The sequence below is a fragment of the Apium graveolens genome, chromosome 5 (assembly GCF_009905375.1).
Source record: "Apium graveolens cultivar Ventura chromosome 5, ASM990537v1, whole genome shotgun sequence".
In the NCBI taxonomy this organism is placed as follows: domain Eukaryota; kingdom Viridiplantae; phylum Streptophyta; class Magnoliopsida; order Apiales; family Apiaceae; genus Apium; species Apium graveolens.
Genome location: NC_133651.1, coordinates 8,944,958 through 9,017,046, shown reverse-complemented (window position 1 = coordinate 9,017,046; position 72,089 = coordinate 8,944,958). Strand labels below are relative to the sequence as shown.

General features: G+C 33.0%; 1 protein-coding gene across 1 annotated transcript; it reads right to left on the bottom strand.

The window, feature by feature from the left end:
• Positions 1 to 36,082: 36,082 nt before the first annotated feature.
• Positions 36,083 to 54,049, bottom strand: LOC141659762 (uncharacterized). Its single transcript, XM_074466690.1, has 4 exons — positions 52,084 to 54,049; positions 51,356 to 51,624; positions 50,820 to 51,162; positions 36,083 to 36,591 (listed from the first exon to the last, which is right to left on the bottom strand). Exons 1-4 carry the CDS (start codon positions 54,047 to 54,049, stop codon positions 36,083 to 36,085), a joined length of 3,087 nt encoding a protein of 1,028 aa, XP_074322791.1.
• Between the last annotated feature and the right edge of the window lie 18,040 nt (positions 54,050 to 72,089).

The following is a 72,089-nucleotide window of genomic DNA, read 5'->3' as shown; positions in this document are numbered from 1 at the left end:
GACGCAATCTGTAGAAATTTAACAGAGACAGCCCTTAACAACTTCTTAACCACATAGGCTTCTTCCATTTTCTCCCCTAGTGCCCTGATATTAGTCACCAACCCGTTAAGTTTTAGATAAAACTCATCAATCTGGTCGGTCTCCTTCATAACCAAACCTTCAAATTCCCCTTTCAGGGTTTGTGCCCGTGCCATCTTTACTTTTTCCGCCCCAAGGTACATCGTTTTGACAGCGTTCCAAGTTTCTTTGGACGTTTGTTTGTCTGCAAGGGACAACAATAGGTCTTCCGGAATTCCTTGATAAATAATGGCGAGAGCTCGTTTGTCAGTTTTGTCCTCCACCACTCCAGCAGCATCCTTTGGTTCTATGGTTTCCCACACTCCATTGGCCTGTATAAATACCTTCATTTTCAAGGCCCATGCTGTGTAGTTAGTCTTGGTTAACATCGGATAGCTGAGCCCAAAGGAGCTCTCTTTACCTTTGCTGGGTTCCATCTGGCAGCAATCACATTATGGTTTAGTTAGGCTCTGATACCAGGTGTAGATATAATACACACAGGCACACACTTGTATGTATATTAAACTGCTCTGCTTCTTCTATTCAGTCTTGCATACAAAGGATAATAAATAGTACCTACATTAGGTATGGCTACAAAATAGGAAACGCTAAGATAGTAACTGAAAACAAACTCCTAATTCTATTCCATTACTTATCAACTCCTACAACTACGTTACCAGACTCAGACTAAATCAACTCCTACTATAATTAAACAATAAACCATATTTAGATTAATTAAAATCCAACACAAACTTCCCGAGAAAACACAAGATATTGCACAGTTGTGGAAATGATTAATTATCATGATTCCACACCCGAAAATTGAAAAATTAAGTTGATTTTATATTCTACATGTGATAAAAGTTATTAAAGACTAAAAGCAACATATTACTAACAAACAGGAAACTTAAGCTAAATCAACAATATCGAGGACAAATTTGTACCCAAAGATCATCAAAGGTTACATAAGTCAAAATAACAATACGGTAGTCAGACATGACAAACTACAGTAGATGTAGAAATGTCTAAGAACTTTATGTATAGAAGGTAGAGCGTTGTGTGTCAGCATTTATATGCATTAAAACCCTTGTTTCATTTTAGTTTATTTTCCTTTGTAACATTCTGGGTGCTAGTCATTGGTTGGGACTGCTACGTCCTCATACTAACAAATAAAGTGAACGCTTTATATTAAAGGGTATTCTTCCTTCATTCCTCTATGCTGATATTGGGTTAAAATATACCCCCACAATTCTCCCCTCAAACCAAGAGCTACAATTCTGGGGGCTTTACCTCCTACGATGAATTTGACGGATCATCTTGTACTGCCGCTATTCATCTATTGAAACTGTCAGATGACCTCTCGCATGAAGACTTTCGACAGAATGCATCAACCTCAATTCTTCAATTGCGAGTAGACTTAAGGTTCTCCACCATATATAGGACTTGCAGCCCGTCAACCCTCAAGTTCTAGCTTCTAAATCTTTACCTTCTGATAACACATGTTGGGCCGCTAGCACTCATATATAACTTCAACAGTAGTATGATAATGTTCATTTTGGGTCAAGCCCGCAAATAATTATTTTTGGACTCTCGTACTAATAGGAAAGGTGTTAATAATGTGCTTATATGATATATCTAAAGAAAATTTTCCTTTCACTCATGTGAGATTTGGGTTGAGATCTCAATAGTCAGACCGAGGGGAGGCTACTCTAATCTGACCTCCTCTAAAAACGTAGTAAATAATTCAAACTCCCAACAGTCTTCAAACATCGGTAAATAAAATAATTAAACAAAAATTAGTTACTTCTTGGATTCTTAACCCTAAAATTCATATCTACCCCCATTCCCTATACCAAAATAAACTATATGCTCAAAATCTTACAAAGTTAATCTTGAAAAAATTACTAAATTAAATGAATTAAACCCCAGTTCAGAAAAATTTGTGACAACTTTTTTAGCCCCAAATCCCTCACAATCCTATTGATTATTCCCATATTTTAGCCCCCAAATTCATATCTACCACAATTCCCCAAAAACACAAAAAAGTATGTGCTCAAAGTCTAACAAACAAATTCACCTAATCAATTAGGCACAAAAATTCACATAAAAATTCAGCATTCAGAAATGGCTCAACCTTTTAATCCCTTAAACCAATTGATCGAGTAATTAAAATCTAGTTAACATCACATAAACGCACAAATTAAGTACACATAATTTGAGATCAAACAAGATAAACAAAAACAATTCAAGATATATAACATCTACCACCTACTATAAATAAACAGCAAAAATACAATTGTTTTATTTCCCTTTGTGAGAAGAACGTGATTGTAACTCATTCAAAAACAAAAAAATTCAAAAGATTAGATCACTGCAATTAATAATTTCCAATATTTTTGATACAAAAGGTGACCACTCGCAAAGAATTTTCAAGAAAAAAAAAGTGTAGGAGAAATTTGAGCTCGCCTGAATTATTTGACAGCAGGAAATTCTAGAACTTCTGTTATGTTATAATGTAAGTGTATGTGTGGGCGAACGAGATGATTCAAGCTTGCCGTTATCTTTACCCGCCCTAAAGAATTTTGAATATATAATAAGTATAGATTTATAATAAAAATAATAAAAGAATGAGGAATGAGTTGTGATCGTAGTTTAGTAGGATAAGTTTTCGTCATAATTTAGCGGGATAAGTAGACTATATTTAGTAATTTAACAATTTAGTAGTTTAGCATGTATATAACACTATTTATTTTATTTCTAATAATCAAAATAAGACGATAATCGTTGAAACAAAATATAACTCATTCCGATTATTATATTATAGTATATTATATTATAGTATAGATTTTTAAATTGCGTCAATAGAATTTATTATTTTATTTTATCCCGATTTAGCAAATCCAACTAAATATGTACTCGATTTTTCTAGAGCCCGTATCAATAGTATAGTTTTATTTAAACCTGGATGGATAGTGTATATAATTTTAATATTTTTTTTTTCCGAGGCTATTATACCTACTAACGAATTGTCTTTTGATTTTATTTTTGTTTTTGACTTGTTCAATAATATAACTTTTTTATACAGATGAACAATATATATTATTTTATTTTGAGTCGGGACCATTATACTAATTTAATTTTATTTGTACTTGTGTAAATATATTGTGAATATTAATATATTAATCAGATTGTTATATATTAAAATTATAAATTTAGATGATAACCTTAATAGAGAAGATCAAACAACTACCAACAAATTTCAATATTTAATTTTTAATATAGTAGTATAGATAGTAAATATTTCTGAGCTATTTTTATATTTTATTAAAATGTATTTATCCACTAAGTATACATACATAAAATAATACTTATTTATTTTTTGGTTTGACTTTTTTAAATATATATATATAGAGTAAAGTTCTATGGAGTCCACCTTTAATTGGAGTCCTCGGAGTCCATATATGTTCTGCAAGTAAAATATAGCTTAAAATATTGCAAAACATATTATTTTTCGACAAACATCACTATTCTATCAAAAATCTTGTAGATTGCATACATTTTACAAGCAGAACATTGCAAAAATATATATTCTACAAAACATGTTTAGTTTGCAGAACATAAATGTTCATGTTGCAGAACATATTGCAGAACATACATATTGTACCGTAAATATATGAGATTTGCATGATTTTGTTGAAGTTATGCTATTTGTGTAACATGTTTTGCAAAATAACACGTTTTACAATATATTTTATTTGCAGAACGTAGATGGACTCCGAGGACTCCGATAAAAAGGTGGACTCCATAGAACTCACCCCAAATAATAAACCCCGACTATCGATTGAATACCAAAATATTCATCTTTCGATTTGTTTAAATATATATTATGTGTTAGTCTTCAATATAATAATAATTCTTAGAAAATTATTTTTTTTAATAAATAAGTTTAAAATGGAGTGAGAAGCTGTTTGTGGGGATACTCATGTCGCCCATGTGTGTGGTTTGCGTACTTGTGCATGTCTCTTTTTTTAAAAATATATTTTTTAAATATTTTGGAAAGTGATGGAATTTGTTTGCAAGGTACTAACTAACCCACCAAACCAAATCATGTTTTGATTATAATAGTATAGTATAGATAAGTATTTGGATAATTTTAATTATAATTCATAATTATTTTGACTTAAATGAACTAAAATAAATAATTTTTAAATATAATTATCTTAATTCTTATATTTTAATTTAGATTAATATTTTAAAAAAATAAAACTAAAATTAATAAAAAACAATAAATTAAAAATAATTTGAGAAAAAATATGTTGTTACTAACATTCAAATTAACAACTTATAAGTTATAGATTCAACTTTTAAGTTGGGTCGACAAACACTCGTTGATCAATAAGCGTTGTTGCGGGTTTATAATTCATTAAGCTGATTTATCAGATTAGCCAAACAGACCCCGATCTAAAATTCTGATAAAATTACATTGAAACGCTTCTCTTTCTGACTCATTGCATATTTTGCTCAAATTTTATGTACTGAAGAGACGGGTAAAGAAAAATTATATGATGGTTGTTGTACTGACTCATCACATAAACACGACACTAGCTGAGCTTGGCACGGGCATGCGTTTACCAATTAGTCGGTCATCATAATTGAGCAAAATTCTTTATAAATTAAATATAAATTGGGTCAATTTAAATATTCAATTCAACTGAATTAAAGAAGTTCCATGAGACTAAGAAGAAGCTCCCTAATAACTAATGACGGAAAAATTATGTTATATCAACATAGTCAAGAACAAATAGGTAGCGGATAGTTCGAAAACTTCAAGGTCTCGATAAATGTCTCAAGAAGATTTTCATCTAAGCAGTCCGTCTAATTTTTAAGGATATCATCAGTTAAAATAACATAATTGTAGTCATCAACCATGAAAAATACTGGCATAACCGGAAAAAGTTACAAGTACGAGGCAATAAAGTTTACTTGCCCGTATGGCCCGGCCAATAATAATTTTAGTACATAATAGAAAATCGTATATATTTTGGACTTAATGAATAGACTTTCATTTCGGCATCTATATTTTTGAACTACTTTAAATGTCTAAACTTGATTGTCCTTAATTGTGTGCGTGCCTGTTTGGAAAATATTTAAAAAAGTAACGCCAGAGGCAAAAAAAAGTTACAAAAAATATACAAATTAACAAGTCATCGGATGCAACAGTTTGAAATATTTAATTGATGTTATTAGTATCAATACATGGGTCCATTTTCACTTAGCAAATAGATTTGCCTATTATTTTTCATCATAAAATAATTGATAAGTAAACAGATATTTATAATTTAGGTAAGTTTTTGATAATTATATTTATAAGTCAAAAATTTTGTTACTTAAATAAATTAAAATACATTATTTTTAAATATATTTATCTTAATACGTGATTTTTAAATTATATTAACATTTATAACATGTAATTTAAAATTAAAGTTAATAAAAATTGAAAAATCAAAGTAAGTTAAAAAAATTGAAATAATTATCATAATTCAGTTACTCCCTACGACCAAATGATAATTAAAATCACAAACTCGTAATTCACTTACTCCCTTCGAACAAATGATAATTAAAATCACATATAAAGAACTAGATACACACGTATCTCTATGTTGTGTCATAGAGTAATTAATAATTTTATACTAATACTTAAACCTTGCCAAATGTATAATATACCAACTAATATCTTATTATTTTATTTTTCTTTTGACATAACCATTCATTTTATTTTCCTCCCTTAAATTCAATAAAAAAATCTAACTAACAGTAGAATTAGTATTTTTATTTTTGTAGTTAAGTAGGCATAGCCATTCTATTGAAACTTGTGAAACATTACATAACCACTGTCCATTTCGAGCAAATCACTTTTAAATAAGACAAACACCTCATGCAAAGACACAAAATTAAAACATAATTATAGAGAAATGACTCAAACTTAATCTCAGTTACCAAATAATTAAATTAAAAGGCTAATTAAAAATTGTATAATGGGTACAACATAATCATAAACACACATACCATTCAAGATGTACATCATCAATAATTCATAGAATAGCAAGCAAAATCTTTTTAATTTTCTTGTGGAAGAAACATAATTTTTAACAAGAATACAAAATTCAAAAGTTTTAATCATGGCCGATGAATATTTTTCCGATTTCATATATGTACCTTCGGTCTTACAAACAAATTCATCTAGGCATTAAAAGTTGAGATCGAAAATCAGCATTCACAAATAACTCAAATATAAAACTCTTCAACTACATAACAAACATATGTATAGTCCAAGATCATATAACAATATATTTAAAATTTCTCCTCTTACAGCTCAAAAAACGCTAAAGTCTTCGTAACCCATGTGTCTTTTTATAAATTTTTTGTTTGTATATGTGAGGGAGTCCAGGCTCTTTGGAGTTTTCTGTTAAAGAAAATTTTGATTAGCTATTTTCCCTAGCTTTAAAAAAAATTTAAAACCAGTAAAATTTATTACCAATGCGTCCTCTAAATGTTTGGTAAATCCACATGGCAATTGATGGTAAATTCATAACGTTTTATTTTATTTTCCTCCCTTAAATTCAATAAAAAAATATGACTAACTTTAGAATTGGTATTTGTTTTTTGGTGAATAAGCAGGCAGCCATCTATTGAAACTTTTGAAACATACATTACATAACCACTGTCTATCTTGAGTAAATCACTTTTAAATAAGACAAATACCTCATGCAAATAAACAAAATTAAAACATCATGATATTTTTGTTTTGACATTTAACCATTAAGCTAGGTCCATCCCTGCCTAATTCTTAGTTCTGAGCCAAGAACCTCGATATCTGCTCCTCCAGGAGTAGCATTTCCTCCTCATCAAGGTCCACAGCACCTTCATCAAGGTCCACAGCACCTCCGCTGGAGCCTGCTCCACTATTTCTCATCTTCTCCAATTCAGCTTTCTTTTTATCTTCAATTTTCATCTTGGTAGCTTCCTCAAGCCATTTCCCCATACTCATATTTGCCGCCACAGCATTCTCAAGATTTAGACAAATCTTCTTAGCCTCCTTGGGAACATACATTTCATCCTCAAGCACCTCAATAGCCTCCTGAGACAATAGACCGTTGTTATTATAGGATGCATCTCCGAATAATTTGTTTTTACCTTTATCTTTACTGTGTCCACTGCCCACGTAGAGACCGACTGTCTCAGAATTTACACGGCCTTTTGACTCATCTACATCCTTGATCACAATGCCCCAGCTTCTATCATTACTGCCAGAGCCACTTGTTCTCTTATTTGTATCCATAGTTTTGCTTATTGAAAGCCTGTTATTCAAGATTCTTAAGGTGTACTAGTCTTTCAATGTAAGTCTGAATATAATTTACCCAATACCTTCGCTATATATAACAAAAGAGTAATGCTACATAACCCAAAACTTGTACCAAACTAGTTACAAAATGACGTGGCGTTTTAAATATAATTGGTGGGTACATATGAATGCACGGGTCCCATATTATTATTAGGAAACATATTATTATTAGGAAAGTTACCATTTATAAAATATTTGAGAACAATTTTTGTAACAATATTTGAGGCCTCTAGCATTTTCCATAACAAAATTATGGATACCAAGATATTAAATATTTGAATTTTAGTGAAAAATGATATATGCACGAAAATTTAGAGTGGTATTTAATTTGTATTTTTAGATTCAAAATGATGTTTTTAAACTTTAAAAGTTATATATACTAGTTTAAAACCACAATATTTTTAATATTATTTCTTTTGATAGAAAAGTTATTTGAATTGAAAATTTGAAAACCTGAAATTTGTTAATATCTTTCTATTTTATTTTAGCTTGACAAAAGTATACATTATTTTATTTTAATTGGTCTAATTTTGCTTTATCTTCGATTAATAATAAAATAATTTTTTAGCCCGAATGAATATGTTATATTGTTTTATTTTAGTACGACGCTATTATACAATTTAACGAATAATTTCTAGTTTCATTTTAATGAAAAGGTATGAATAAAATAGATACAATAGAATCTTGATTAATGAATATATTCTATAAACGAATAATATCACCAAATGAATACTTTCTTCGATCCAAAAATAATAAAGACAATATATATTTTAACTTAAGAAATGAATAATCTCGATTAAAATATTTATGTCCCACGATTATTCATTTATCGAGCTTTAACTGTAATATCTGGGATATAGCGTGTAATTATTTTTATCAATACATAATTATTATGTGATTATATTGTGATTTTTTGGTGAATTATCTGATGATTAGTATTAATATTTGGATGTTTATATGTGGTAAAGTATAGGTATGTTAATTTTATTATGTCCAAAATAAAATATAGATAATTATGGTATTTTCTGGTAATTTTTGGAGTGTTATATGATTTTATAATGATTTATGAATTTATTAATTATTTTCTGAATAATTATAAAACCATTTTATAAAGCCGGGAATCATCCAACTTGAACCGTTTTTACGTTTTTACAACCCGAAACTCTTCCGAAAAATCATTCCTAACCTAATCTAGTAATTCCGGGCATTTTCGGTGTTTTAACTTTTTCGATCCGGATTACGGTTTGACCCGTGCGCGGGCCGGCGCAAATTTTTTGGTTATGATAATCATTTCGATAAAGCAACAAAACCCGTATTCTCGAAAGACGGGATAATATTACGTTACTTTCGTATAAAGTGTTTTATAAGAAGCCCGGTTTGGATAATTATCCAATACGGGTATCAAATCGGATCGTTTTTGCAGTTACTTATCGGCTAAGTAACTAATTTATCGATCCAATACGATCCAACACGAACCAATATTCCATAAATATAAATAGCCTTTTTCTTATTACATTTTATTCATATAATCATAATCAATTAGAAAAATATAGAATTTATAGAGAAAACCCTAATTAATCGATATGTTCTTGAAAATCAAATGTACAAACGAAGGCTATTCACTTGTTTCGCCACCCTACCCCCACCCCCTGAGACTATAAAACCTCTTTACTTTACAGTGACTTTATTACCCGCTTTTCTGACGTCTTGTATAAACCTTTATTGTTTTTGGTGATTGCTGATCCATTTTGTGACGTCTCATTTAAACCTTAACAGTTGGCTTGTCAGAAACACCATCTTTCAATGACTTCTGAACTAGAGCCGGTGCCGCAGTTTGGGCAATAGTAAGAGCAGCAGATTCATTATGGTGTCTGCTGGTCTTCTTGGAATTTTCATGTACAGGTTTGTAGCTGTTTCGACCCTCACACTTTCTTAATTACTGTAAAGTGTTTTATTGGAAATCAAAGAGGGTGTACAGGGTGCAACATACCTTGAGAGCCACATTTCTACGGGCTTTCAGCACATTGCAGCATCCGTTAGGGCAGCTTCCTTCTCTGCTGACCAGTAAATCCTTCCCCGAGCCATATACTACTAATATCTGTACAAAAAACTAATTCAGCTCACACGAAACTGGAACAGGAAGGTAATTACCAATTAGTCATACATATAATTACACAAGATCTCTAATGTGGTTTTACAAATAAGTAAACTTAAATGTGCTATTGAGTGAAAAAGCTCGAAAAAGCTAATGAGCATTAAATAACAATCAGCCGAGAGGAAAATTATTTTAAATCAACATAGCCAAGAACGAGTAAGTACAGGATGAGCACCATATATAAACACTCAAACAGCAATCAGACAAGACAAACAGTGGCACAGCATTCTGTGGTGCACATTCCTCTTGCCTCTATGCAGCTTCGCCACGTATGACAAATTGCAGTAGTGAATGAAATCAAATACATTCTTGCTCGGGATATATAAATTAGAGGCTTCTTTCTCCGCATACATACACATAACAAGCTTGCACACAGATTCACCTTGGCAATAAATTCAAGTGGAAGGTAGGCATTCAGAAATGACTCCAACTTACTCCCTATATCACTCTAGATCATAAAACAAGACGCATATACAATTCAGTCTAAAAATAATTACATATACAGATCAAAATATGTCGCAATTATTGTTAATTTTCTTGTGAAAGAAACTTGATTTTTACATACAATACAAATTTCATAAGGTTAGATCATGGTCGATAAATATTTTATAAAATTGATGTGAACTTACTATCTTTCGAACAAATTCATCTTGACATAAAATTCAAATCCAAAATCATCAAAAAGAAATGACTCAAATTTAATCCTTGTTACCAAATGATTAAATTAGAAGGCTAATTAAAAACTGTATAATTTGTACAACATAATCATAAACACACATACCATTCAAGCTGTACATCAGCAACAATTCATAGAATAACAAGCAAAATCTTTTTAATTTTCTTGTGGAAGAAACATAATTTTTAACAAGAAAACAAAATTCAGAAGCTTTAATCATGGCCGATGAATATTTTTCCAATTTCATATAAGTACCTATTGTCTTACAAGCAAATTCATCTAAGCATTAAAAGTTCAGATCGAAAATCAGCATTCACAAATAACTCAAAAATAAAACTCTTCTACCACATAACAAACATATGTATACCGAGTTGGTTAGCAACCGTTAACACACTTTTTATATAGAACTTCTTGTAAAGTTCATCTCACATACATTTCACGGTTGCAAATGACAAGATTAATGATAGATTCGGAACAAATTTAAATCATGTCACTATAAATAGTTTTTTTAATACAAAAATGGCCTACGAACTGCAAGTTTCATTAATTTTATACTAAAACGGCCTAGTAACCATATGTGTAGACTCGAAAGCATGTTCAAACTCTGAGTCTTGTTACTGGTGAAATAAATTAATATTAGTCCTTCCTGATCATTTCCTGCACGGATAACTGGTTTCCGTAAAATCAAGACCAACATGAACACAATATAATTTAGACAATTCAACAATCATTTGCAGGCTTTCACAGTTTAAAGGAATGAATCATATATAACCGGACCACCGTTTAGATATTTCTGTAAAGCATAAACTATCATTTCCTCCGGCGTTTCTCTGTATGCAAACTCTATATATGTAAGGAGAATCAAAAATAGTGCTCAATAGTAGAGATGTTAGTCAACATTAGAAGTGACATCTCCACCCATGTTCAATGTTGATAATTTGCAAAAGACAGCAGCACTTTTTCTAGAACTTTTGCTCTGACTGTGACGGCGCTTTCCTCTGTGAAATGGTGCATAACCTGCATTTGTTTAGCAAACAATAAGTTGAAATGTAGAATAAATAAACCCAAGCTTGTTATAAATTGAAAATTTTTCCAACCACTTTTTCAGTGGCTATTTACAATCTTAGTATTATAAAACAGAATGAACAATTTTGACAGAGAAACAAGCTATTAATTTTATCTTTAATCGGTACTTCGCCGGTAATCAAATAATAACCGTTAGTGACTTAAATTTTTAGAAGGGGTATTTTTAGAAGGTAAAACTGGACCATTTTTAAGTACTAAAATGAATGAGATTTTACCAGGTCTAGCCTTCTTTTCCCATGATTCCTTTGTTACTTGTTCATAAAATTCTTTTGCTTCTTCGGCGGCATTTTCAGCCTCTTCAGCTTAATTTTCTGCTTCTTCAGCCTCTGCAATAGCAGCTTCGGCCTTCTTAACTGCTGCTACTGCAGCAGCAGCATCCTCAGGACTCATTTGCGCTAGCATCATCAGCTCAGCATCAACTTCGGGCCATGGGCTATTTGAATACTCCATTCCGTGCTGCACCAGAAAATATAGTAGCAAAATATTTTATTGCATGGTTTACCCCAGACTGAAAACTTATAAGAAGTACTTTCAAATCAAAGGCGGATTCATGTAGGGGCCAGTGGGAACATGTGCCTCCCGCTCACAGAACCCAAAATTAGCAGTGGGGACATGTGCCCCCCAGAACCCAAAATTAGCAGTTTTTAATAAAAAAATTAGATATAATTATGTATATTTTCTAAAGTTTTCCACTGAAAAAGTTTAAGTGCCCTATAATGCTAATAAAACTTTCATAATTTGAGTTATATTTAATTTTATTTATAGTTATATGATCATAAATTAGAGATTAAATTGTTGAAATACTAATTTTTAGCACTTCAATATCAAAAAAATTGAAAAATCTAGTTAAAATGACCAAAAAATTTTGAATTTGGACCGGTTACGCGTAATATAGCCAGTTAAACACATGGTGCCCCTTCAGAAATTGGACTCTGGATCCGCCACTGTTTCAAATATAAAGAATATGACACAGCTTCCTGCCAAGATGTTGTGAGCAGAACCAGAATACTTATAACATAAAGAATGTATGCAAGTCAAATCGAAAACCGCATTTCAACGCAAGGAAAACAACATAGATTGTATTGAGAAATGATTAATCAGTACATACTAGATAAGTTTCCTAAAACGCAAGAAACTAAATCCTTATATTTTGTTATTTTCGGAGGCCTGTGATTTACAACTTAAAGTAGAAATTTCACAGTCAAATCAACAAGAAACAAATGAGCACTTGACCTAAGACGTTAATATGCTTGTCCATATCAGCAAATAAGCAATGCAAGCTTATAATTACAGGAATAACATCTCAAAGTAGAAACTTCACTATGAATTAAATAAGAAACAAAAAGAAAATATTTGACCTATGAACTCAATATACTTGTTGATTTTAGCAATACTCTAAGGTATATCTAATTTATTTATTAACCCTCTATGTGAATCAAACAGTCTTACAAAATAAAGGCATAGCAACCAGGTTGCAGCAAAGACAATAAATTAAAAAATTCTGCTTTATTTTCTCCTCTGAAGAGGAAAATGTTAATTACCTTGATGAGTTTTCCATCAACTGCAACAGTTCTCATGTTTCCCAAAGAAAAAGTTTCCAAATTGAGAGGTGGCAATGGCTTTTGCAAATAAAATCTTATAGCGTCGTTACAATATTAACACTTCATTCTACATATATCGTTAGAATGATTTGACATAATTCTTTGCAATATTTATCAACACTTCATTAGATATTAACATGAAAAAGATTGATCTCGGAAATATATGAATATATCCGCTGAACTTAAGAGACCCTAGCTCATAAAGTTTCATTATTATCAATATTATTCTGAAACATCAGCAAGTTGTGAAGTATAACCTAAATACAGTTTGAAAACAACCTGTATTTTGGTAGAAATAGATTGCTGCTTGACATTCCTTAGATCTTCTAGTTTGCAGTCATCAAACCTGCATTTCTAATATTGATATTCAGTATACATAGAGAGTAAAAAATTACGCTAAAATTAGATGTGTTGGCTTGCAATTAAGGTGCTATTAATAGTTATTTGTTCCATCTTCTCCAGAAAGAGATATACATATATATATGTGGAATATTGGCTGGATTTTGTTACAATTGACACCGTTCTAGTGTAGAATATAAGTGGTGAAAATTTTAGCATCAATGAGTATCATACATAGTTATCAGCTAGCACCACTAATTCAGCAGTGGTGCAACCAGATATTGGCACTTGAACAATCGGTAATTAAATAAATATGTTTCCTAACTTAACACACATACTAGAATTTACTAATTATTATCAAGTTCTAATTTAGTTGCACCCGAAAAAGATACAAGTCCACAGCCGTGTACAGACCTAGTTCATGTTAAGTTAAAGTGTGAGAATTGAGGATATATATGATACGACAACCTTGTTAGTTTTTCAGTTTCCCACTTGTAATGCTTCATTAGATGAGGACAGTGGCTCAACTTCATCAGTTTTACCTTCATCACAGCTCTCACAGATAAGAGCCGCAGACTTATCACCCTGTCTGCTGGTCATCTTGATATTCTTTTGAACAGTCTTGCAGCTGTCTCGAGACTTGCCATTCATTGCTAATAGCATATTTCTCCATTTGTCCTGACAACTATATACTAAAGTATTGTGGAGAAAAAGAAACATAATAATGGAACCAAGGAAGGCTCGCATATATTCTTGCTGACAGTATTTATACTAGTATGTGCATAATTAGCTGATTCTTATTACTGTTCAATCTGAGAGTAAGGTATTTATCAGCAATGAAAGAAGGTGTGTGCAAAGTTCATCATACCTTGAGGTCCACATTAGAACGTGCACGCAAGATACTTCCGAACTGGTGGTCTTTGAGAATATCGGCCTATTTTCCCAGCACCGTGCTTAGTATTCCGTCTTTTAAAGCATCCTCCACTTTGGCAGTCCACTTGAGATTACAAAGACCTGTTTCCTAGTATTATCTGTATGAAAGAGAAACAGTTAAAATCATGCTCGTCAGCACATTTGCATATGGAAAGAAGATAGTTAAAATTTTACTGAAACAATTTTAGCACAAACTACACTATTTTCCACTTTTAATGTTTAAAGCAATCCCTCTAACCCAAACTGTAGATATAATACACACAGGCACACACTTGTATGTATATTAAACTGCTCTGCTTCTTCTATTCAGTCTTGCATACAAAGGATAATAAATAGTACCTACATTAGGTATGGCTACAAAATAGGAAACGCTAAGATAGTAACTGAAAACAAACTCCTAATTCTATTCCATTACTTATCAACTCCTACAACTACGTTACCAGACTCAGACTAAATCAACTCCTACTATAATTAAACAATAAACCATATTTAGATTAATTAAAATCCAACACATTCCCCCCAAATTTAAATATGTTTTTTTTTCCTTCAACTACTTCATACTTGTGTTTTCTGAAGCCAGATCCACGACTCCCACCAGCTTTCTCAGACCTTCGAATTTAATTTTTCCTAGAGCTTTAGTTAATATGTCTGCACGTTGCTTGTCTGTGCTCACGAACTCGACTTCCAGTTCCCCACGCTCTATACATTCACGAATGAAATGAAAACGTACGTCTATATGTTTGCTCCTCCTGTGCAATACCGGATTTTTAATCAGTTCAATCGCAGATTTATTGTCTACATGAAGTATTACAGGCCTAGTACTTTGTCCCGTTATCTCTTGCAGTAAACCACGAAGCCATATGCTTTGGCAAGCTGCATATGTAGCTGCCATGTACTCTGCCTCGCATGAGGACAGAGCAATCACCCGTTGTTTTTGTGAAGCCCAGGATATCAGACCTCCATTGAGATAAAAACACATCCCCCCTGTACTCCTTCTATCCGTCACGTCTCCGGCCAAGTCGCTATCTGAGTAACCGCAGAGGTCTTGAGTGCTTTCATCCCCTGCACTTGCATAACTCAACCCATAATTAACCGTGCCCTTTACGTACCTTAGAACATATTTTATCGCCTGCTGATGCTTCACGGTTTGTCGTTCCATAAAACGACTGATTACACCAACAGCATACGAGATATCTGGTCTCGTGTGTGTTAGGTACCTGAGACTTCCGACAAAAAGATCGTCCACGTAAACCCCAATTATTAAAGTTTCACCATTGCTGCACCTCGTATAAACAGCCTGCTCGTGTAAACATTTCTTAAATCCCAACTCCTTTAAACACTCATCTAGTCGTGTGTTCCAAGCTCTAGGGGCTTGACGTAGACCATACAGCGCTTTGAAAAGTCTATATACCTTGTGTTCTTCTCCTTTCTTCTCGAACCCTTCGGGCTGTGCAACATAAACTTCTTCAAGAAGGATCCCATTTACAAAAGCTGACTTCACATCAAGATGGTGCACCTGCCATCCTTTCTTAGCTGAGAGAGCCAATAGCAGTCGTATTGTTTCCATGCGAGCCACCGGAGCAAAAACTTCCTCGTAATCGATTCCTTTAGTCTGAACATACCCCTTGGCGACTAGACGCGCTTTGTGTTTGACCACGTTACCCTCAGAATCCTTTTTAAGCTTGTATACCCACTTTAAACCAATGGGCTTGTGACCAGGAGGGAGCTCGGTGAGGACCCATGTTTTGTTTTTCTCGATGGTTTCGATTTCAGCAGTCACTGCTTTCTTCCATTCATCTTCCATCACTGCTTCTTTATATGATTCTGGTCCCTCGATCTTCAGCAGCATGAGTTCAAATTCTGGATGTTCAATCCTCTCGGTTTCTTCATACAACTCCATCAGATTTCTGTACCGCATTGGTTGTTCACTGTTCTCAGAGGATGTCGTGTTCCTGATACTGCTGCTATTTGGAGTTGTTGTGGTCGTACTATATATAGATTCTGCGGATTGTGATGTATGTGGAGGCGTGGTTTGCTCATGCTCATGTACCATTCCTGTGTGCTCATTGTCATTGACCACCACCACACTCACGGGAAATGTCACTTCGCTTTCTCTGTTTTCCTCCCACTGCCAGAGTTCATTTTCTTGTACAACCACATCTCTGCTAACATGGACTGCTCCGATGTTTGGATCAAACAGTCTGTTCCCCTTCGTTCCCCGCTCTTTCCCGAGGTATATCACTGCTTTGCTATGATCATCTAGTTTAGTCACCTTCACAGTTGGTATTTTCATGAAGGCAACTCGGCCAAACACCTTGACATGAGACAAATCGGGCCTTTTCCCACACCAAGCTTCATATGGAGTCCTGCCGTTCAAACTTCGAGTTGGTAATCTATTGAGGATGTAGACAGAGTGTCGAACTGCCTCTCCCCACAGAAAAGATGGGAGCTTTGATTCCTTTAGAAAACTTCTTGTCATTGCAACGACGGTACGATTACGACGTTCAACCACCCCATTTTGTTGTGGGGTGTAAGGTGTTGTGTAATGCCTCAAAATCCCAGCGTTTTCACAATATGACGTGAATTCCCTTGAACAGAACTCACCACCCCTGTCAGCTCTCAAAATCTTGATCCTCTTCCCGGTTCCAGTTTCAACCAAGACCTTGAATTTTTTGAACATCTCGAAAGCCGCGCTCTTTTCCTTTAGCATATATACCCACATTTTACGACTAAAATCATCAACAAATAAAATAAAATATCAATTACCTCCGGGAGTTGCGGGCTGAATCGGTCCACATATGTCGGCATGTACCATCTCCAAGGCTTGTTTCGCAATAGAATTTGCTTGATGAGGGAAGGGTTTCCTTGCTTTCTTAGACAACAGACACCCCTCACACCGTTTCAATGGTTGCATAAACTTTGAAATCCCATATACCATTTCCTCTCGTGACATGAGTTCCATTGCTTGAAAGTTGACGTGTCCCAGCCTTGCATGCCAAAGCCATGTATCTTCTTCAACCTTGGCAAGTAAACAGTTTGAGTTACTATCCTCGAGACTAATTTTATACAATCGATTTTCGGACCGCTTCACTTTCATTAACAGACGTCCACCTTCCTCGTAGACCCACAGATAATCACCATCGATCACTACTTTATTTCCTGCTTCAGAAAGTTGTCCCAAGCTTATGATATTGTTGCATAAAGTAGGAATAAAATATACCTCCTTAAGAACCCTCTCTTCACCATTTTTGCACTTGAATGACACACACCCCTTTTCCTTTATTTTCACAATAGATCCGTCTCCAAACTTCACATGCCCGGTCACACTTTCATCGAGTTCTTTAAATTTTCCCCGTTGGCCAGTCATGTGATTGTTGGCGCCATTATCCAGGTACCAGACTTGCGATTCCCTCTGATGTCCAGTGTCTGCTTGTAGTTTGGGCACCATAGCTTTCTCGTTTAACAACAATAATTTACTACCAGTCATAGCTTCAATTTTTCCCACTTCGGCGATTAACAGGGCTGGTTCATCTCCCTGTATTACTGATAAATTTACCTCCTTTGACGTATCTCTCTCTCTCCGCGGTTTTCGGCATTCAGCGGCGTAGTGGCCATAGGCCTGACAGTTAAAACACGGCACACAGCTTCTGTCTCGTCCTCCACGAGATTCTTCCCTTCTTCGAGAGTCACTACCAGTCCTCCGCTTTATCCACTCCTCGCGACTGAGCAACAGTTGTCCATCATTGTTGCTCTCCTGCTTTCGCCATTCATCTTCAGTTAACAGTAGTTGCCCTTGGGTTTGTTCTACAGTTCCACGAACTCTCTCTTCATGAGCTTTTAATGACCCAATTACTTCTTCTACAGACATTTGTTCGAGATTTCCAAACGGCTCAATCGCGGACGCAATCTGTAGAAATTTAACAGAGACAGCCCTTAACAACTTCTTAACCACATAGGCTTCTTCCATTTTCTCCCCTAGTGCCCTGATATTAGTCACCAACCCGTTAAGTTTTAGATAAAACTCATCAATCTGGTCGGTCTCCTTCATAACCAAACCTTCAAATTCCCCTTTCAGGGTTTGTGCCCGTGCCATCTTTACTTTTTCCGCCCCAATGTACATCGTTTTGACAGCGTTCCAAGTTTCTTTGGACGTTTGTTTGTCTGCAAGGGACAACAATAGGTCTTCCGGAATTCCTTGATAAATAATGGCGAGAGCTCGTTTGTCAGTTTTGTCCTCCACCACTCCAGCAGCATCCTTTGGTTCTATGGTTTCCCACACTCCATTGGCCTGTATAAATACCTTCATTTTCAAGGCCCATGCTGTGTAGTTAGTCTTGGTTAACATCGGATAGCTGAGCCCAAAGGAGCTCTCTTTACCTTTGCTGGGTTCCATCTGGCAGCAATCACATTATGGTTTAGTTAGGCTCTGATACCAGGTGTAGATATAATACACACAGGCACACACTTGTATGTATATTAAACTGCTCTGCTTCTTCTATTCAGTCTTGCATACAAAGAATAATAAATAGTACCTACATTAGGTATGGCTACAAAATAGGAAACGCTAAGATAGTAACTGAAAACAAACTCCTAATTCTATTCCATTACTTATCAACTCCTACAACTACGTTACCAGACTCAGACTAAATCAACTCCTACTATAATTAAACAATAAACCATATTTAGATTAATTAAAATCCAACACAAACTTCCCGAGAAAACACAAGATATTGCACAGTTGTGGAAATGATTAATTATCATGATTCCACACCCGAAAATTGAAAAATTAAGTTGATTTTATATTCTACATGTGATAAAAGTTATTAAAGACTAAAAGCAACATATAACTAACAAACAGGAAACTTAAGCTAAATCAACAATATCGAGGACAAATTTGTACCCAAAGATCATCAAAGGTTACATAAGTCAAAATAACAATACGGTAGTCAGACATGACAAACTACAGTAGATGTAGAAATGTCTAAGAACTTTATGTATAGAAGGTAGAGCGTTGTGTGTCAGCATTTATATGCATTAAAACCCTTGTTTCATTTTAGTTTATTTTCCTTTGTAACATTCTGGGTGCTAGTCATTGGTTGGGACTGCTACGTCCTCATACTAACAAATAAAGTGAACGCTTTATATTAAAGGGTATTCTTCCTTCATTCCTCTATGCTGATATTGGGTTAAAATATACCCCCACAATTCTCCCCTCAAACCAAGAGCTACAATTCTGGGGGCTTTACCTCCTACGATGAATTTGACGGATCATCTTGTACTGCCGCTATTCATCTATTGAAACTGTCAGATGACCTCTCGCATGAAGACTTTCGACAGAATGCATCAACCTCAATTCTTCAATTGCGAGTAGACTTAAGGTTCTCCACCATATATAGGACTTGCAGCCCGTCAACCCTCAAGTTCTAGCTTCTAAATCTTTACCTTCTGATAACACATGTTGGGCCGCTAGCACTCATATATAACTTCAACAGTAGTATGATAATGTTCATTTTGGGTCAAGCCCGCAAATAATTATTTTTGGACTCTCGTACTAATAGGAAAGGTGTTAATAATGTGCTTATATGATATATCTAAAGAAAATTTTCCTTTCACTCATGTGAGATTTGGGTTGAGATCTCAATAGTCAGACCGAGGGGAGGCTACTCTAATCTGACCTCCTCTAAAAACGTAGTAAATAATTCAAACTCCCAACAGTCTTCAAACATCGGTAAATAAAATAATTAAACAAAAATTAGTTACTTCTTGGATTCTTAACCCTAAAATTCATATCTACCCCCATTCCCTATACCAAAATAAACTATATGCTCAAAATCTTACAAAGTTAATCTTGAAAAAATTACTAAATTAAATGAATTAAACCCCAGTTCAGAAAAATTTGTGACAACTTTTTTAGCCCCAAATCCCTCACAATCCTATTGATTATTCCCATATTTTAGCCCCCAAATTCATATCTACCACAATTCCCCAAAAACACAAAAAAGTATGTGCTCAAAGTCTAACAAACAAATTCACCTAATCAATTAGGCACAAAAATTCACATAAAAATTCAGCATTCAGAAATGGCTCAACCTTTTAATCCCTTAAACCAATTGATCGAGTAATTAAAATCTAGTTAACATCACATAAACGCACAAATTAAGTACACATAATTTGAGATCAAACAAGATAAACAAAAACAATTCAAGATATATAACATCTACCACCTACTATAAATAAACAGCAAAAATACAATTGTTTTATTTCCCTTTGTGAGAAGAACGTGATTGTAACTCATTCAAAAACAAAAAAATTCAAAAGATTAGATCACTGCAATTAATAATTTCCAATATTTTTGATACAAAAGGTGACCACTCGCAAAGAATTTTCAAGAAAAAAAAAGTGTAGGAGAAATTTGAGCTCGCCTGAATTATTTGACAGCAGGAAATTCTAGAACTTCTGTTATGTTATAATGTAAGTGTATGTGTGGGCGAACGAGATGATTCAAGCTTGCCGTTATCTTTACCCGCCCTAAAGAATTTTGAATATATAATAAGTATAGATTTATAATAAAAATAATAAAAGAATGAGGAATGAGTTGTGATCGTAGTTTAGTAGGATAAGTTTTCGTCATAATTTAGCGGGATAAGTAGACTATATTTAGTAATTTAACAATTTAGTAGTTTAGCATGTATATAACACTATTTATTTTATTTCTAATAATCAAAATAAGACGATAATCGTTGAAACAAAATATAACTCATTCCGATTATTATATTATAGTATATTATATTATAGTATAGATTTTTAAATTGCGTCAATAGAATTTATTATTTTATTTTATCCCGATTTAGCAAATCCAACTAAATATGTACTCGATTTTTCTAGAGCCCGTATCAATAGTATAGTTTTATTTAAACCTGGATGGATAGTGTATATAATTTTAATATTTTTTTTTTCCGAGGCTATTATACCTACTAACGAATTGTCTTTTGATTTTATTTTTGTTTTTGACTTGTTCAATAATATAACTTTTTTATACAGATGAACAATATATATTATTTTATTTTGAGTCGGGACCATTATACTAATTTAATTTTATTTGTACTTGTGTAAATATATTGTGAATATTAATATATTAATCAGATTGTTATATATTAAAATTATAAATTTAGATGATAACCTTAATAGAGAAGATCAAACAACTACCAACAAATTTCAATATTTAATTTTTAATATAGTAGTATAGATAGTAAATATTTCTGAGCTATTTTTATATTTTATTAAAATGTATTTATCCACTAAGTATACATACATAAAATAATACTTATTTATTTTTTGGTTTGACTTTTTTAAATATATATATATAGAGTAAAGTTCTATGGAGTCCACCTTTAATTGGAGTCCTCGGAGTCCATATATGTTCTGCAAGTAAAATATAGCTTAAAATATTGCAAAACATATTATTTTTCGATAAACATCACTATTCTATCAAAAATCTTGTAGATTGCATACATTTTACAAGCAGAACATTGCAAAAATATATATTCTACAAAACATGTTTAGTTTGCAGAACATAAATGTTCATGTTGCAGAACATATTGCAGAACATACATATTGTACCGTAAATATATGAGATTTGCATGATTTTGTTGAAGTTATGCTATTTGTGTAACATGTTTTGCAAAATAACACGTTTTACAATATATTTTATTTGCAGAACGTAGATGGACTCCGAGGACTCCGATAAAAAGGTGGACTCCATAGAACTCACCCCAAATAATAAACCCCGACTATCGATTGAATACCAAAATATTCATCTTTCGATTTGTTTAAATATATATTATGTGTTAGTCTTCAATATAATAATAATTCTTAGAAAATTATTTTTTTTAATAAATAAGTTTAAAATGGAGTGAGAAGCTGTTTGTGGGGATACTCATGTCGCCCATGTGTGTGGTTTGCGTACTTGTGCATGTCTCTTTTTTTAAAAATATATTTTTTAAATATTTTGGAAAGTGATGGAATTTGTTTGCAAGGTACTAACTAACCCACCAAACCAAATCATGTTTTGATTATAATAGTATAGTATAGATAAGTATTTGGATAATTTTAATTATAATTCATAATTATTTTGACTTAAATGAACTAAAATAAATAATTTTTAAATATAATTATCTTAATTCTTATATTTTAATTTAGATTAATATTTTAAAAAAATAAAACTAAAATTAATAAAAAACAATAAATTAAAAATAATTTGAGAAAAAATATGTTGTTACTAACATTCAAATTAACAACTTATAAGTTATAGATTCAACTTTTAAGTTGGGTCGACAAACACTCGTTGATCAATAAGCGTTGTTGCGGGTTTATAATTCATTAAGCTGATTTATCAGATTAGCCAAACAGACCCCGATCTAAAATTCTGATAAAATTACATTGAAACGCTTCTCTTTCTGACTCATTGCATATTTTGCTCAAATTTTATGTACTGAAGAGACGGGTAAAGAAAAATTATATGATGGTTGTTGTACTGACTCATCACATAAACACGACACTAGCTGAGCTTGGCACGGGCATGCGTTTACCAATTAGTCGGTCATCATAATTGAGCAAAATTCTTTATAAATTAAATATAAATTGGGTCAATTTAAATATTCAATTCAACTGAATTAAAGAAGTTCCATGAGACTAAGAAGAAGCTCCCTAATAACTAATGACGGAAAAATTATGTTATATCAACATAGTCAAGAACAAATAGGTAGCGGATAGTTCGAAAACTTCAAGGTCTCGATAAATGTCTCAAGAAGATTTTCATCTAAGCAGTCCGTCTAATTTTTAAGGATATCATCAGTTAAAATAACATAATTGTAGTCATCAACCATGAAAAATACTGGCATAACCGGAAAAAGTTACAAGTACGAGGCAATAAAGTTTACTTGCCCGTATGGCCCGGCCAATAATAATTTTAGTACATAATAGAAAATCGTATATATTTTGGACTTAATGAATAGACTTTCATTTCGGCATCTATATTTTTGAACTACTTTAAATGTCTAAACTTGATTGTCCTTAATTGTGTGCGTGCCTGTTTGGAAAATATTTAAAAAAGTAACGCCAGAGGCAAAAAAAAGTTACAAAAAATATACAAATTAACAAGTCATCGGATGCAACAGTTTGAAATATTTAATTGATGTTATTAGTATCAATACATGGGTCCATTTTCACTTAGCAAATAGATTTGCCTATTATTTTTCATCATAAAATAATTGATAAGTAAACAGATATTTATAATTTAGGTAAGTTTTTGATAATTATATTTATAAGTCAAAAATTTTGTTACTTAAATAAATTAAAATACATTATTTTTAAATATATTTATCTTAATACGTGATTTTTAAATTATATTAACATTTATAACATGTAATTTAAAATTAAAGTTAATAAAAATTGAAAAATCAAAGTAAGTTAAAAAAATTGAAATAATTATCATAATTCAGTTACTCCCTACGACCAAATGATAATTAAAATCACAAACTCGTAATTCACTTACTCCCTTCGAACAAATGATAATTAAAATCACATATAAAGAACTAGATACACACGTATCTCTATGTTGTGTCATAGAGTAATTAATAATTTTATACTAATACTTAAACCTTGCCAAATGTATAATATACCAACTAATATCTTATTATTTTATTTTTCTTTTGACATAACCATTCATTTTATTTTCCTCCCTTAAATTCAATAAAAAAATCTAACTAACAGTAGAATTAGTATTTTTATTTTTGTAGTTAAGTAGGCATAGCCATTCTATTGAAACTTGTGAAACACTACATAACCACTGTCCATTTCGAGCAAATCACTTTTAAATAAGACAAACACCTCATGCAAAGACACAAAATTAAAACATAATTATAGAGAAATGACTCAAACTTAATCTCAGTTACCAAATAATTAAATTAAAAGGCTAATTAAAAATTGTATAATGGGTACAACATAATCATAAACACACATACCATTCAAGATGTACATCATCAATAATTCATAGAATAGCAAGCAAAATCTTTTTAATTTTCTTGTGGAAGAAACATAATTTTTAACAAGAATACAAAATTCAAAAGTTTTAATCATGGCCGATGAATATTTTTCCGATTTCATATATGTACCTTCGGTCTTACAAACAAATTCATCTAGGCATTAAAAGTTGAGATCGAAAATCAGCATTCACAAATAACTCAAATATAAAACTCTTCAACTACATAACAAACATATGTATAGTCCAAGATCATATAACAATATATTTAAAATTTCTCCTCTTACAGCTCAAAAAACGCTAAAGTCTTCGTAACCCATGTGTCTTTTTATAAATTTTTTGTTTGTATATGTGAGGGAGTCCAGGCTCTTTGGAGTTTTCTGTTAAAGAAAATTTTGATTAGCTATTTTCCCTAGCTTTAAAAAAAATTTAAAACCAGTAAAATTTATTACCAATGCGTCCTCTAAATGTTTGGTAAATCCACATGGCAATTGATGGTAAATTCATAACGTTTTATTTTATTTTCCTCCCTTAAATTCAATAAAAAAATATGACTAACTTTAGAATTGGTATTTGTTTTTTGGTGAATAAGCAGGCAGCCATCTATTGAAACTTTTGAAACATACATTACATAACCACTGTCTATCTTGAGTAAATCACTTTTAAATAAGACAAATACCTCATGCAAATAAACAAAATTAAAACATCATGATATTTTTGTTTTGACATTTAACCATTAAGCTAGGTCCATCCCTGCCTAATTCTTAGTTCTGAGCCAAGAACCTCGATATCTGCTCCTCCAGGAGTAGCATTTCCTCCTCATCAAGGTCCACAGCACCTTCATCAAGGTCCACAGCACCTCCGCTGGAGCCTGCTCCACTATTTCTCATCTTCTCCAATTCAGCTTTCTTTTTATCTTCAATTTTCATCTTGGTAGCTTCCTCAAGCCATTTCCCCATACTCATATTTGCCGCCACAGCATTCTCAAGATTTAGACAAATCTTCTTAGCCTCCTTGGGAACATACATTTCATCCTCAAGCACCTCAATAGCCTCCTGAGACAATAGACCGTTGTTATTATAGGATGCATCTCCGAATAATTTGTTTTTACCTTTATCTTTACTGTGTCCACTGCCCACGTAGAGACCGACTGTCTCAGAATTTACACGGCCTTTTGACTCATCTACATCCTTGATCACAATGCCCCAGCTTCTATCATTACTGCCAGAGCCACTTGTTCTCTTATTTGTATCCATAGTTTTGCTTATTGAAAGCCTGTTATTCAAGATTCTTAAGGTGTACTAGTCTTTCAATGTAAGTCTGAATATAATTTACCCAATACCTTCGCTATATATAACAAAAGAGTAATGCTACATAACCCAAAACTTGTACCAAACTAGTTACAAAATGACGTGGCGTTTTAAATATAATTGGTGGGTACATATGAATGCACGGGTCCCATATTATTATTAGGAAACATATTATTATTAGGAAAGTTACCATTTATAAAATATTTGAGAACAATTTTTGTAACAATATTTGAGGCCTCTAGCATTTTCCATAACAAAATTATGGATACCAAGATATTAAATATTTGAATTTTAGTGAAAAATGATATATGCACGAAAATTTAGAGTGGTATTTAATTTGTATTTTTAGATTCAAAATGATGTTTTTAAACTTTAAAAGTTATATATACTAGTTTAAAACCACAATATTTTTAATATTATTTCTTTTGATAGAAAAGTTATTTGAATTGAAAATTTGAAAACCTGAAATTTGTTAATATCTTTCTATTTTATTTTAGCTTGACAAAAGTATACATTATTTTATTTTAATTGGTCTAATTTTGCTTTATCTTCGATTAATAATAAAATAATTTTTTAGCCCGAATGAATATGTTATATTGTTTTATTTTAGTACGACGCTATTATACAATTTAACGAATAATTTCTAGTTTCATTTTAATGAAAAGGTATGAATAAAATAGATACAATAGAATCTTGATTAATGAATATATTCTATAAACGAATAATATCACCAAATGAATACTTTCTTCGATCCAAAAATAATAAAGACAATATATATTTTAACTTAAGAAATGAATAATCTCGATTAAAATATTTATGTCCCACGATTATTCATTTATCGAGCTTTAACTGTAATATCTGGGATATAGCGTGTAATTATTTTTATCAATACATAATTATTATGTGATTATATTGTGATTTTTTGGTGAATTATCTGATGATTAGTATTAATATTTGGATGTTTATATGTGGTAAAGTATAGGTATGTTAATTTTATTATGTCCAAAATAAAATATAGATAATTATGGTATTTTCTGGTAATTTTTGGAGTGTTATATGATTTTATAATGATTTATGAATTTATTAATTATTTTCTGAATAATTATAAAACCATTTTATAAAGCCGGGAATCATCCAACTTGAACCGTTTTTACGTTTTTACAACCCGAAACTCTTCCGAAAAATCATTCCTAACCTAATCTAGTAATTCCGGGCATTTTCGGTGTTTTAACTTTTTCGATCCGGATTACGGTTTGACCCGTGCGCGGGCCGGCGCAAATTTTTTGGTTATGATAATCATTTCGATAAAGCAACAAAACCCGTATTCTCGAAAGACGGGATAATATTACGTTACTTTCGTATAAAGTGTTTTATAAGAAGCCCGGTTTGGATAATTATCCAATACGGGTATCAAATCGGATCGTTTTTGCAGTTACTTATCGGCTAAGTAACTAATTTATCGATCCAATACGATCCAACACGAACCAATATTCCATAAATATAAATAGCCTTTTTCTTATTACATTTTATTCATATAATCATAATCAATTAGAAAAATATAGAATTTATAGAGAAAACCCTAATTAATCGACATGTTCTTGAAAATCAAATGTACAAACGAAGGCGTTATCGAACTCCGATTGGAGTGTGCCATATATCAAATCGAAGCTCTCGAAAAGATCTTTCTGAATCAACCATCACTTTTGGTGCAGAAATCAAGGTCAATTTCTTATTTATTTATTTTATTTTGAATTAATTAAGGATTAAAATACGAATTTTTATTCTTGATGTTATTTGTGTGATTTGATGATTGTATCGTGTAGATCTTTTCTTCCTGATCATTTTGGTATATTATATGGCTAATTTGTAGTTCAATAACATGTTCAAATTGATGTTTGATTTTCGAATTGAAAGATTAGGGTTTATAGTTTTGAATGTTCTTAATTGAAATTGGGGTGTTTTTGATTCAAGGGTTATTAGTTGATTTTAAGGATCGGGTTATGTTCCTTATTTGATTCACAATCGATTTGTGTATCCGTTTGCAACGAACAATTCCAGGAACGATCTAATTAAGCTTCGCCGGGTTTTTCTTGTTTTCGCCTAAAAATCGACCTGGGTTGTTGTTTGTGCTATTTGTCGACGTCCCTGTTTTGCTGGGATGATTTAGAATGGTTTCCCATCCAAACTATGATCAAACGGAGTTGAAATCGGCTCGATTGGAGCTGACCAGAAAACTTGTTGTCGCCGGAATTTAGAATTCAGGTGGCGGGTCGGGACTGTTCTTCGCGACCCGGTTCCTAACCCGTCTGTGACCCGGTTTCAATCTTGTTTTCCCCTAATTCTGAAATCAAAAATTGTTTCTGTAATTTTCTTTTTAAAATAATTCAAAATTTTTGTTTTTAATTTCTAAAATTCATTGTTTATTTCTAAAAATTATTTTAAATTCTAAATTAAATCTTAATTAATTAATTAATTAATTATAGTTGATAATTAATTATTTAATTAGTCAATTAACTTAAATATTAATTGATTAATTAATTTAATTAGTTATTAATTGATTTTAATTAATTAAATAATTAGATTTAATTATTTATTTGGATTTAAAAATTCTGAAAAATATGTTCGAGCTTTAAAATATTATTTAAAATTATTTTCAAAGCTCGATAATTATTATAATATTATTTTAAGGTCAGATTCGGGTGTTCAAACCCTATTATTTTATTATAAAATAATTTGGAGACCCGTTTTAACTCCGACAAATGTTCAAAAATTCGTAATAAATACTTGGAAAATCATTTTGACCCCGAATCTTCTTTGAAAATTTATTTTGATCGAATATCTTACGTGATATGTGCTACTTGCTATCTGATTGATTTGTTATATGCCTATGTGGTTATTGTTTGACGGTTTATGCTGTAACTTTCAATCCGTAAATCGGATTTGGGTAAAACGAAGGGTAGATAAAAGCTTGTGACGTCTATGTGACGATTCGAATAATATGAGATTGAGTATTGATAGATACTTGTGATGCCTAGCAGAGTAAGCGAGGAATAGAAAAAGAAAGTCAGTGATCCGTAAATAGAACTGAAATGTAGAAAGAGAAGGCAAGTGATTGATAAATAGAAGCAAGGCATAGAAGGAGAAGGAAAGTGATTGATGAGTAAAACTGTTATATGAGTACAAGTAAAGTTGGAAATTATCAATGATAAGGCAAGTACTTATGAAGATTACGTCGCTACTCACGTGCACAGTTTTGTTAATTGGATCATACAACCTGTATGCTTTCGTACCAGGTTATTTTCCCAAATGAATCACAGAGATGCTCCTATCATCCAGTTTTTTGACTTTCTAATTTGGCACTTTCATGTGCGCCAAGCATCCGAAAACTCTTATATGTTCAATGTGTGGCTTTTCTCATGTCCATGCTTTATACGGAGTCACTTCTGATATCGCTCGAGTTGGTAACCTGTTCAACAAATAAATGGAATGGTGTATAGCTTCTCCCCAAAATACATTTAGTAATTGCATACCTTTAAGCAAGCTACGAGCCATCTCGATCATCGTCCTGTTTCTCCGTTCAACTATGACGTCCTGTTGTGGCGTGTAAGTTGCAGTGAAATGCCTCATTATTCCTGCATCCTCACAGTAGTTTGTAAATTCTTTCGAGCAAAATTCTCCTCCCCTATCTGTCCTGAAGACCTTGATTCTTTTTTCTGAACCATCTTTTACCAATGCACGAAACTTTTTGAATGCATGAAAAGCCTCATCCTTTGTCTTTAACAGATATGTCCACACTACTCTACTGTAATCATCTACCAAAAGAAACACATATTTGTTACATGCAGGTGTGGGAGGGGATAATGGTCCACAGATATCCCCATGAATTAGTTCTAATCCCATTTTGGCACTATAGATTGACTGAGGAAGAAACCTTTTCCGTGGATGCTTTGCCATAAGACACCCATCACATAATTTTGTTGGGCAAGTTAGCTTTGGCAGTCCATATACCATCTTCGTAGAGTCCATCAACAACATTGCTTTAAAGTTTACATGCCCCAATATTGAGTGCCATAGCCACGCATTATCATCAGATTTACCCAACAAACACTTCGTTTCGCTATGCTCAAGAATTATTTTATAAGGTCTGTTCACCGATCTTTTCACTTTCATCAATAAATTTTCTCTTTTATCATGAACCCACAACAAGTCACTATTAAGAGTAACCTTATTCCCTTCTTCCGATAATTGCCCAAGACTAATGATATTATTACAAAGTGAGGGAATATAGTATACTTCTCGCAAGATGCGTTCCTCGCCTGTTTTACACCTGAATACAATTGAACCTCGTCCCTTTATGTGCACCGTTGAACCATCTCCGAACTTGACTTGTCCTATAATTTTTTCATCCAAATATAAAAATTTTGAGCGTTGCCCGGTCATGTGATTGCTAGCCCCATTGTCCAAGTACCAGATATTTGATTCCACTTGCTTGTCACCATGAAATTTGTTTAACTTTGGAGCCACCTTCTCTTCATTAATCAACATCATGCTCTCTTCTTTTCCTTCACATTCTGCAATCAATAAGACTGGTTCATCATCCGGAATTTGCGAGATATTGATTTCATCTTTACTCTCTTTCTCGCGTTTAGGATAATGTCCAAGGATATTGCAGTTAAAATACCTAATACGACTTTTATCGTGCACACCTCTGTTATTGTCTCGTCTTTGTGTTCTCTGGTCTGTTGTTCCCCTGCTAGAACGTTTGATCCATTCATCCCTGGTGAGGAGTAGTTTCCCCTCTTCTTTCTCCTTCTTTACCAACTATTTTTCAGTCAACAGCAATTGGCTTCCACTTCCTTCTATTTGACCCTATAATCTCTCCTCATGAGCCTTCAAGGATCCCATGATTTCTTCAAAATTAATGGTTTCTACGTTCCCAAACTGCTCGATAGTGGACGCGATCTGCAAGAATTTTGGAGGAACAACCCTTAAAACCTTCTTGACAACGTATTCCTCCGAAACTTCTTCACTCCGAGCACGTATATTTGTTACTAGTGCTGAAATCTTCAGACAGAAATCATCCAACAAGTCAGAGTCTTTCATGCCCATAGACTCAAATTCCTCTTTGAGAGTCTGAACTCTCGCTTTTTTGACATGATCTGCACCATGGCACATCACCTCCACTGCTTCCCATGCCTCTTTGGCCGTTTCCTTGTCTGCAATCGACAATAGAATATCCTTGGGGATGCTTTTATATATTGCTGCCATGACGATTTTATTCATCTTGTCATCGATGGTCGCTTTGGGGTTCTTTGGTACAACTGCCTCCCACACTCTGTGGGCTTTCATGAACGCTTTCATCTTAAGCGCACAGGCTGTGTAATTTGCCCTTGTCAACATTGGATAGCTCAACCCAATTGTTCCTTCTTTATTTTTCGCTCGATTCATCGTAGGTGTTGCCTTTGGCATAAACTTGGGCATCAAATGTTGAACCTATCGCTCGGATACCAGATTGTTGAAAAACTAGTATATCTGCAATATAATTTGTTTAAACTGACCAAAGAAAGAGATGATCTGAAAGCTGATTTTCATTTAACTAGTATTAGAAACATATATATGACCATTACATCAGAAAATGGCTGAAAAACAGGAACTCACAACTGCTCTCCTAATACTTCTCTACCACAACGTTTATTTCACTACCTTCCTACAAATAAGCAACTAACAGCAAATAAAATGACTAAACAAAAACAAAGACTCAAACAGACTAAACATTTAGATTATAAACCCAACAAAAACTGTTGATTCTATTGAAGCTTTGTCAAATTATTTGCATAAACTGTATTCACCCCCCCTACAGTTGATTACAGACCTAACAATTGGTATCAGAGCTTGTTGTTGACATACAAACAGTTTAAGATCTGAAAATCAATCTTTAATGCAGACAAAGAAGCACCACAGAATCCAGAACCACCACCCCCAGCCACATCACAGATAAGTAGCAACATGAGTAGGTATGAAGCCATCAAGGTGCTAATCCTGAAGATACATGAATATCCAATATGGCTAGTTAGGATGGCTATGTGCTTGGAAGCCACATATCCTGAATAACTAAGCAGGATTTATGATGGTCCTCATAAACCAATGAAGGTAGTTGTTTCAATTACAGGAGAACCAGAAAAAATGGTTGACAAAGACAGGACGGACTATTCTTCTGAAGATCTTTCATCTATCATGAAGGATGCAAAAGTTAGACACATCTTACACAGCAGTCTTGATAGTGTTATGTCCAATAAGGTTATTGGATATAAGACAACAAAAGAGATATGGGATGCTTTAGAAGTAAAATGTCAAGGCACAACTGCTATCAAGAAAAACAGGAGGATAATACTTACTCAAGAATACGAGCACTTTGACTCAAGAGATAATGAGTCCTTAACTGAGACCTATGACAGATTTCGGAAGCTTCTAAATGACTTGTCTCTTGTCGATAAGGAGTATGATTTGGAGGACTCAAACTTGAAGTTCCTACATGCTCTCCCTGAAAAGTGAGACTTTGAGGTCACATAAATAAGGCATAACTATCAACTTAATGACACATCTCAAGATGAGATCTATGGAATATTAAAAACTCATGAACTAGAGATGGAGCAAAGAAGCAAAAGGAAATGATCTAAGTCTAGACCAGTAGCACTCAAAGTTGAAGAGAAGCTAAAGGAGAAAGCTAGGAGAAAAGCTCACTCCAAAGGAAGAGCTATGATTGCAAAGTCAGATACTGAATCATCAAATTCTGATGATGACTCAAATACTGATAATGAATCAAATACTGACAGTGATCGTGACAACAATGAAGACATGGTCAAATGGCTGCTCTATTGGTTAAAGGTTTCAAGAAGATGGTCTACAAAACCTTCAAGAGAGGGATAAGATTTTCCAGAAAAGGTTCCAGTTCCTCAAACTCTGATAAGAGGAATAACAAAAGAAATGCTGACAGGAAGGACGTCAATGTCGAGCTCTTCCTGTAGCTTGAAAACCTTACTGATTTCCTCCTTGATAGCACCGACATAGTCTTTCTCAGAGATCCTGGAGACAAAATGTTAATACAGCAAGCAAACAACAGAGTACTAAGCAATGAAAGAACAAAGAAGCCATTACAGAAAACTAACTTCTTGGCCTTGCATTCTCGGAGAACTCTTCTGAGCTCAATTATCTGAGGGAAAGACCCAATGGTGGTTGTAGGGAGGATTGGGATATTAAGCTTCTTTTGCTGAGCATCCAATCTGGCACTGACATTGGTAGCACGACGATGATCAGAACCTTTCAGAGCAGCAGCCTGAGAAATATATAAGTCAATAGTAAGTAAAATCTATTTAGTACATTCAAGCCACCTATATAGCTGTAAGAAATTGAATAGTTCACTTACGGCCTTCTGAACAGCCTCATTGTTCACTCTAGGAGAGGATTTTCTTGAAGCCTGAGCTGAGGCATTAGCAGAGAAGAATGAGTGGGTACAAGATGATTGAAGTTAGCAACCACAGCATCATTAAGAAAAAATTTGTGCAAGCAGGGACCAAGGAAAAAGTGTAACCCTTTATTTCAGTACTGGTAAATTGGTCACAGATACCAATATGATATGACAGGCGTGACAGAATAACCTAAATTAAATTTGAAAACTATTGACCTCCATTATTGTTGACTATTCTCTGATGACCAATGTACAGGGTAGATGTAAAGTGAATTAATTGACTTAGTTCTGTAATATTTTCCGCGTCATGCATGTGTCCGGAAAATGATTCTTGTTTTGGATATCTTTGTTGGCACTATGTTTAGAGTTTATACCATTAGGCACTATGTTTCAATTCTTGGTAGGCACTATGTTCAATATGTTCCTAATTAAAAATTCATAATGCTTAAAGCCTATTGTTGTTCTGCACTACTATGCAGATCGGTCTTATTTATTATGGCATTCCTCGGCATCCTATACATGTTCTCAGGGGAAAATAAAATTTCCTTGTTCCAAAAATATTATTGAACACCTAAAAGCCTTAGGACTTAAACGGAACTAAAAGCCAAAGCTACCATTACATAAATTGATTAGCAATTCAGGATCATAATAACATGCTCTATCTACTCTAGGAACACCAGTAGATCTAACCAGTCCAAATCAGTAGGTATCTCCCGACAAGGTACCAAGAGAAAAAGGACATATTTTCGAAAGCAAAAGCTAAACGAAAATTTTCAAAATAAATTGCAAGTATAAAACATTACTTGGTACAACAGCATTCTTTAAATTAATTAACATTTAAAGAATTTAATACTTACTGCCTACATTTGGCATTTTACATTGATGTATGATCTACCCTTTCTCCCATAACATGAATATCACAAGAGTAAATTTTCTTCATTTTGTTAATTATTCTATTGTAAAAATCATTATAACTCACGGTGCGAATAAACATGCCTAAACCAAATTGGGTGTTAACCGCTGCAGCAGCAGCACCCCATCAACTGTGACCTGCACGGTGTCTGCGTCTATTAAATTATACTCCATATTCTCGCTGCATCAGTGAGTTTAACATATTAATCCTTGACAAGGAAGGGACTCTTTAATCACAACAGCCTTAAGCAATTCTCTTCTCATGACAAGGCCAAAAATATTACCGCGTATATTTCATGCTTTAATGCGTCAACTGCGTTTAGGCATTCTATATGTAGACGCATCAAAAACAAATAGAAACTTCAGACGCATAAAAAAGAAATAGAAACTTCAGGTTCAAGTCGATAAAAACAAAAGAATCACATATGACCTAGAAAACTAATATTCTACCGATAATTGCAACATTCGCATATGTATATAGCAAAAAAAACCAGTCTTTCTATAAAGGTAGAACAATCAGGTTGCAGGAAAAAGTTAAATACAAGATCTGGCTCTAATTTACCATAATAGCCTAAAAAGATTAATTAAAATGAGCTTCCAATATCAGCTGTGATGGTTTTATGTTTCCACACAAAAACAACTTCAGGTCTGGAGACTGGAGGTGTCAATTCACTACCTAATTAACACAACTTCATAACACATGTCTTAAAAACAAGCAAGGTACCCATTGATTAATTCTTGATAATATCCAAACAAAACAATAACACTACTAATTTGATTTCAATAGGTCCAGTTATCTCCCAATACTGCAATATTGATAAAAGTAAACACTACAAGATACATTTCACTTATTTCGCCACCCTACCCCGACCCCCTGAGACTATAAAACCTCTTTACTTTACAGTGACTTTATTACCCACTTTTCTGACATCTTGTATAAACCTTTATTGTTTTTGGTGATTGCTGATCCATTTTGTGACGTCTCATATAAACCTTCACAGTTGGCTTGTCAGAAACACCATCTTCTAATGACTTCTGAACTAGAGCCGGTGTCGCAGTTTGGGCAATAGTAAGAGCATCAGATTCATTATGGTGTCTGTTGGTCTTCTTGGAATTTTCATGTACAGGTTTGTAGCTGTTTCGACCCTCACCTTTTCTTAAATTCATGTTTCTCCATTTGTCTTGAAAGTATCAATGATTTTTAATCAGCAATAGATGTCTCAAGGTTATTGCACCTGTATTGGTGTGCTTATATTATTGCTGATGATACTTACGATAGTGTCTAGATTAAATTCATATGATTGCTTTTCATTTTAAAATTGTATGTAAGTGTTTTATTAGAAATCAAAGAGGGTGTACAGGGTGCAACATACCTTGAGAGCCACATTTGTACGGGCTTTCAGCATATTGCTAAATTAAGGGTCACCAAAAATCACACACCATTTTCCAACACCATATTTCATTACAGCATCCGTTAGGGCAGCTTCCTCCTCTACTGACCAGTAAATCCTTCCCCGAGCCATATCCTACTAATATCTGTACAAAAATGTGAAACAGTACTACACCAGCTCGAAGAAGAAGATGAGAGAAAGCAAGTAAAAGTTGTATATTCAGAATAATAGTTTGTTACAAATCTTACTCTAGAAGTAATGTCTACCTAACAATATATATACACCTGATTGCTTATTTGACTGACTAATTAACTAACTAATCACTGCATAATTATACTATATATTGACTTAATGATTAAGTGATGTCAGCAGTTTTGTCAGCAACTCCAACACCCCCCCCCCAAGTTGGAGGGTGTAGAATGCACACCCAACTTGCTAAGAAGATCGTTGTGTTGCAGACTAGATAATGGTTTGGTAAGTACATCAGCCAACTGAGTTCGGGATGGAGTAAAAGATAATGAAATCAGTCCAGCAGAGAGTTTAGAATGCACAAAATGACAGTCCAGCTCAATGTGTTTTGTGCGTTCATGATAGACAGGATTTCGAGCAATGTAGATGGCAGCTTAGTTATCACACTTAACAGAAATTGGTGTGATATCAGGGACGTCAAGTTCATGGAGCAATCGGGACAACCAGGCTAATTCTGAAGTAAGGCGTCATAAAGATCGATATTCTGCCTCGGCAGATGACAGGGAGACAGTATGTTGTTTCTTGGACTTCCAAGAAATGAGACTACAACCCATTAACACCATAAAACCACTAACAGATTTTCTTGAATTGGGACAAGCAGCCCAGTCAGCATCACAAAGTGCCTCAAACTGATAGGAAGAGTCGTTGGTGAATAAAAGTCCTTGAGCAGGATTGTAAGAGAGATAGCGAAGAACGTGAAGAGCAGCTTCCCAATGTGGTTGACGAGGAGCAGACATGAACTGGCTCAAGTGTTGCACACAGAATGATAGACCTGGTCTTGAATTCCCGAGGAAATTTAATTTGCCAATTAATCTTCTATATTTTGATGAATTTGTAAGCAAATCTCCTTGATTAGGAAACAGTTTGATTATAAGATCTAAAGGTGTAGTTACTGGTTTAGCATTATCACAAGAAAATTCAAACAAAAGATCCAAAGTAAATTTTTGTTGAGACACAACCATATCATTCGGAACCTCTGCAAATTCCAAACCCAAGAAATAGTATAACTTTCCCAGGTCTTTTGTAACACCCCCAAATCTGGGGTCGGGGATTCGGGTTGTCACGAGTTCTATTTCCCTTAATAATACTTAACCTTAACAATCAATCAACTGTTGCGTACTGGGACCCCACAATATACACACACACACCACAAGTTATTGTCTCAAAGATGAAAACCAAAAAGAACACAAGTCATTTTATTCCATAATTATAAACCATTTCACCTCAAAAGGGGTTTCTGAATAATTTACATATTCCTTACCATTATTACAATTCATATTATACATAAGTCTGGTTCATCAATAGTTGAAAACCTAGCCTATTGGTAGCTCCTACCTCAGCTACAGCGACATCAATGCTTCCAGAAAACTGCGGAACATTTTTTAACCGCTTGTGAATTGGAAGCTTGGTCTTGTTCATCTTTTCTATCTGTTGTTGTGTGATGAAAGAAGAAAGCAAGGGTGAGCAACAAGCCCACCGAAATATTATGTATAATAATTATCAAGATATGAGCATTCTCATAGTACTCATGAAAGTCATGAAAGTATATATATACATATATACTTTTCACCTCTGACATGTATAATATACACAGAGTTCCAGTTTATAACTGTATAAAAATATGGTTGCAAGGTGATCTCATATAGTTAACCTTGTCTCAACGTTTTTCTGAATATCTTTGACATGCAAAAGATAATCATTTACTAGATATAAGTTTAAAAGATGAAGTTACAAGATACTCCAATATACTTATATCTTTTCCGAATACTACTTGAACTACCACCGTTCAAGTTATAATTAGTTCATCCCATAGATTAAGCTATAAGACAAAACTTGTATAGAATCAATCTTTAAAATATCATCAAAATAAAATAAAGTTACGAGATACTTCATTTGATGCAAACAACATTTTGAAAGCTTGACCCTGCCAACACTCAACAATCGCCCAACCGTAGCCTTTCTATCGAGGTACTCTAGGTAGTGTTGCAGAAATATCCAACTGGATGATGAACTCATTACGGGAGTTTTTCGCGCCAGGAAGACCACTTACGATGATCAGTCGCAGTAGTACAACCCCACCATTTTCTACATGTAGAGGAGAACATGTCGGATTTACTTGTCAACCGAACACTGGACTCCTAAGGAATGGACCGTCTTAGCGGAACTTCCAGACCATTTGGGCCAATATAATTAGGTTGGGCCGGCGCCACTCGACCACTTACGCCACTCCTAGTTCAGATAAAATCCATGACTCTGAAACGTAAAGCTCGTCCCCACTTTCCCCAAGTAGAAACTTGTTGATACGACTCCACCAAGAAGTCGTATCTAGTTGGAAAGGAAAACTCACCGATATTTCCCAAGCGATGCCTGTTAATGGATTAACTTTTTCCAAGAATTTTACTTCCCGAGTATTGGGTAAGTAATCAAAAACTCTTTTATCAAGACAGCAACCTTGTTGTGAATATAAAACATACCACAGAGCCGGATCTCTCAGGTTTTGAGCGAATATTTAAATCCCCTTTGAAAGGAAGATCTTAAATAAATAAAAATGAGTTTTTGGGATCCGCTCTAACTTTTAAAAATCATTTTGAAGGCTCGCAAACATTTTTAAGGATGTTTGGAGTAATGCTGATTTAATAAAATAAATCAGTCCCAATATATTAGAAAATATCTGAATATTATTATTTAAATAATATTACCATAAAGAATAATTTTTATAAAAATAATTGAAGTAGAAGTTGTAAAACTTATACTTGAAATGAATCTTAAATAACCAAAGATGTACTTATACGAAAGTAATATCTTTATTTGGATAATCAAAAGTAAGTTTAATTATCGACACATTATTCTTTAATAAAATAAAGAATATTATTTAGTAAATAATCGGAGTCATAAGTCTTTGAATGAATATACAAAATAATATTCATTAATAAAATAAACAGAGTCATAAGCCCTCGAATGAATATTCAAAATAATATTCATTAATAAAATAAAGTTATCGAATAAACCTTATTCGAATAATAGTTTTAAAAACTATTCATATATATATATAAATATATATATATATATTATACTCAGGAGTATCGACCCCCGGTTTTAGAAAAATGTTTACCTTTGGGTCCCATATACTAAGGGTATATGCAAATTGCCGCTTATCTCTAGCATAGGTATTATCAACTGAATCAACAGATATATGTATCAAGAATACGAAACAGGCATGCATATATACCATATCACATGCTACAATATATCGCAAAAATTTGCTAAATAACCATTATGCATCTATCACAAGATAATGCATGTATAAATGTATACATCACAACAACAGTATAATGGGTAGAAAACTTGCCTGAGCGACTGGGGGTTACAAATAGCTTGGGACGATTCTGGTAACCTATAAACAACATATAAGTTGGAATTGAACCAAAGTCACTTATAAACCTATACTTTAACCAATTTAGACTCTAACGCTCGCTTTGCGCTTACTGATTCTCTTAAGTCGCTCGAGTACCCTCGGCTCCACCATTTTTAATAAATTAACCATTACGAGCTTTAATGCGATTCTTTCGCGAGTGCCTTACCAACTGCCTAACACACTTTACATAAATGTTTCATACTCCACTTAGTCCTTTTAGGTCTTTAACCTATGTTTCAAAGTAAGGCGAGGGGTAATAATTCGTTCACGAAATGCCGTTACTTAAAATGGTCATTTCTCCTAAACCGTTCATCGGATTCAAACGAACTACATATCAAAATGAAGCTCGTAACATGAACTATCTAATCATGGCAATGGTCAAAACCTAGCAGTGAGTTCACGGGTCCTAATGTTAAGAACAAAAACAGCCTAAAGTAAATCGGACATTACGACGGCTATGTTTACGCGATTACCCAAATTTAAACCACTCCAAATCATCTCACAATCAACATCCCAACCAAAACTCCATTCATACTACATCATAACAGCCCCAAAAACTTCACATTATCAATTTATACTATTCTTAAACATGAATTTAAACTACACTTAAGTTCATTAATCAACAATCCAATAACTACCACTCCAAAAACTTTACAAAACCAACTAATCTCTACATTCACAACAAGCAAGCCTCTCATTAATTATAACAACAAAACTAAACCTAATTACTCAAATAAAGTTAGGGTTTGGAGGGGTTATACCTTCTTTGGAGAGTGGGGAATCAATAAGGAAGCTTTAATTAACCACTAGTTATCTTTACTAAGCTTGAATCTTGAAGAAAACATAAGAAAATACAAAGTTAGTTCTTGAAAACACTATTCACCAAGAAATTTGATGAATTGATTAGCTATGTAAATCATGGAATCTTGAACTTTAACTTATGGCTCATCTAAGTTATGAATTATGGAAGCTAAAGAAACAAACCTCTTGATTTTTGAAGGTGTGTAGCTAGGGTTTTGAAATTTCTTCCTTTGTTTAAGAAGAAAAAGCCGAGAGCTTTTATTCTTGAAGAAGAGAAGTCAACTTCTAATTTTGATAAAATGAATTGTTTTGGCTTGGTTGATTGCTTTTGATTTGTTTTGTTACCTTTTTACCATGGTAATTTTTATGTGGTTCTAATTCAACCAACAACACATTTTGCCTGGTCATGCTTATGTCACCATGTGATGTCACCCTCCCTCCTTTGTCCTCTTCTCATTGGTTTGATGACATCATCCCCACTAATCTCTTTGATTAGCTTCTAATTACTTGGCTAATGACCGCTGATCTGTTATACAGTTCGCTTAACTTTCGTTTATCGTTTGAGGGATCATACCCGGGATCTTATTACTTGGGTTCCCTTAACCTTTCTCAATACATTATATTCCTTTTATGATCCTCTCTTACAATCCTTGAATTTAAATCCTTTTTATCCTATTACATTATACTCAATTTTTTCGATATCTGGTGGATTTTCGGGAAAAATCAAAGTGTTCGGATTTGGATTCTGACGATCTTTACAAACACTTATATACCACATAGAGTACTAATAATATCCCAGAAGATCAATAAAAGAACCCCTTCATAGTGTGGCATGAAAAGTTTTCTTAATCAGCAAAACACTATTCATAAGGGTTTCAAAAATTCCAAAAATTGCGGTTATTACAGTCTCCTCTTCTTAAAAGGATTCCGTCCCGGAATCAGATAGAAAATGAGTAGGGATACTTTCTTAAAATTTCACTTTCTAACTCTTACATAATTTTCCCACATTGTGGTTCTACCATCAAACTCTGACTAGTTTGATAACTCTTCTCCTAAGCATTTGTCCATTTTTGATTTATAACCCTTCCTGGTTGCTCCATGTAGGTTACATCTGGTTGCATGTCTATGCGCTCATATGCCCCTATTTATCTGGCATCCGAATTACACTTCCTTAACATTGATACGTGGAACACGTTATGAACTTGCTACATGTTTGGGGGTAGGGCTAGCTCATATGCTAACTTCCTAATACGTCTTAATACCATAAAGGGTCCAACAATTCGTAGGCTTAGCTTTCCTTTCTTTTTGAACCTCATCAATCCTTTCCAAGGGATACCTTTAACATTACTAGGTCCCCTATTTCTTATTCTTTGTCCTTTCGTGTCAAATCAACATATTTCTCATGTCCATCTTGGGCTACTACCAGTCGTCCTCTGATTAGATCTATCATATCCTTGGTCCTTTGGACCACTACTGGTCCGAGCATCTTGCGCTCTACAACTTCATCCTAACATAAGGGAGATCGACATTGTCTTCCCTCAAAGATCTCATAAGACGACATCTCGATACCTAACATACGATCTATTATCGTGAGAAAACTCAATCCGCGTTAAGTGATCATTCTAAATTCTTTCAAGTCTATTGCACAAACTCTCATTATAGCTTTTAGCATTAGAGCTTTTGCTTCTCAATACCCATTCTTTTCCAGTTCGTAATCGCTACCACCTTCCGTTCCTAATATTATACTGGTTATACTTTTGCTCGTTAGCGTTCTATAACCTTTTAATAACCGCGTCAACCTTAGTATCACGAACGCGTTAGAATCGGAATACCACCATACTTGGTACCACTTCCTCTCTAGATGCCTCCATCTTCGAAAGTTTGGTCCTTCATATAGAAGTAAAAGAATTTATTGAGAGATCACTATGATCATGAACACTTGTTACATTGCATAGTTAGTACAGAAGGTGGCCATCCTTTAGTACTTGACAAGCAATTAAACAACCTGTGGTATCCTACTAGGCTTCTATTACACAGATAGATAGTCATTCGGCAATACCTCCCCTTCTGGAAGGGTTGTTCTTCTCAGCTTATACAAAATGAAAAGGAGAGAAAAGAATGAATTGAAGAGAATTGTATATATATATAAATTATGCTGCCACAAAATATCTGGCTTGGAATTTACCTCTGAACTATAGAGGTTTGTCATAGGAGAACAAAACATATACGTATATATATCAACATTAGGTATTCGCTATTTCGTCCATCATTATATGGACCCATACTCTTCCTCGATCTCATACACAATCACCTTTGAAACTCCCTCGATATCGAAACTCGAATATGGGACCTCATTCTAGACATCATCGTTACTAGAATTTTATGGTTGCACTGCAACCTTCCTCGTATAGTAATACGGCTCTCTATTGATAGAAGGAATAAATATTCAATAGGTAAATAATCGACCTAGTTTTTCTATCAAATATAACTTATACGTCAACACGACCCGATTAGTGGTACTCAATCTCAGCATCCATTCCAATACAACTCTCACGGTTGTAATTGACTCATTACTCGCAGAATCATTGTTGCATTATTAGGGTCCACCACGGACCTACTGTCGTCATTCACTTTCCATGAAATCTTAATATCTAACTATACGGAGTCCATACATGTCATGTAGAATTCTTCTAAGGAGTTAACATAATCACCATTCATAATTCATGAAGAACACTCCAAATTCTGACGTACTTTCATGACATGAAGCAGATAAAATTGTAGAAGAATTTCAATCAAAGCAACGATAGCATGTTAATACCATTCTTAATCATATGCCTTAAATAAAAGACTTAACTCAAAGGTTCGTCTAGTCCTTTTTGAAACATGGTCCTGGCTTATCTCAAGATAGTACCTTCTGAGATAGATAGCCCGCTCATGGCGATTACACGAATTAAACCTTTACCAACTACTATTACGATTGGGTATTGCACAGTCATCAGAAGGAATGTCAATCTTCCAAACCATAATACAACCTTCACAGCTTTAACCATCATCACTGTATTCCTTTGGCACAAGCGCCTATAATTATCCTCTTACCTTTAAGGTATCGGCCACCTCTTTGGCCTTTCCTGATAGTAAAATTTCCTTACAGTCAATGTCATTTTAACCACCTCCAAATAAATTTTCTACCTCATTTCAATCACTGCTTATGTGAAGATGTTTTCCTTAAAATCTGATGAGTAAAAAAAAAATATCACCATTTTTCCATAAGTTATTGCCTCAGTCTTTAGAGGTTAGTCACTGTCACGACTGACTCTCAATCATACTTAGAACATCTTTTATCTTAGGTCCTAATTGCCCTGAACAACTTCGACCTTTACTGGTTCGATCCATACTTTCTCGTGGTTTAACACGTGCCCCACTTGGCATCATTATAATTACGTCATATTTCCTTTATCAACATTTCTATTCTTGAGAATTTTGAGTATTACCTTTCTCCTTATAAAACCCTTAAGGTTATCCTTGAATCGTTCCTCATGTATTCCCTAGATATAGGGCATATCAAGATACCATTTATTAATACCAGAATCATTGTCTATATACTTCTGAAAAATTTCTCCACTGATTCCTAAAGGTTGTTATTACCTTAATCCTTTCCAATTCATACTGTCAAAAGTCATACTATCCCTATTAAGGATGAAATGCCAACCTTTATGCATTCCCCTAGGATTCATTTTAAGTTACCGATGTTCTATCCTTAATTCCACCTTTAAAAAGGTACATGCATCCTTCCATGGATAAATCAAGTCATATATTCCTGATAAGGGTGTCTTATTCAATCATTTCCACCTCGATAGTATATGCCTAATTTCATAATAACATCTGTATTCAAAATGAGGTCAATGAATATGGCCTCCAAAAGATAACAATGGTTATCCACTTTTCTTGCCTAATTTGGTAACGATAACAAGGATGTTCTGGAAGATATTGGTCGTGTTCAACGTGAACTTCTTCATAATAATTCCTTATTTACTTTTGTTGTTTATCTCAATAGTCACCTCAATGCTGGGATATCTTTTATACCTGGCGTCTCCCTTTCTGGGTATCAAGCCACCAGTCTTATACTTCACATTCTTGAAGGTCACTCCCTTCATCCAATTTTCCTAATTTCTTACTTTCTTGTCTCCTTAGTCTATCTGCGTCTCATTATTTATCCTTCGAACTATCTCAAGGTTTCCTCGAATCCTCCCAACTTACAGGGAATAAAATATATGTATCTCTTATGCCTTCAACCATCAATTTTTAACTCATGATGAATCACCCTCATCTTGACGATTACATACTTTTCTATTTCTATTGCTACGAGTCTTTAGGGTTTCCTCATACCCAAATCCCTTATCATTCCTCAAACTCTATTGCCTTTATATTCCTTTTCACTTCAATTCCTTTTTATTTTCCTTTCTCTTATCATTATTTCATGAACCCACTAATTATTTACTTCAAACATCACGTCGTTCTGGGATTCTTATCCTCCGAACGAATCTTTACAACTTTTACAATCTTAGATTCATAATTCATCATACTCATCCGCCTTTGTTCTGGCTCTAAAGCTTTTACAATATATCCATAACCTTGGGAATTACTTTCCCGAAAACAATTGATTGAACTTTAATCAGTTTATCATAACCTCTTGCTCCGTGCCTTTCTTGGTCTTTCACCAGTGGTGGCCCTTCTCTTAGGAGGGTAAGTGACAAAAATAGTCTTTTGTGATTCGTCCATCATTTAGAATCTCAAATAATTCCTATATTTCCTTTAGCCAGGCTCTTGCCTCGACTGGGTCAGCTTGTTCCTTGGAACTCTAAGGGCTTAGCGATTTAAAGGTCCTGAAAGAATTTCACACCACATTGTTTCCTTAAGGTGGTGGTTAGGGGTAAAAGTATAAGTTTTGTTTTAGGCAGGTCCATGGATTACCCAATAGGAGTATCATCCTGGTTCTTCCTATCTTACTCGACTTCTATATTCTCAATATAAATATTTCTTCCTACTCCCCATAATTGGGGTCATCTTTTTAATTTAAAATCCTCATTTTTCACTTCATTATATTCTGGGTTCCTTATAGCTTAATTACGACTTCCCTGATTATCACATTCAAGGTTTGCCCCTAATCTTATTCCTCATGGGGGCATAATGCTTGGAAAAAAAAATTGAGAATCTCTGGATATTTGTCTTATTTGCTTTGCTTAAGTCTTTCCCTCGTTCCGTCCTTGCATGATTGCAAATTATGAATTCTCAAGTTCTATAAACTTCATGACACTTTCTCAAGTGTTAATAGTGCAATTAACAATATGAACTTATCACAAACAGACTGATCTGAACTGAAATTAATGAATATATACATAACCATTTGTTCGAGGGTACAACAACTGAACACATTAAAGAGAATTACATCATTTGATCTGATCGCTTCTATCCCAAAAGTACTACTATAGATAATCATCTAGTCATTAAAACTAATCATTCATAACTTAGGCTGATCCTCCAAAAGTGGTGCTACATGAAACCCTTGTCTGATCGCTCTGGCTCTGCACACTACCAGGGATCAAGAAATGCGGGCACGTACGACATCCCTAACCTGCTCCATGACAGAGGTGATGAGGTCTAAGATAGTTGCAAGTAGAGCTGGATCAATCTGACCCTCAAGATGGCCTCTAGCTGTAACACGGGTGGTAGCCTCAATCCTTTCCATGCTATGAGCTAATCCTGCCGGAAGTACCCCGCCCTCAATCCTTGGTGCAGTAAGTCGATCCAACAGATCACTCCTAACATTACGGGCCTCAGACAGGCCACCCAAAGTCATGTAATAATCGGCGATAAGAGAAGCCTGAGTGGTTGCATCTAGCAGTCCATGGGGTGCAGGTGGTGCAGGCCCAGGAGATCCAAATGGATAACCTAGCACGGTATCAGGTGACAATGGTGCAGGAGATAAAGGTGGCATTTCCTCAGTAGGTGTTGGGCTCTGTACAGGGGAGGGAACATGAATTGGTGGAACCGCATGGATGTCTTCAGGAACCTCGGGAAGAGGGTCTGATACTGGTATAATTGGTGTCGTGGAAGGCCCCACTCCTTCTGCCCTCATTAACCTTTGTGCCCTTGGTAACTCTTCATCCTCTAGCACCACCCTCGCGACCATTCTTGCTCTGGTAGTCGCCCTGACTACGGTCCTCAATTCCTCAGCGGTCCTCTCTTCATTCTCGTCAGGATCCTCCACGAGATCCTCCTCAGCAACAATCCCTTCTGGGATAACATCCTCAACCGCAACATTCTCAATATGAATCTCATCCGGTCCCTCATTAGGGTACTCTATCGGATTCACAGTTTGATCTCCAACATGTAATAAAACATCCTCATGCTGATGCTCCTGAACCTCAGGGTTCGGTGCCCCGCTGCCCTATACGAGAATGAACTATGTTACTATCATAATATTTATTAGGGTTCCCGTAAGGGTTTTAACTGTCAGTACTACGTTAGGTAGCCTGACTATGAACTTGGCAAGAGTTCTTATTATCTTTGTCAACTTATTATCTTAAAGTCACATCATCTCTGAGGTTTATAACACTTAGCTCTGATACCACTTCTGTAACACCCCCAAATCCGGGGTCGGAGATTCGGGTTGTCACGAGTTCCATTTCCCTTAATAATACTTAACCTTAACAATCAATCAACTGATGTGTACTGTGACCCCATAATATACACACACACACCACAAGTTATAGTCTCAGAGATGAAAACCAAAAATAACACAAGTCATTTTATTCCACAATTATAAACCATTTCACCTCAAAAGGGGTTTCTCAATAATTTACATATTCCTTGCCATTATTACAATTCATATTATACATAAGTCTAGTTCATCAATAGTTGAAAACCTAGCCTATTGGTAGCTCCTACCTCAGCTACGCCGGCATCAATACTTCCAGAAAACTGCGGAACATTTTCTAACCGCTTGCGAATTGGAAGCTTAGTCTTGTTCATCTTTTCTATCTGTTGTTGTGTGATTAAAGAAGAAATCAAGGGTGAGCAACAAGCCCACCGAAATATTATGTATAATAATTAACAATATATGAGCATTCTCGTAGTACTCATGAAAGTCTTGGTCAAAAAGAAATGAACCGAGTTGATATCTTAACGCGACCAAGTCACAAAATATTCAGTATATATATATACATATATACTTTTCACAATCTTTGAAATCCTCTGACATGTATAATATACACAGAGTTCCAGTTTATAATTGTATAAAAATATCGTTGCAAGGTGATCTCATATATCTAACCTTGTCTCAACATTTTTCTGAATATCTTTGACATGCACAAGATAATCATTTACTAGATATAAGTTTAAAAGATGAAGTTACAAGATACTCGAATATACTTATATCTTTTCTGAATACTACTTGAACTACCACCATTCAAGTTATAATTAGTTCATCCCATAGATTAAGCTACAACATAAAACTTGTATAGAATCAATCTTTAAAATATCATCAAAATAAAATGAAGTTACGAGATACTTCATTTGATGCAAACATCATTTTGAAAGCTTGACCTCCCAACACTCAACAGTCGCCCAACCGTAGCCTTTCTATCGAGGTGCTCTGGGTAGTGTTACAGAAATATCCAACTAGATGATGAACTCATTACGGGAGTTTGTCACGCCAGGAAGACCACTTACGATGATCAGTCACAGTAGTACAACCCCGCCATTTTCTACATGTAGAGGAGAACCTGTCGGATTTACTTGTCAACCGAACACTGGATTCCTAAGAAATGGACCGTCTTAGCGGAACATCCAGGCCATTTGGGCCAATATAATTAGGCTGGGCCGGCGCCACTCGACCACTTACGCCACTCCTAGTTCAGATGAAATCCATGACTCTGAAATGTAAAGCTCGTCCCCATTTTCCCCAAGAATTTTACTTCCCGAGTATTGGGTAAGAAATCAAAAACTCTTTTATCAAGACAGCAACCTTGTTGTGAATATAAAACATACCACAGAGCCGGATCTCTCAGGTTTTGAGCGAATATTTAAATCCTCTTTGAAAGGAAGATCTTAAATAAATAAAAATGAGTTTTTGGGATCCGCTCTAACTTTTAAAAATCATTTTGAAGGCTTGCAAACATTTTTAAGGATGTTTGGAGTAATGCTGATTTAATAAAATAAATCAGTCCCAATATATTAGAAAATATCTGAATATTATTATTTAAATAATATTCCCATAAAGAATAATCTTTATAAAAATAATTGAAGTAGAAGTTGTAAAACTTATACTTGAAATGAATCTTAAATAACCAAAGATGTACTTATACGAAAGTAATATCTTTATTAGGATAATCAAAAGTAAGTTTGATTATCGACACATTATTCTTTCATAAAATAAAGAATATTATTTCGTAAATAATCAGAGTCATAAGTCCTCGAATGAATATTCAAAATAAAATTCATTAATAAAATAAACGGAGTCATAAGCCCTCGAATAAATATTCAAAATAATATTCATTAATAAAATAAAGTTATCGAATAAACCTTATTCGAATAATAGTTTTAAAAACTATTCATATATATATATAAATATATATATATATATATTATACTCGGGAGCATCGACTCCCGGTTTTAGAAAAATGTTTACCTTTGGGTCCCCTATACTAAGGGTATATGCAAATTGCCGCTTATCTCTAGCACAGGTATTATCAACTGAATCAACAGATATATGTATCAAGAATACGAAACAGGCATGCATATATACCATATCACATGCTACAATATATCGAAAGAATTGCAAAATAACCATTATGCATCTATCACAAGATAATGCATGTACAAATGTATACATCACAACAACAATATAACTGGTAGAAAACTTGCCTGAGCGACTGGGGGTTACAAATGGCCTGGGACGAGTCTGGTAACCTATAAACAACATATAAGTTGGAATTAAACCAAAGTCACTTATAAACCTATACTTTAACCAATTTAGACTCTAACGCTCGCTTTGCGCTTACTGATTCTCTTAAGTCGCTCGAGTACCCTCGGCTCCACCATTTTTAATAAATTAACCATTACGAGCTTTAAGGCGATTCTTTCGCGAGTGCCTTGCCAACTGCCTAACACACTTTACATAAATGTTTCATACTCCAATTAGTCATTTTAGGTCTTTAACCTATGTTTCAAAGTAAGGCGAGGGGTAATGATTCGTTCGCGAAACGCCATTACTTAAAACGGTCGTTTCTCCTAAACCGTTCATCGGATTCAAACGAACTACATATCAAAATGAAGCTCGTAACATGAACTATCTAATCATGGCAATGGTCAAAACCTAGCAGTGAGTTCACGGGTCCTAATGTTAAGAACAAAAACAGCCTAAAGTAAATCGGACATTACGACGGCTATGTTTACGCGATTACCCAAATTTAAACCACTCCAAATCATCTCACAATCAACATCCCAACCAAAACTCCATTCATACTACATCATAACAGCCCCAAAAACTTCACATTATCAATTTATACTATTCTTAAACATGAATTTAAACTACACTTAAGTTCATTAATCAACAATCCAATAACTACCACTCCAAAAACTTTACAAAACCAACTAATCTCTACATTCACAACAAGCAAGCCTCTCATTAATTATAACAACAAAACTAAACCTAATTACTCAAATAAAGTTAGGGTTTGGAGGGGTTATACCTTCCTTGGAGAGTGGAGAATCAATAAGGAAGCTTTAATTAACCACTAGTTATCTTTACTAAGCTTGAATCTTGAAGAAAACATAAGAAAACACAAAGTTAGTTCTTGAAAACACTATTCACCAAGAACTTTGATGAATTGATTAGCTATGTAAATCATGGAATCTTGAGCTTTAACTTATGGCTCATCTAAGTTATGAATTATGGAAGCTAAAGAAACAAACCTCTTGATTTTTGAAGGTGTGTAGCTAGGGTTTTGAAATTTCTTCCTTGGTTTAAGAAGAAAAAGCCGAGAGCTTTTGTTCTTGAAGAAGAGAAGTCAACTTCTAATTTTGATGAAATGAATTGTTTTGGCTTGGTTGATTGCTTTTGATTTATTTTGTTACCTTTTTACCATGGTAATTTTTGTGTGGTTCTAATTCAACCAACAACACACTTTGCTTGGTCATGCTTATGTCACCATGTGATGTCACCCTCCCTCCTTTGTCCTCTTCTCATTGGTTTGATGGCATCATCCCCACTAATCTCTTTGATTAGCTTCTAATTACTTGGCTAATGACCGCTGATCTGTTATACGGTTCGCTTAACTTTCGTTTTCATTTATCGTTTGAGGGATCATACCCGGGATCTTATTACTTGGGTGTCCTTAACCTTTCTCAATACATTATATTCCTTTTATGATCCTCTCTTACTATCCTTGAATTTAAATCCTTTTTGTCATGTTACCTTATACTCAATTCTTTCGATATCTGATGGATTTTCGGGAAAAATCAAAGTGTTCGAATTTGGATTCTGACGATCTTTACATACACTTATAAACCACATAGAGTACTAATAATATCCCAGAAGATCAATAAAAGAACCCCTTCATAGTGTGGCATGAAAAGTTTTCTTAATCAGCATAATCAGCAAAACACTATTCATAAGGGTTTCAAAAATTCCAAAAATTGGGGTTATTACATCTTTAATTTTGAAAACCTCATCTAGATAAGTCTTTATAGCTGTCATTTCAGCATGATCATTCCTAACAACTAAAATATCATCAACGTAAACAGCTAAGTATAGAACAAGACCGCCTTGTTTCTTATAAAATAATGAAGAATCATTCTCAGAAATAGAGTAGCCTTTAGTAAGCAGAGTATACTTCAGCTTAGTGTTCCAATTCCGAGATGCCTGTTTGAGACCATATAAAGATTTTCCAGTTTGCAAACCAGTGAAGTATCAGAAAGGTTTAAACCTGGAGGAGGAATCATATAGACGTCTTCATCAAGATCTCCATGAAGAAAAGCATTGTTAACGTCTAAATGGTCCATGTTCCAGCCTTTCTTTACTACAGTACCAACCGAACACCTGATTGTTGTCATTTTAACAACTGGTGAGAAAGTTTCTGTATAATCGATCCCTGCCTTTTGAGTATAACCACGAACAACCAAACGAGCTTTATAACGCTCAATCGTTCCATCAGAATTTTGTTTAACTTTGAATACCCACTTACAGGATATAGGTTTCTTTCCTGGAGGGAGCTTAACAAGAGACCATATTTTATTTGCCTCTAAGACAGTGAATTCATCATCAATAGCCTGTCGGCATTCAGGATATTTAATAGCATCTTGGAAAGAAGATGATCCTGATGGGGGGAAGTTTATATATTGGGGTTAAAACAGTGGATAAATTGCATAAAGAATGAGTAGTATAGGAAGTTGAAGGAGTGCAAGAAGATGCAAGAGTACAAAAACATGCATTACTACAATTACTTGGTGGATATGAATGTACATAATCACCTAGATATGCTGGAAGTTTTGAAAGCCGAGATGGTTTTCTAACTGGTAAGGAAGAATTATCAGCATCAATAGTTTGATCAACAGTTTGATCATGTGATATAACTGAGGAGTTGTGTTTAAAATGCTCAGTGTGATCAGATGAAGATGTGTGTGAATGAGTATGATCAGATGAAAAAGTGTGTGAATGAGGTAAGGATATGTCATTTTCTGGAATAGGAAGAGGTATAAACTTTGCAGTCAGTGGTGTGACATAAGGAAAAACTGTTTCATGGAAAACAACATCTCGTGAGATTATAATGGATTTTATGTCAAGACTTAGGAATTTATAAGCCTTTTTCCCGTATGGATACCCCAAAAATACATAAGGAAGTGCTCTTGGTGACAGCTTATCTCTATTTACGTTGGTGGTACAAACGTAACTCAAACACCCAAACGGTTTAAGATTTGAATAAGACGGCTTGCTGTTAAAAAGTTTTTCATAGGGTGAACAGCCATTTAGGACTTTAGAGGGAAAATGATTGATAAGATAGGTTGCTGTCAAAACACAGTCGCCCCAAAAATGTTTAGGTAAATTTGATTGAAACAACAAGGCACGAGAGGTTTCAAGTAAATGTTTGTGCTTCCGTTCCACCACACCGTTTTGCTGGGGTGTGTGTGAGCTGGAAGTTTGATGTAGAATCCCTTTGGACAAGAAAAATTATGTAGCATATTTGCTGAGACCCAATTCTAATGCATTATATGTCCGGACCTTTTGGACATTGTAATGAAACTGAGTAGAGACTAAAGCTATAAATTGTTTAATAATATCAAACGCACTACTTTTACAACTAAGAAGATGCGTCCAAGTAGCACGTGTAAAATCATCGACAATGGTAATGAAGTATTTGTTCTTATTATATGTGGAAATTGAATATGGCCCCCAAAGGTCTACATGAATGAGTTCAAATGGAGCAATGGAATGAATAGTACTGCGAGAAAAAGGAAGCTTATGTTGTCTTGCTTTAGCACATATATCACACATTGAAATTGCAGAAACACTAGCATTATCTATATTACAAAAAGTTTTTAACTTGGAGAGAGGTAAATGTCCCAGCCTTGAATGCCAGACAAGGGCTGAAGTGTTCCCAGTTGTGAAAGAAGCATTTGACAAACAAGAAGATTCAGCAGAAAATGGAGGAGAAGAATGCAGCATGTAAAGGCCCCTCTGAGAGTCACCAATTTCCATTGGCTTCCTCAGAGAATGGCCCTGCAAGTAGCAATTGTCTATAGTGAATATGACATCACAATTCAGAAGTTTAACTAATTTGCTAATTGAGAGCAAATTGTATTTAAAATGTGGAACAAAGAGAACTTCAATGATTGTTATTTCGGGAGTGATTGGAACACTGCTAACAAAATTAATACTAATAATCTGACCATTGGGCATCGATATAGTGATGGGTTGTGATAATTTTGTCAAAGAATAGAATAATTTCTTTTGAAAACACATATGATCACTCGATCCACTATCTAGTATCCAATTAGCAGTGTTAGAATCAGAAAAACAAGCAACAGAAGAGAGATAAGAAATGGTACCAGCAAAATTAGCTGAAGAAACATTGATAGCAGATTTTAGGAATTGCATAAACTGAGAGCAAAGTTCAGGAGTAAATCCAGTGAAACCATTATTCCCTGTAACAATAAAACTTCCAGCAGATTGATTAGGTCCAGACATGTTATCAGGATTAACACTTTGTGAATAGACTGTAGACTGTCCAGACATCTCAACATTTGCAACCATCCATTTTGGTTTGGTAAATTTGAAGTCAGCTGGAAAACCGTGCAACTTATAACATTTGTCAATAATGTGTCCTTGTTTCTTACAGTAATTGCAGAACAATTTCTTGGTATCAGTCTGAAATCTTTTATTATTACCTCCTTGATTATAGTTTCCAGAACCATAAGATTTGGATACATTCAGTGAAGCAGAATCTGGAAAAAAATGCCCAGTAGAATGTATCTCCCTCTGAGTCTCCTCTTGAAGTAAGAGACTATAAACTTGGCCAATAGAAGGAAGAGCTGACCGTATTAGAATAGAGCCCCTCATGACATTGAAACTTTCATTTAGACCCATCAAGAATTGAATGATTCTCTGATCTTGTTGAAACTTGGATAATTTCTGAGAAGCACCACATGAGCATCCACATGAACATACCGGAATTAAGCACAAAGCATCTATATCATCCCACAACATCTTCATTTTCGTAAAATAATCTGCTACATTGCTATTTCCCTGAGAAACCTCGGCAAGTTCCTTATGAAGACCAAATAACTGTGCACCACTGGAAACACCATATCGTTCTTCTAATTCCAACCACATTTCATGAGCAGAGTTTGAATATATGACACTACGGCCATTTGTCTTCGATAACGCACCAATAAGCCAAGATATGACCATATCATTGCATCTAGACCAGCTTTTATAAGAAGGTGCTGTAGAGAGTGGTTTAGGAAAACCTAGTTTATTTCTTGCTGAAAGAGCAATAGTTATCGATCGTTTCCAATTGCTGAAACCAGTGCCATCAAAAGGCTTACTAACTAGCTTTATTCCAGGACTATCCGAAGACTGAAGATGTAAAGGATTATCTTGATTGAATTGAGATTGATTATTCTCATTGTGATCATGATTATTTGATGATTCGGCCATTAAGTATTGAGTTTTGATGAACAAATAGGGATTATTCACCAGAAAAATGATCTCAATGAAACGAAACAAGAACTGTAACTGAAATGAAGTAATTCACAGAGAAAATGTCAAGAAATGACACTTTGAAGATGATAAACTATTCGATCAATATCACTATCACAAACAAAGAAACAATTGTGAACGAGAACAAAATCAAGAGAGAGTTTTGTGCATAACTATGATATGATGATGCACTAAGTTGATTTAGAAAGTAGACATCATAATCAGTAAAAGAATTTGTATATATCGAGAGAGATTGAGAGAGATTGAGATTTAGGGGAGAGAGATTCAACGAAAATCATACCGAAAAACACCAAGAAACAGGAGATCGGTACGGATCGATGCGGAACAATCAATCTGATTTATGAGCACTGCAAACTTTGTATCTATCCCATAAATCTGATTGTTGCAGACTCTGATACCATATGAAACAGTACTACACCAGCTTGAAGAAGAAGATGAGAGAAAACAAGTAAAAGTTGTATATTCAGAATAATAGTTTGTTACAAATCTTACTCCAGAAGTAGTGTTTGCCTAACAATATATATACACCTGATTGCTTACTTGACTGACTAATTAACTAACTAATCACTACATAATTATACTATATATTGACTTAGTGATTAAGTGATGTTAACAGTTTTATCAACAACTCCAACAAAAAACTAATTCAGCTCACACGAAATTGGAACAGGAAGGTAATTACCAATTAGTCATACATATAATCACATAAGATCTCTAATGTGGTTTTACAAATAAGTAAACTTAAATTTGCTATTGAGTGAAGAAGCTCGAAAAAACTAATGAGCATATAATAACAATCAGCCGAGAGGAAAATTATTTTAAATCAACATAGCCAAGAACGAGTAAGTACAGGATGAGCACCATATATAAACACTCAAACAGCAATTAGACAAGACAAACAGGGGCACAGCATTCTGTGGTGCACATTCCTCTTGCCCCTATACAGCTTCACCACATATGACAAATTGCAGTAGTGAATGAAATTAAATACATTCTTGCTCGGGATATATAAATTAGAGGCTTCTTTCTCCGCATACATACACATAACAAGCTTGCACACACGTTCACCTTGGCAATAAATTCAAGTGGAAGGCAGGCATTCAAAAATGACTCCAACTTACTCCCTATATCACTCTAGATCATAAAACAAGACGCATATACAATTCAGTCTAAAAATAATTACATATACAGATCAAAATATGCGGCAATTATTGTTAATTTTTTTGGGAAAGAAACTTGATTTTTACAAACACCACAAATTTCATAAGGTTAGATCATGGTCGATAAATATTTTATAAAATTGATGTAAACTTACTATCTTTCGAACAAATTCATCTTGACAAAATTCAAATCGAAAATCATCAAAAAAAATGACTCAAACTTAATCCTTGTTACCAAATGATTAAATTAGAAGGCTAATTAAAAATTGTATAATTTGTACAACATAATCATAAACACACATACCATTCAAGTTGTACATCAGCAACAATTCATAGAATAGCAAGCAATCTTTTTAATTTTCTTGTGGAAGAAACATAATTTTTAACAAGAAAACAAAATTCAGAAGCTTTAATCATGGTCGATGAATATTTTTCCGATTTCATATAAGTACCTATTGTCTTACAAGCAAATTCATCTAAGCATTAAAAGTTCAGATCGAAAATCAGCATTCACAAATAACTCAAAGATAAAACTCTTCTACCACATAACAAACATATGTATAGTCCAAGATCATATAACAATATATTTATTTGAAGATATACATCATCTAAAACTTACAGAATAACAATCAAATAAGATCTTTTTAGTCTCCTTGTAAAAGAAACCTGATTTCAACAAAAAAATGCAATTTTAAGAAGTTTTAGATCAAAGTTGACATTTATTTTTAAATTTCTGGCTGCAGAAAGTAAACAATGGCCACGAATTTTCAAGAAACGAAGGGTAAGGAAATGGGAGCTCACCTATATCCTCTTACAGCTCAAAAAAATGCTAAAGTCTTCGTAACTGATGTGTCTTTTTATAGATTTCTCTTTGTATATGTGAAGGGAGTTGAGGCTCTTTGGAATTTTCTGTTAAAGAAAATTTTTATTAGCTATTTACCCCTGCCTTTTTAAAATTTTTAAATGAGTAAAATTTATTACCAATGTGTCCTCTAAATGTTTGGTAAATCGACATGGCAATTGTGGATCAATTCATAAAAATGTTGGATTTTCATCTGTCTTCACCTCCACTCCTATTTATTATTCTTCAATGTCTGATGACTGAAGCGGCATATACCTTGAGTATACGAAAAAGAAAAGTACAATAAATAGAAGTTGTCAAATTGCAATGTTGAAATCGATTGCCCAGTTGGTTAGCAACGGTTAACACACTTTTTATATAGAACTTCTTGTAAAGTTCATCTCACATACATTTCACAGTTGCAAATGACAAGATTAATGATAGATTCGGAACAAATTTAAATCATGTCATTATAAATAGTTTTTTTAATACAGAAATGGCCTAGGAACTGCAAGTATCATTAATTTTATACTAAAACGGCCTAGTAACCATATATGTAGACTCAAAAGCATGTTCAAACTCTGAGTCTTGTTACTGGTAAAATAAATTAATATTAGGCCTTCCTGATCATTTACTGCACGGATAACTGGTTTCCGTAAAATCAAGACCAACATGAACACAATATAATTTAGACAATTCAACAATCATTTGCAGGCTTTCACAGTTTAAAGGAATGAATCATATATAAACCGGACCACCGTTCAGATATTTCTGTAAAGCATAAACTATCATTTCCTCTGGCGTTTCTCTGTATGCAAACTCTATATATGTAAGGAGAATCAAAAATAGTGCTCAACAGTAGAGATGTTAGTCAACATTAGAAGTGACATCTCCACCCATGTTCAATGTTGATAATTTGCAAAAGACAGCAGCACTTTTCCTAGAACTTTTGCTCTGACTGTGACGGCGCTTTCCTCTTTGAAATGGTGCATAACTTGCATTTGTTTAGCAAACAATAAGTTGAAATGTAGAATAAATAAACCCAAGCTTGTTATAAATTGAAATTTTTTCCAACCACTTTTTCAGTGACTATTTACTATCTTAGTATTATAAAACAGAATGAACAATTTTGACAGAGAAACAAGCTATTAATTTTATCTTTAATCGGTATTTCGCCCGTAATCAAAAATATTTTTCTTTCAGTAAATTCACCTGTTTGGCTAATTTATTTCTTCTTTTTCTTTCTACTTGATCTCTGTAGATTTAAGTAAGAAAAATATAATTCAATATTCACACTCCATTAGAAGGTGATTTGAAAAAGTTAATATAATCATATTTTGACAGGTGATAATAACCGTTAGTGACTTAAATTTTTAGAAGGGGTATTTTTCAAAAAAAGAAGGTAAAACTGGACCATTTTTAAGTACTAAAATGAATGAAATTTTACCAGGTCTAGCCTTCTTTTCCCATGATTCCTTTGTTACTTGTTCATAAAATTCTTTTGCTTCTTCTGCGGCATTTTCAGCCTCTTCAGCTTAATTTTCTGCTTCTTCAGCCTCTGCAATAGCAGCTTCGGCCTTCTTAACTGCTGCTACTGCAGCAGCAGCATCCTCAGGACTCATTTGCACTAGCATCATCAGCTCAGCATCAACTTCGGGCCATGGGCTATTTGAGTAACCCATTCCGTGCTGCACCAGAAAATATAGTAGCAAAATATTTTATTGCATGGTTTACCCCAGACTGAAAACTTATAAGAAGTACTTTCAAATCAAAGGCAGATTCATGTAGGGGGCAGTGGGAACATGTGCCTCCCGCTCACAGAACCCAAAATTAGCAGTGGGGACATGTGCCCCCCCACAGAACCCAAAATTAGCAGTTTTTAATAAAAAAAATTAGATATAATTATGTATATTTTGTAAAGTTTCCCACTGAAAAAGTTTAAGTGCCCTATAATGCTAATAAATCTTTCATGATTTGAGTTATATTTAATTTTATTTATAGTTATATGATCATAAATTAGAGATTAAATTGTTGAAATACTAATTTTTAGCACTTCAATATAAAAAAAATGAAAAATCTAGTGAAAATGACCAAAAAATTTTTGAATTTAGACCAGTTACGCGTAATATAGCCAGTTAAACACATGGTGTCAGAAATTGGACTCTGGATCCGCCACTGTTTCAAATATAAAGAATATGACACAGCTTCCTGCCAAGATGGTGTGAGCAGAACCAGAATGTATGCAAGTCATATCAAAAACCGCATTTCAACGCAAGGAAAACAACATAGATTGTATTGAGAAATGATTAATCAGTACATACTAGATAAGTTTCCTAAAACGCAAGAAACTAAATCTTTATATTTCGCTATTTTCGGAGGCGTGTGATTTACAACTTAAAGTAGAAATTTCACAGTCAAATCAACAAGAAACAAATGAGCACTTGACCTAAGACGTTAATATGCTTGTCGATATCAGCAAATAAGCAATGCAAGCTTATAATTACAGGAATAACATCTCAAAGTAGAAACTTCACTATGAATTAAATAAGAAACAAAAAGAAAATATTTGACCTATGAACTCAATATACTTGTTGATTTTAGCAATACTGTAGTGAGACATGACAAACTACAGTAGATGTAGAAATGTCTAAGAACTTTATGTATAGAAGGTAGAGCGTTGTGTGTCAGCATTTATATGCATTAAAACCCTTGTTTCATTTTAGTTTATTTTCCTTTGTAACATTCTGGGTGCTAGTCATTGGTTGGGACTGCTACGTCCTCATACTAACAAATAAAGTGAACACTTTATATTAAAGGGTATTCTTCCTTCATTCCTCTATGCTGATATTGGGTTAAAATATACCCCCACAATTCTCCCCTCAAACCAAGAGCTACAATTCTGGGGGCTTTACCTCCTACGATGAATTTGACTGATCATCTTGTACTGCCGCTATTCATCTATTGAAACTGTCAGATGACCTCTAGCATGAAGACTTTCGACAGAATGCATCAACCTCAAATCTTCAATTGCGAGTAGACTTAAGGTTTCTCCACCATATATAGGACTTGCAGCCCGTCAACCCTCAAGTTCTAGCTTCTAAATCTTTACCTTCTGATAACACATGTTGGGCCCCTAGCACTCATATATAAATTCATAGTAGTATGATAATGTTCATTTTGGGTCAACCCCGCAAATAATTGTTTTTGGACTCTCATACTAATAGGAAAGGAGTTAATAATGTGCTTATATGATATATCTAAAGAAAATTTTCCTTTCACTCATGTGAGATTTGGGTTGAGATCTCAATAGTCAGACCGAGGGGACGCTATTCACTACAAGAAAATAAGGCTAAATTCAACTACATAAATATAACCAGGGTCAAATACAACCATATCTGGTTAAATTTAGGAGGCCGCGGCTAAATTCAACCGCCAACAGTCATATTTAAAAACGGTTGTATTTAGGCGGTCGAATTAAGAAGCAATTACAATACGACCGAACTCAATTACAGCTGGAAACGGTTGAATTTAGCCGCTCCACTAAATTCAACCGTATTCCGTCTACTTTAGCCTCGCATAAATTCAACCGAATAATTACAACCGAAGCCTTTTACAACTGAAAATGGTTGAATTTATTCTTGCCAGAAAAATTTGAGGGCATTTTCCCGCCAATGGAATTTTCCCGCCAAAAAATGAGAGGGAAAAATTGGAGCCAAATATCAGCTTAAAATTTTAAAAAGTAATTTTAAAAAAAAATCAGAAAAATAAAATTAATATTTTTAAATATTGCTAAAATATGTAAATAGAAATTAATTATACATTCATTCTAGATCTTGTAATTAATTTTTAATGTTTTTACATAAGTTTAACTATTTTCAATTATTTTTACAATAGTTGAATGTTCTGTAATTAATTTTGCTAAATTCAACTACAAGTGGTTAGTTTATAATAATAATATATTCATCCTAATTCTTGTAATTAACTTTTTATTATTTTTATATATATTTAACTATTTTCGTTTATTTTCGACTAGTACTTCTTACAAATGTTTAGTCCCATATTGATGTTTCCATTTTTTTAAAACTTTTGGGAATGATTCAACCTTACAGAGTATTATGGTAATAATTTTAGAAAAAAATAAATGTATCTGATTTGCTATGTTAATAGTCAACTACTATTTTGACTAGTAGTCCCATATTGATGTTACAATTTTTTTTAAAATATTTATGAATGTTCCAACCTTAAAGATGTCAAAGTCTATATATTTTAGCGATATGATAAAAGTTTTAGAAAAAATTAAATGTTTTTGGTTTCCTATTTTAACAGTCAACTATTAGTTTGACCAGTACTTTTTACTAGAGTTTACTGATTTTTCGATTTTTTATAAATTGTTTATGAATGATCCAACCTTAAGGATGTCAGGATATATATATTTTAGTGATATGATAAAAGTTTTAGAAAAAAATAAATGTTTTTGTTTTTCTATTTTAACAGTCAACTATGAGTTTGAACAATACTCCTTGCTAGAGTTTAGTCTCATACTACTGTTTCGATTTTTTAAAAATAATTTATGAATGATTCAACTTAAGGATATCAAGATATATATATTTTAGTGATATGATAAAAGTTTTAGAAAAAAATAAATGTTTTTGGTTTCCTATTTTAACAGTCAACTATTTGTTTGAGTCGTACTCCTTACTAGTGTTTAGTCCCATACTGATGTTTCGATTTTTTAAAAATTATTTATGAATGATCCAATCTTAAGGATGTCAAGATATATATATTTTAGTGATATGATAAAAGTTTTAGAAATAAATAAATGTTTTTGGTTTCCTATTTTAACAGTCAACTATTAGTTTGACTCATACTCCTTACTAGTGTTTAGTCCCATACTGATATTTCGATTTTTTAAAAATTATTTATGAATGATCCAACCTTAAAGAATGTCAAGATATATATATTTTAGTGATATGATAAAAAATTTAGAAAAAATAAATATTTTTGGTTTCCTATTTTAACAGTCAACTATTAGTTTGACATGTACTTCTCACTAGAGTTTAGTCTCATACTGATGTTTTGATTTTTTCAAAATTATTTATGAATGATCTAACTTTAAGAATGTCAAGATATATATATATATATATTAGTGATATGATAAAAATTTTAGAAATAAATAAATATTTTTGGTTTCCTATTTTAATAGTCAACTATTAGTTTGACAAGTACTTCTTACTAGAGTTTAGTCCCATACTGATGTTTCGATTTTTTAAAAATTATTTATGAATGATACAACCTTAAGGATATCAAGATATATATATTTTAGTGATATGATAAAAGTTTTTAGAAAAAATAAATGTTTTTGGTTTCCTATTTTAACAGTCAACTATCAGTTTGACTCGTACTCTTTACTAGTGTTTAGTCCCATACTGATGTTTCGATTTTTTAAAAATTATTTATGAATGATCCAACCTTAAGGATGTCAAGATATATATATTTTAGTGATATGATAAAAGTTTTAGAAAAAAATAAATGTTTTTGGTTTCCTATTTTAACAGTCAACTATTAGTTTGACCTGTACTCCTTAGTAGTGTTTAGTCCCATACTGATGTTTCGATTTTTTAAAATTTATTTATGAATGATCCAACCTTAAGGATGTCAAGATATATATATTTTAGTGATATGATAAATTTTTTAGAAATAAATAAATATTTTTGGTTTCCTATTTTAACAGTCAACTATTAGTTTGACAAGTACTTTTCACTAGAGTTTAGTCTCATACTCCCATACTGATGTTTCGATTTTTTAAAAATTATTTATGAATGATCCAACCTTAAGGATTTCAAGATATATATATATTTTAGTGATATGGTAAAAGTTTTATAAAAAAATAAATGTTTTTGGTTTCCTATTTTAACAGTCAACTATTAGTTTGACCCGTACTCTTTACTAGTGTTTAGTCTCATACTGATGTTTCGATTTTTTAAAAATTATTTATGAATGATCCAACCTTAAGGATGTCAAGATATATATATATTTTAGTGATATGATAAAAATTTTAGAAAAAAATAAATTTTTTTGGTTTCCTATTTTAACATTCAACTATTTTAGCAGTCAATCAGTAGTTTGACGAGTATTTCTTACTACTCTTTAGTACCAAATTTTTATTAAAAATAAGGAGCTCTTAAATCAAATTATAAAAATTTTAATTTTTATTAAAAGAATGATTAAATAATTATAATAATTTTTAAAAAATTATTTGGACTTTTTTATAAAATAAAATAGATAGTATATCTCGGTTGATTTAATAAAATGACACTCCTAAATTCAACCGATAACAGTTGAGTATAGTGACACGTCAGCGATCCACGTGATTTTTATCCAACGCATGAGATTCAACCACTAAAAGAATAATCTGACGGTTGATTTTACATTATATAAAAACAAAATTAATAAAATAAAATACTTTTATTTTTACTTTATAACCCCCCACCCCAGTTCCCACCCACCACTACACCATAAATGGCCTACAGCAACACCAAGAAAATGTTACAACAGGCCAAAAAAAGTGTTACCACAGCCAGAAAAAGGCCTAAGGTAACATAAAATTTAAGTTGCTCTTTTCGAGTTACCTTTGGCCCCTAAGGTAACATTTCCTTTGCCCTGGTGCAACATGAACTTTTGTGTTACAATAGACATCAAAGGTAACGTCAATATATGTCTATACTATCACACTATATATGTTATCTTTGCACTTTGAATTTGTAAAAAAAAAATGGGATCCACTTGTGGGGCCCATATTGGGGCCCACAGGTGAGCCCCATTTTTTATAATGATTTGTATTATATTAATTTGACATGATTTGTTTATAAATTGAACACATATACCATTAACATGTTTTTCATATGTAAAAAGCAATACTACATGAAATTATGCTATTTGAAATCGAACAATCCCATCATTACATACCACAAAATGTATTACATCCAAACCAACTCAAACATTCAAACCATCACATGTCTAAAACTACGACAATGATAATTATTTTAACAAAACAAAATAGTTCAGTTCTTTACTAAACATTAGGAAAAAAAAGATAAACTTAATAAAATAGTAACACTGGAAATTCTTCACATTCTCCTCGACTTCAGACGCAAGTGTTTGGTCCACTTTTTGTTAAGTGTCCTCTTTTACCAGCATGTCCCTAACTGCATGATACCCCAAAGATAACAATGCACAAATTAGTTAAGCACTTTTGATAGATGCTTTAGGCAGACAAACAGTAAACCGCATTCATGAGAGTGCAAAAGCATGGTAGAATTTAAAAACAAATATAATGTACATACAAAACAAAGTTAAAATACTTGAGGGGCAGGAATGATATAACCGAAATAAATAAAGCCTTATACGATGTAATTCTAAAGAAATTACATTACAGTAGCATGTAATTCCAGAAATATAGGTTCAACAGAAATGCATCTGGTGACATGCATTCAGCATAACGCAGACAAAGCATTACAGTATCATGTAATTCCAGAAATACAGGTTCAACAAAAATGCAGGTGAGTATTTAAATTGTGGACAAAGAGGTATATGTCAAAAAAGGCCGACAACCTCTAAAAACGAATTTCGCATCCATGACAGAACAATGTATATTAACTGACTGTTCTGGTGCTAAGAAACCCCTCAGATAAGTAAATTCAACAAAATCACATATCTTGCTTTAACATCTGTTTTATACAGATTCAATTGCAAATTTAAATGAACAAACTGCAGATATGAAGATATAAATTACCTGATCCTTGCAACAATCCCAGCTGACATTATTTTTGATGTTTCAGCATAATGTTGCCCCATGATCCATGTAAGCACCGTAGCACAAACTGCGTATGAATATCACTAGGCGTTAAATTCAGCGCTGCCAATTTCATAATCAATTCAAATTTACAAGATTATCACCAGTCAAAACTTTGCATTACTTCTGTAATAATATTCTACAATCTAAGCATAAGTAAAGAAAGGTGTACAAACTTAGGTTCTGTATTCTTCACATGCTAAACAGATGTTTATTTTCCCTGGTCTTCCTAAACAGCATCTAAATATGTGCTAACTAATAGATCCACAAGAATCTATATCAAAAAGCAATGGTAGAGCTAGAAAACCTTAACTCAGGGGACAGGGCACTAAAATAAATTAAAAACATACAAGTCAAACATCTCTTTATAAAAAAAAAATTCTCTACTGGGGGCAAAAATTATTTCCAATCATATACCATAATATGATTAGTATTTTTTTTTATTTTTGGGTTTAGTGGGGACTATAAATCCCTCCAGCCTGTATGTACACTTAAACATCGATAACTAACATTCAAGGAGAATTTTATTCAATTATTGAGATTATTCAATTCTGAAGTTTAAATACATTGTCTCTTCTACACTGGTATGTTTAGACCGAAAGAAGTTTTTAGCAAACCTATTATTCTTATTCAGTACCAACATTTGGTATCCATTATTGATTTCATTCTTAATCCATTACAATAATAAAATAGCATGTTCATAAATACATAGAAATAATAGAAAGTATCATTTTAAATGTGACAACATAAATATGTATAAAGAAGAAAACAATAAAAATGTAGATTACCAGTCTCAAGAATGAAAGCGAAAAAGGAATTAGCTAGCTTATGAAAAGCATTGAGACTCAAATATCCAGCTAAAATGAGCAATAGACGAGTGCCAAGACCTCCGCCAAGAGACGCAGTGCTTCCGTTCTTGATAAATCCAGTGATCCCTCCGCAAGCAACCAGCATTCCATATGGGATCGTAAAGAAAAAATCAGTACTTACCTCTTCTTAGCTGCAACAACAGAAATTAACAAATTACTAGGTTATACCAACACTCTCAGCAGAGAGAAACAAAAAGCTGGCGTGTTAGTTGCATGTACATTTATAACTCATCTGATTCATAAAATGTTCTAGTATAGTATAGCTTAATATTACAATAACTGCACATTTTTTACCTTCTCTCAGTTTGATTCTTATCTTGTTTGTCTCTGGATGGCTTCTGTACAGTAAACTTATGCAGCAGTGGTTTATCCATTGTGAGCTTTAGGAGATTCTCGGTGTATACAAATGAATTACACTCGACAGGAATCCCACGCATCCTAACCTTCTTGACTTTATTCTTGTCAAGGTCATACCACAAAAGCTTTTCTGTATCGACCTCTAGAAGTACATCACTACAACTATATTAATCAAAGGATAGATAAATGATTGATAGATAAATAGCTACACCTAATACTCATACCAATCAGTACTATTAGAAAAGGTACAAAAATCACGAAATTAAAGAACTAGAATTAGTCTATATCTCAAAAATTATCACAAGATTCAATTAAAACTTCAAAAAAAAATCCCAAAAATCAACAAAAACATATAAATAAACAAATCGTTCCTTAACTGAAAGTGCAGACCTAGACGAGACAATCTCCGCAAGCATCTACATACAAATAAACAGAGAAAAACTCATATAAACATATAAAAGCCAATAACACAAAAAAACCCTAATTGTAAAAATCCAATTTGGAAAAATACCTTTAGATAAAACCCTAATTGAGAAACCCGATTGCAGAAGAATAACCGATTGTAGAACAAGAAGACCCGATATCAGTGAAGCCCCAAACCAATTGTGTTGAGAAACATGAATGTAAAACAAGACGACTCGGTTGAATCCTTTTGCAGTGAAGCCCTAAATTGATAGGGCGCGAATCAATTGAACAAAGACCTAGCTAATTTATAATTCAGTTCAATTGAAAATTGAGAGTGACTGAGAGACAGAATTTTAGAATGTGATAGAGCAACTGTGAGAGATGTTTAGATGTTTAGATATTTTTAGACTAAGAGAGATGCTTCTCCAAAATTTTGAGCCCGCTCTCTCAAAATTTTGAAGTCACCTGATCCGAGTCCAACGAGAGCCCAACAAGAGTTCAAACAACTGTCCCTAATTTCACTTTTATTTTTTATTTTTTTAATAAACTTTTAAATTTAAAGAGTGTTCAATTTTTTTATTAATAAAAATTATCAGTTACTAATTAGTACAGTTAACAAAATTTAAAAAAAAAACTATTTTATCATTCTTAGCTAATATTAATATTATTGTTTAATTAAATTATCAAAATTGATTAATTTTCAAGTCAAATAATTATATATATTTATTTTTTTGTAAAAAGTTACTTTTTTATCTATTACCACCCTATTGTAACATAAATTTCCACATGTTACCGTATGTAACACTTTGAAGTTAAAGTAACATGGTACAAAGGCTATGGTAACATAAAAAATACTACGTTGCGGTAGGCTAAGATGAGCATAGCTAAGGTAACATATTTTTTTAACACGCATGATTAAACGATTGCGATAGGGCATCTATGGCATAGTGCACCCCTGTTCCCTTTCCCCCTGTTCATTCTTGCCCTCCCCGGCTCCCCTCCCCCCCATTTTTCTTTTTCCGGCCAACTTTTTATTTTTTTCCGGCCAATCCCTCTTTATTCCTTTACCAATTCCCTTTTCTTCTATTTTTCTACAACTCAATTACCCGCATCTCAAAAACCATTTTTTATCTTTATTTTTCGAACAAAAACTTAGGTGGGTTTTTAAAATTTGGTGTTTTAATTTCGTTTTTTATTATGGGTTTGTGTTTAAGAAAGTTGGAGGAGTATATGTATGAAATTTTTGAAGTGAAAACTTGAAATTTGTATAAATTAAATTTGGTATGATTTTTAATTCATATATTTGTTCTTGATGAATTGTTTTATATTAATATAATTATTGATAATCGATTATACGTTATTAGCTATGCTTGGGATACTAGTTTGTTGAATTTTGTTGAGATTTACATGATTTCGAGTTTGGCCGGAAAGTTATGATTTTAATCGGAAAATGCATTATATAATTGATATGTCTTTGTTGAGGTTATATTTGAATTGTGGAAACGATGTAAACTAATTTGTTGTGTGAAATTGGACCGAAAAAACCCTTTTTTTGCAACATCGGAGTTATTGGAATGATTATCGTATTTTTTGAAACTCGCCGGAATCTGAGAATTTTTCCGGCGAGATTTTTTTTAAAATCTGGTGCTCGTTAATTCGACCGCATTCGGTCAAATTTAGAACAATGTTTATAATCGTATACGGTCGAATTTATGTTTTAGGCGGAAGTTTCAAAAAAATTCAAAATTTCAAATTTTTGGGCGGGATTTTCAAATTTTAGGTGGAAAACAAATTCTACCGATTTCGGTCGAATTTAAACGGTTGTATTTAGCCGCTCGTATACTAAATACGACCGGTTTACTAAATATTACTCGAGCATTTTCGACCGGCCGGAAAACCGGTTGTATTTAGCTAAATACAACCGAAAACGGTCGAATTTAACTAAATACAGCCGGTTTTTTCTGGTTGTATTTACCCATTTTTTTGTAGTGATTTTAATCTGACCTCCTCTAAAAATGTAGTAAATAATTCAAACTCCGAACAGTCTTCAAACATCGATAAATAAAATAGCCCCCGAATTCATATCTACCCCAATTCCCCAAAATTCAAATTCAATGAGGGAAATTCTACTTTTTCCCCAAAATTTTGGCGGTAAATTTGACTTTTCTCAAATTTTTTGCGGAGAATAATTTATAAGGAATTCCGTCGTAAATTAGCACATAATTTTTTATATTTTCAATTTTTAAAAATATTATTTCATGATCCAACCATAATAATATCAACCTTTATCTGTTTGGGTGACATTTCAGAAATTTCATAAAACAATTAAATATTTTGATAAAATTATTTAATATGAAATATTGATTATATCACTAATATATATATATATATATTCATACGGGTGGATAAGTGAAAAATATTTTTAAAATAATCAAAACACAAATTCAGAACTAAACACTTGTTAGCTGTACTAGTCAAACTGATACTCGATTGTTAAAATGGCTAATCAAATAACATTGTTTTAATATTAAATTTTGGTTATATCACTATTATATATATCTATTGAAATCCAAATGGTTGGATTATTGAAAAATATTTTTAAAATAATCGAAACACCAATTCAGGGTTAAACACTAGTTAGTTGTACAAGTCAAACTCATGTTTGACTGTCAAAATGACAAACCAAATAAAATTATTTTGATATAAAATTTTGGTTATATCACTAATATATATATATATTTATTTATTTACATCCATACGGTTTGATCGTTGAAAAATATTTATAAAATAATCGAAACATCAATTCAGGATTAAACAATAGTTTATTGTACTAGTCACACTCATGCTTGACTGTTAAAATGACAAACCTAATAAAATTATTTTGATATTAAATTTTGGTTATATCACTAATATATGTATCTATTGACATCCATATGGTTTGATAGGTGAAAAATATTTTTAAAATAATCGAAACACATATTCAGAACTAAACACTGGTTAGCTATACTAGTCAAACTGATACTTGATTGTTAAAATGGCAAATCAAATGACATTGTTTTAATATTAAATTTTGGTTATATTACTATTATATATATCTATTGAAATCCAAATGGTTGGATTATTAAAAAAAATATTTTTAAAATAATCGAAACACCAATTCAGGATTAAAAACTACTTAGTTGTACAAGTCAAACTCATGTTTTACTGTGAAAATGAAAAACCAAATAAAATTATTTTGATATGAAATTTTGGTCATATCACTAATATATATCTATTTACATCCATATTGTTTGATCGTTGAAAAATATATATAAAATAATCGAAACACCAATTCAGGATTAAATACTAGTTAGATGTACTAGTCAAACTTGACTGTTAAAATAACAAACAAAATAAAATTATTTTGATATAAAATTTTGGTTATATAACTAATATATATATATATATATATATATATATATATATATATATATATATATATATATATATCTATTGACATCCATATGGTTGGATAAGTGAAAAATATTTTTAAAATAATCAAAACATAAATTCAGAACTAAACACTAGTTAGCTGTACTAGTCAAATTAATACTTGACTGTTAAAATGGAAAATCAAATAACAATGTTTTAATATTAAATTTTGGTTATATCACTATTATATATATCTATTTGTATCCAAACATTTGGATTATTGAGAAATATTTTTAAAATAATTGAAACACCAATTCAGGATTAAACACTAGTTAGTTGTAAAAGTCAAACTCATGTTTGACTGTTAAAATAACAAACCAAATAAAATTATTTTGATATGAAATTTTGGTCATATCACTAATATATATCTATTGACATCCATACAGTTGGATCGTCGAAAAATATTTTTAAAATAATCTAAACACAAATTCAGGACTAAACACTAGTTAGTTGTACAAGTCAAACTCATGCTTGACTGTTATAATGGCAAACCAAATAAAATTATTTTTAGATGAAATTTTGGTTACATCACTAATATATATATATCTATTAACATCCATACGGTTGGATCGTTGAAAACTATTTTTAAAAAATTGAAACACCAATTGAGGATTAAACACTAGTTTGTTGTAATAGTCAAACTGAAGGTTGACCGTTAAAATGGAAAACCAAATAAAATTATTTTGATATGAAATTTTGGTTACATCACTAATATATATCTATTAACATCCATACGGTTGGATCGTTGAAAAATATTTTTAAAATAATTGAAACATAAATTTAGAACTAAACACTTTAGTTGTACTAGTTAGACTGATACTTGACTGTTAAAATGAAAAATCAAATAAAATTGTTTTAATATTAAAATTTGGTTATATATCTATTGAAATCCATACGGTTGGATCGTCAAAAAATATTTTTAAAATAATCGAAACACAAATTCAGGACTAAACACTGGTTAGTTGTACAAGTCAAACTCATGCTTGACTGTTAAAATGGTAAACCAAATAAAATTATTTTGATTTAAAATTTTGGTTACATCACTAATATATATCTATTAACATCCATATGGTTGGATCGTTGAAAACTATTTTTAAAATAATCGAAACACCAATTGAGGATTAAACACTAGTTTGTTGTACTAGTCAAACTGAAGCTTGACCGTTAAAATGGCAAACCAAATAAAATTATTTTGATATGAAATTTTGGTTACATCACTAATATATAAATCTATTAACATCTAAACGGTTGGATCATTGAAAAATATTTTTAAAATAATCGAAATACAAATTCAGGACTAAACACTGGTTAGCTGTACAAGTCAAACTCATGCTTGACTGTTAAAATGGCAAACCAACTAAAATTGTTTTGATATGAAATTTTTGTAACATCACTAATATATATCTATTAACATCCATATGGTTGGATCGTCGAAAAATATTTTTTAAATAATCGAAACACAAATTCAGAAGTAAACACTGGTTAGCTGTACTACTTAAACTGATACTTGACTGTTAAAATGGCAAATCAAATAAAATTGTTTTAATATTAAATTTTGGTTATATCACTATTATATATATCTATTAAAATCCATACGGTTGGATCATCGAAAAATATTTTTAAAATAATCGAAACACAAATTCAGGACTAAACACTGTTTAGTTGTACAATCAAACTCATGCTTGCTTGTTAAAATGGCAAACCAAATAAAATTATTTTGATATTAAATTTTGGTTACATCACTAATATATATATATATTAAAATTCATACGGTTGGATCGTTGAAAACTATTTTTAAAATAATCGAAACACCAATTAAGGATTAAACACTAGTTTGTTGTACTAGTCAAACTAAAGCTTGACCGTTAAAATGGCAAACCAAATAAAATTATTTTGATATAAAAATTTGGTTACATCACTAATATATATCTATTAACATCTATAAGGTTGCATCGTTGAAAAATATTTTTAAAATAATCGAACACTTGTTAGCTGTATAAGTCAAACTCATGCTTGACTGTTAAAATGACAAACCAAATAAAATTATTTTGATATGAAATTTCGGTTACATCACTAATATATATCTAGTAACATCCATACGGTTGGATCGTTGTAAACTATTTTTAAAATAATCGAAACACCAATTCAGGATTAAACACTAGTTAGTTGTACTAGTCAAACTGATGCTTCACTCTTAAAATGACAAACCAAATAAAATTATTTTGATATAATATTTTGGTTACATCACTAATATATATATATTTATTGACATCCATACGGTTGGATCATTTAAAAATATTTTTAAATAACTGAATTAACCGAAGTAATTATATCTATATTTTAAAATTATATATATATATATATATATTATATTTCAGTAAAACATTAAACAAACAAAACATGTGAAGCTGTGAAGTCGACTAGCACCAGATAGAAAGGAGTTAATAATGTGCTTATATGATATATCTAAAGAAAATTTTCCTTTCACTCATGTGAGATTTGGGTTGAGAGCTCAATAGTCAGACCGAGGGGAGGCTATTCTAATCTGACCTCCTCTAAAAATGTAGTAAATAATTCAAAATCTGAATAGTCTTCAAACATCGGTAAATAAAATAATTAAACAAAAATTAGTGACTTCTTGGATTCTTAACCCTAAAATTCATATCTACCCCCATTCCCTATACCATAATAAACTATATGCTCAAAGTCTTACAAAGTTAATCTTTAAAAAATTACTAAATTCAATGAATTAAACCCCGGTTCACGCTGGCCTTGGAAAATTTGTGACAAGTAAACTTTTTTAGCCCCAAATCTCTCAGAATCCTATTGATTCTTCCCAGATTTTAGCCCCCAAATTCATATCTACCCCAATTCCCCAAAAACACAAAAAAATATGTGCTCAAAGTCTAACAAACAAATTCACCTACTCAATTAGGCACAAAAATCCAGATAAAAATTCAGCATTCAGAACCTTTTAATCCCTTAAACCAACTGATCTAGTAATTAAAATCTAGTTAACATC

What these genes read in the sequence shown, in the direction of transcription:
- LOC141659762 (XM_074466690.1), bottom strand. Translation starts at nt 54,049, where the DNA reads ATGGCCGAATCATCAAATAATCATGATCACAATGAGAATAATCAATCT. An exon ending in CAGCATATCTAGGTGATTAT is followed by an intron (nt 51,163 to 51,355) that starts GTACATTCATAT and finishes GAATGCCGACAG; the next exon opens with GCTATTGATGATGAATTCAC. An exon ending in CTATATGATTCCTCCTCCAG is followed by an intron (nt 36,592 to 50,819) that starts GTTTAAACCTTT and finishes TGGAATTTGCAG; the next exon opens with AGGTTCCGAATGATATGGTT.